The 72089-nt window shown below is 42.3% G+C and overlaps 1 protein-coding gene and 1 pseudogene across 1 annotated transcript; one reads left to right on the top strand and one right to left on the bottom strand.

Moving 5' to 3' along the window:
* Positions 1-19974: 19974 nt before the first annotated feature.
* On the bottom strand, positions 19975-54470 carry LOC139412303 (DNA repair protein XRCC4-like; annotated as a pseudogene).
* Positions 54471-62046: 7576 nt separating this feature from the next.
* LOC139410655 (protein kish-A) lies at positions 62047-71856 on the top strand. The gene is made up of 4 exons (XM_071156017.1): positions 62047-62116; positions 65135-65244; positions 70010-70044; positions 70174-71856. Exons 1-4 carry the CDS (start codon positions 62114-62116, stop codon positions 70242-70244), a joined length of 219 nt encoding a protein of 72 aa, XP_071012118.1. The 5' UTR covers positions 62047-62113; the 3' UTR covers positions 70245-71856.
* The last annotated feature ends 233 nt before the right edge of the window (positions 71857-72089 follow it).

Here is a 72089-nt window from a genome sequence, read left to right as displayed (position 1 = left end):
CTGCTAAACATAGAATGAATATGTTTATCTGTCTCTGTGTGTCACGTCCTGACCTTAGTTCCTTTTTTATGTCTCTATTTTGGTTTGGTCAGGGCGTGAGTTGGGGTGGGCATTCTATGTTTTTCATTCTAGGTTTTCTGTTTTGTGTATTGCACCTTGCAGAACTGTTCGTTTGTTGATTTTTGTTCAAGTGTTGGTATTTATTAAACGCATTATGAAAACTTACCACGCTGTACCTTGGTCCTCTTCTCCTTCTCCCGACGACAATCGTTACACTGTGGTCGCTGATAACTTCAGAAGTAGTTGACTAAAAATACAAAAGTTGCCAATGTTTTTGCAATTATTACAAACAAGCAAAATATAAAAATATTATTCAAATTAAAACTGAGATGAGTGCATTAAAAGATCAATACAGTACAAGGCAACATGTAAAGTGTTGGTCCCATGTTTCATGAGCTGAAATAAAAGATCCCAGAAATGTTTCATACGCACAGATAGCTTATTTCTCTCCAATTTATGCACACATTTGTTTACTTCCCTGTTAGTGACCAAAAAGCCAGCAGCATACCACCCTGCATCCTTCTAAAGCTAAGCAGGGTTGGTCCTGGTCAGTCCCTGGATGGGAGACCAGATGCTGCTGGAAGTGGTGTAGGAGGGTGAGTAGGAGGCACCCTTTCCACTGGTCTAAAAAAAAAATCCCAATGCTGCAGAGCAGTGATTGGGGACATTGCCCTGTGTAGGGTGCTGTCTTTTGGATGGGATGTTAAACGGGTGTCCTGACTCTCTGTGGTTACTAAAGATCCCATGGCACTTATTGTAAGAGTAGGGTTGTTAACTGCGGTGTCCTGCCTAAATTCCCAATCTGGCCTTCATGGCCACCTAATCATCTCTGGTTTACATTTGGTTAATTCATTCCTGTAACTATTCCCCAGGTCATTGCTGTAAATTAAAACGTGTTTTCATTGAACTTACTGGGTTGCCAAGATAATCCATCCATCTGACTGGTGTGGCATATCAAGAAGCTGATTAAACAGCATGATCAGTGTACAGTATTGGGGACAATAAAAGGCTACACTAAAATATGCAGTTTAGCCACAGATGTCTCAAGTTTTGAGGCAGAGTGCAACTAGCATGCTGACTGCGGGGATGTCAACCAGAGCTGTTGCCATAGAATTTCATGTTCATTTATCTACCATAAACTGCCTCCAACATCTTTTTAGAGGATTTGGCAGTACGTCCAACTGGCCTCACAACCGCAGACCACGTGTAACCAGCCCAGGACCTCCACATCCTGCTTCTTCACCTGCGGGATCGTCTGCTGATGAAACTGAAGAGTATTTCTGTCTGTAATAAAGCCCTTTTGTGATAATATTTGATAAAGCCCTTTTGTGATAATAATATAAAGCACTTAATTATAATATTAATGTAAGATTTGAATGGAGAAAGTGGATCCAAGAGCAGAGCTGCCTTTCTTTCCATCCTATCAGTATTGACACATGCTCCAACTAAGCACTTAGTGGAAGTTCTTCCTACGTTCTGTTTTGGGAAACACATGTGAGTTGTTTAGCCATTATAGGAACAATACACTGTTAAAACACAAATTCCTGTTAAAACACAAATTCCATCGCTATTGGGAAACCAGGCCCAGAACAGTAATCCCAATGGGATGACTAACCAAACACCAAATCTGCATACCTGCACACAGTCCTACACCATTTGCAAATACACTTCTGTCAGAAAAGAGGTCACATTTTTTTCTTCCAATGAATCCGAGTAATTCCCAGCATAATGAAATGAGATTGAGTGAATCGATAATTTCATCCACCTACAATCTACCCAACTTTTGAAATTTGCTTCTGAGAAAAAGTGAGTTGATAACAAGAAACAGACTGCTTGCGTACTCATAGACTTGAGTCAGTTACAGTAAATAGATTGCAGAAGTGTGGGATCCATTTCATTCCCTAACCCCTTGCTGTAAATAAGTTAATCAGTACATACGGCTTCATAGGGGATTCAGAATCACATATTTGTGGGGAAAATCTCCAGATTCTGCAACCGAACACGGTATGAGAAATGTCACGTGGGCTAGATTTCAGCCGACTGTGCGTTAATTCATTGGTTTAAAATTGCAACTCACAATGAAAACATTGATTCTTGCTGTAGCTCAGCCACAGTTAAATGAAAAGAGCTAAGTGAGTGAGACGCTTTACAGTCAGCAGTCTAGCCAGGTTGCAATTACATGGGAGAAGGCATGATGGGTGGGAAGCTTGTCGATTGCCTAGTCTGACCAAGAGGCATGATAACAACATAATATCACAGATTGCTGATGAGAATAATCTAATTCATGCAATTAAGGAAAATGACTTTGAATAAAATCCATATAGGATTTTCAAAGCATTATTTTTGTATTTGAACAAAGCCCAATAATAACAGTTTTGGACCACCCATTGTAACAGCCTGAGGTTGGAATTTATGATAGGGACAATAAAGATCTTGCCATGTTTTCGTCGGTCTCATTGAAAATGTTCAGTCAGTTGGTGTGTGAGAATCACAGAGCACATATAGAATCATGCTCAAGACCACTCTAAAGTGAGGTTTTCATTAGCAAAATGATGGTCCTATTCAATCCATAGCGTTTGCCCAGTAAATTCACATAAGAATATTTCACATGAGACACCGTACCGTCAGATAAACTTCTGAATCATATAACACTAAACAAGATAGTGTTTACTGTGTCCATGTTAAATCACTTCAAGGGAAAGATAGAGGTCAATAATGTGGTTATGAGCCAAGACTCAACCATAGCTTTGTTAATCCAAAGGATGAGCTTGAGTGCAGGTATACGTTTAAAATTGGGTGACCAGCGGACATATACACTGTTCCCACGTCACCCTTGGCCCTGCAATTTAAAAAAACAACAACATTTAAGTAATTTGGCAGACACTCTTATCCAGAGAGACGTACAGAAGCAATTAGGGTTAAGTGCCTTGCTCAAGGGCACATTTACAGAATTTTCACCTAGTTGCCTCGGGGATTCAAATCAGTTACCTTTCGGTTACTGGCCCAATGCTGTTAACTGCTACGCTACCTGCCACCATCTGCTAGCAGTTTGGGGAAGATTGTAATGATACTAAAGTAGGCCAAGTGAACATGGAATACTGATAATACAGGAGAAGAAGCTAACCGTCTTAGAACACACACATACACACACACCAATTAGACTCGGAAACACTGGGCTCATCTGGTTGTAGTGTACATGCACACTCAGTCTCAATCCACTCAGTCACTACAAAGATACTCAGTTGCCGAAGAGGATGAAAACCACTCAGGGATTTCACCTTGAGGCCAATGGTGGCTTTAAAACAGTTAAAGTTGGAAGGCTGTGATACGAGAAAACAGAGGATGAATCAACAACATTGTAGTTTCTCCATAATTGTAACCTAATTGACAGAGTGAAAAGAAGGAAGCCTGTAAATAATACAAAATATTCCAAAACATGCATCATTTTTGCAACAAGGCAATAAAGTAATACAGGAAAAAACGTGGCAAAGCAATTCACTTTTTGTCCTGAGTGTTATGTTTGGGGCAAATCAAATACAACAAATTACAGAGTACCACTTGCCATATTTTCAATGATAATGGTGGCTTCATCATGTTATGGGTATGCTTTGAATTCTTAAGGACTGGGGAGTTTTTCAGGATAAAAATAAATAAATAAACAGAATGGAGCTAAGCACACGCAAAATCCTAGAGGAAAACCTAGTTCAGTCTGCACTGAGAGATGAATACACCTTTCAGCGGGACAATAACATAAAACACAAGGCCAAATCTAGACCAGAATTTTTACCAAGATGACAGTGAATGTTCCTGAGTGGCCGAGATACAGTTTTGAATTAAATCTGTATAAGAACAGCCCTTAGCCATGGTATATTGGCCATATACCACACACCTCAGGCCTTATTGCTTAATTATACCATGGCGTTTTTGAATACTCGTTTTTGATTGGCTTGAAGGTCATTCTAGAGTGTGCATTAAATCCCTATAATGCATGGTATATCAGCACGGTATAATTCAATGGCTAGTTCATTCTTACATGTTCTATGTTTGATCTGCTTTTGAAAGCAAAAGTTGAATTGAAAACATTAACATTATTGCATTGTTGATTTGGATTTAGCAAGATAGGACTGATGATTTGGTTAACTAAACTAGCAAGTCTATTTGGCTACCAAGGTAACTACTGCTGCTATCTAGTAAACTTGCTAGCTGCTTCAGTGGATGTTGAACACAATTCCACCGGCAAACAAACACATTTCTAGTGGCAAATGTGTTCAATTATAGTGATGGTATAAAAAGGATAATCAACTCAGGGCTCTATGCGTTCTCTGGAAAATAACGCAACTCAGTGGAAGGTTAGTTCCACTCCGCTAGTGCATCGTGGAACACACCTTCCACGTCATTCACTATTTTCCATAGAACGCATAGCCCCTCACTGATTATCCCGTACAGATGTATAGAATAATTTCTCTAAAACTGTCAAATTTGTTATTTTACACAATATATTCCCACAGCACTGGCAATCCATGATTGACCAACTCCCTGACCAACATGGCTGACCTTAGGACCATCGTAAGAAGGTTAATATCCGCTCTAGTCTCCTAATTCCTAATTCTATGGTTCCACGCTTGCATGCAGCATCAAATAGGGACAGGCTATAAAAAAACAGCTTCATAGAATAGAATCTCAATCAAGCCCAAAACATGAGTTTACAGGTCCTTATCGTGACACAATATTCCTTGTCAACATTGTGTGAATTGTAAAGAACAGGAGTCATATGCAATATACACATACCCACACTGAGAGGCTACAGTAGCCACTTTCTGATCATTCGTGAAATGGCAGATCATGTTCCCTTTTTGGTGCTAAACAGACTTACAGGCCTGAGCCCCAGGGCAAAATATGGTCCCCTCTCTCTCTCACACACACAAGATGGCACAGTCAGTTCAAAGAGAGGCAGAAGGAAGGCCTACTGCTGTGTTTGTAATGCCCTGAAATGTATTCATCCAGTTTCCAACAGCCTGCCTGCTGCCTGACCTACATACCTGTACCACCCCCAGCGTGAAGAGCCGCACTGCCCACTGCGAACACCAAGCTTGATGGGTAATGTGGTCTGACATTGCTGGGCCAACAAAACCAAATAAACTCATGAAAGGAAAGTTACCATAACTAAGAGGAGCACTGAACTGTTCCTTTCTAGACAAAAAAGTCAGTACTATTTTTTTGATTTTCAAGTCCCATTGATTCAAATCAGATTCAGAGCCAAACATAACCCATGATGCTATGTTTTTTGGGCGAAAACTGAACCTTTGTATCTGCCAAGCCTTAAGAAAACGCTTCCCAACAAGCAAGATCATTCCAATAGTTATCTAAAAATACTGGATGACCTACAACAGACTGCCTGGGTAAAATGAACCAGTTAAATCACTACAATTGTTACAGTAACAGAATACTGCAAAACCCTCAAATTAAAAGACACAGAAGTTGCACGTGGAAGTTGTACAGGGAACACAACATTCTCTAAATATTGCTTGTTGACTGCAGGAGCTGTGTCAGACATTACAGTACCAGCACAGTGGGTAGTCTGAACACTACATACCTATTCCCCAGACAAGGAGCCCTATGTCTCTCCTCCAACATGGCAGGACAAGCAGCAGAGCAGGAAGAGTCCTGTCATCACCAGGACTGAGAGAAGGGTGCAGGTGCAGACTTAAGTGAATTAAGATGATAAGCAAGTCATTGGACGCTTAATTTGAGGCTGGCATAGCAATCAACGCTTTCTCACTACCAGTGTTAACCTTTTCAGCTGCCAGGGATACTCTGGCTTTGACACATATAAACCATAATATGGTATTACATGGAAGTCTAGAGTCTCTAGAGATTGAGAAAATAATTTCAAATTCTCTATTTCAAACTCTTCCTCATATACAGTACCAGTCAAAAGTTTGGATACACCTACTCATTCAAGGGTTTTTCTTTATTTTTAAAATTTTCTACATTGTAGAATAGTAGTGAAGACATGAAAACTATAAAATAACATGTATGGAACCATGTAGTAACGAAAAAAAGTGTTAAACAAATCAAAATATATTTTAGATTCTTCAAAGTAGCCACCCTTTGCCTTGATGTGTTTTGAATTCTAAATAAATCACTGACAGTATCACCAGCAAAGCACCCCCACACCATCACAACTCCTCTTCCATGCTTCACGGTGGGAACCACACATGCGGAGACCTGTCATTAACCTACTCTACGTCTCACAAAGACACAGCGGTTGGAACTAAGAATCTCAAATTTGGTCCAAAGGACAGATTTCCACTGTTCTAATATCCATTGCTTGTGTTTCTTGGCCTAAGCAAGTCTCTTCTTCTTAATGGTGTCCTTTAGTAGTGGTTTCTTTACAGCAATTCAACCATGAAGGCCTTATTCATGCAGTGTCCTCTGAACAGTTGATGCTGAGATGTGTCTGTTACTTGAACTCCGTGAAGCTTTTATTTGGGCTGCAATCTGAGGTGCAGTTAACTCTAATGAACTTATCCTCTGCAGCAGAGTTAACTCTTTGTTTTCCTTTCCTGTGTCGGTCCTCATGAGAGCCAGTTTCAACACAGAGCTTGATGGTTTTTGCGACTGCACTTGAAGAATTGACTTACCTTCATGTCTTCAAGTAATGATGGACTGTCGTTTCTCTTTGATTATTTAAGCTGTTCTTTCCATAATATGGACTTGGTCTTTTACCAAATAGGGCTATCTTCTGTATACCTCCCCTACCTTGTCACAACACAACTGATTGACTCAAACACATTAAGGCACGACATTTAAAAAATAAACTTTTAACAAGGCACACCTAATAATTGAAATGCATTCCAGGTGATTACCTCATGAAGCTGGTTGAGAGAATGCCAAGAGTCTGTAATGCTGTCTTAAAGGCAAAGGGTGGCTATTTGAAGAATCTCAAATATAAAATATATTTTATTCTTTAATAGTTTTTTGTTTACTACATGAATCCATATGTGTTATATCAACGTTTTGACGTCTTCAATATTATTCTACAATGTAGAAAACTTTACTAAACTTTTGACTGGTACTGAACATAATGTACAGTACTAGCTACTCTGAGGGAGGCTGAGTGGGACATTTCGTTGTGGATTAGGGTTTGCGGAGGGATTAGCAGCAGCATGGCCTCCTGCTGTCATTAATAGTATCATCAGGTCATAACACACAGTGGTCAGAGGTCAGACTGGCTTCTCAGACACAGCATCCAAGTCCAAGTTTCCCTAAGGCACAGGTCTGGGACCAGTCTACCCTCCCCAAATCCATTATGATAGACATTATGTGAGGGTTGGATGCTAAATTTTCCACCATAGTCCCATAATCCCTGTGCCCAAGAAAGTGGAGGTAACCTGCCTAAATGACTACCGTCCCGTAACACTCACATCGGTACAGTGCCTTGCAAAAGTATTCATCCCCCTCCTATTTAGTTGCATAACAACCTGCAATGTAAGAGGGGTTTTTTTTAGGGGGGGGGGGGGGGGGGGGGGTTTCATGTAATGGACATACACAAAATAGTCCAAATTGGTGAAGTGAAATTTTAAAAATAACTTGTTTAAAAAAAAAAACGCAATTTTGGGGGGGAAAGTGGTGTGTGCATATGTATTCACCCTCTTTGCTATGAAGCCTCTAAATAAGGTGCAACCGATCTGGTGCAACCAATTACCGTCAGAAGTCACATAATTAGTTAAATAAAGTCCACCTGTGTGCAATCTAATTGTCATGTAGTTATGTCCTTGAGCTGTTCTTGTCTAATGATGTTCTGTATTATGTCATTTTGTATTATGTTTCATGTTTTGTATGGACCCCAGGAAGAGTAGCTGCTGCTTTTGCAACAGCTGATGGGGATCCTAATAAAATACCAAATACGAAATACATGATCTGTCACATGATCTCAGTATTTATATACACCTGTTCTGATAGGCCCCAGATTCTGCAACACCACCAAGGAGCACCACCAAGAAGCGGCATCATGAAGAACAAGGAGCTATCCAAACAGGTCAGGGACAAAATTGTGGAGAAGTACATATCAGGGTTGGGTTATAAATAAATAACCAAAACTTTTGAACATCCCACGGTGCGCCATTAAATCCATTATTAAAAAACTGAGAGAATATGGCATCACAACAAACCTGCCAAGAGAGGGCCGCCCACCAAAACTCACAGACCAGGCAAGGCGGGCATTAATCAGAAAGGCAACAAAAACACCAAAGATAACCCTGAAGGAGCTGCAAAGCTCCACAGCGGAGATTGGAGAATCTGTCCATAGGACCACTTCAAGCCGTACACTCCACAGAGCTGGGCTTTACGGAAGAGTGGCCAGAAAAAAAGCCATTGCTTAAAGAAAAAAATAAGCAAACACGTTTGGTGTTCGCCAAAAGGCATGCGGGAAACTCCCCAAACATATGGAAGAAGGTACTCCGGTCAGATGAGACTAAAATTTCTGCCGCAAATCCAACACCTCTCATCACCCGAGAACACCATGCCCACAGTGAAGTATGGTGGCGGCAGCATCATGCTGTGGGGATGTTTTCCATCGGCAGGGACTGGGAAACTGGTCCAAATTTAAAGAATGATGGATGGCGCTAAATACAGGTAAATTCTTGAGGGAAACCTGTTTCAGTCTTCCAGAGATTTGAGACTGGGACAGAGGTTCACCTTCCAAGCAGGACCATGACCCTAAGCATACTGCTAAAGCAACACTTGAATGGTTTAATGGGAAACATTTAAATGTCTTGGAATGGCCTAGTCAAAGCTCAGACCTCAATCCAATTGAGAATCTGTGGTATGACTTAAAGATTGCTGTACACCAGCGGAACCCATCCAACTTGAAGGAGCTGGAGAGGATTTTCCTTGAATAATGGGCAGAAATCCCAGTGGCTAGATGTGCCAAGCTCATAGAGACATACCCCAAGAGACTTGCAGCTGTAATTGCTGCAAAAGGTGGTTCTACAAAGTATTGACTTTGGGGGGGGGAATAGTTACGCACGCTCAAGTTTTCATTTTTTGGGTCTAATTTTGTCACGCCCTGACCTTAGTTATCTTTGTTTACTTTATTATTTTGGTTAGGTCAGGGTGTGATGACGGTGGTATATGTGTTTTCCCCTGTCTCGGGGTTTTGTATGTTTATGGGGTTTCCTAGTGTAGGTGTTTTTATGTCTATGGTTGCCTAGATTGGTTCTCAATCAGAGGCAGCTGTTTATCGTTGTCTCTGATTGGGGACCATATTTAGGTAGCCATATGCCTTGGATAGTATGTGGGTTATTGTCTATGTGTAGTTGCCTGTCAGTACTCGTGTCTCATAGTTTCACGTTCGTTTTGTTGTTTTGTATAGTTGGTTCAGTGTTTATTTTTCATTAAAAAAAGAGTATCGCCTTTCTGAGGAGGAAAGAGAGGCAGCGAAAGCGGAACGGCGATACTACGAGGAGAAATACCGGAGAATAGTGGAACGGCGACGATATGAAGGTACACAGCTAGCACGGAAGTCCGAGAGGCAGCCCCAAGAATATTTTTTTGGGGGGGCACACGAGGAGATTGCATGAGTCAGGTAGGAGACCTGAGCCAACTCCTCGTGCTAACCGTGGGGAGCGTGTAACTGGTCAGGCACTGTGTTATGCAGAGATGCGCGGTGTCTCCAGTGCGCTATTCTAGCCCGGTGCGCTCTATTCCAGCTCCTCGCATTTGCCGGGCTAGAATGGGCATCCAGCCAGGACGTATTGAGCCAGCTCTATGTTCTGGATCTCCAATGCGTCTCCAAGGTCCAGTGTATCCTGTGCCTCCTCCTCGCACTCACCCTTTGGTGCGTGTCCCCAGCCCGGTACCACCAGTGCCGGCACCAGGCCTATAGTGCGCCTCGGCAGTCCAGTACACCCTGTTCCTCCTCCCTGCACTCGCCCTGAGGTGCGTGTCCTCAGCCCGGTACCACCAGTGCCGGCACCACGCACCAGGCATACAGTGCGCCTCGACAGTCCAGTACGTCCTGTTCCTCCTCCCCGCACTCACCCTGAGGTGCGTGTCCCCAGCCCGGTACCACCAGTGCCGGCACCACGCACCAGGCCTACAGTGCGCCTCGACAGTCCAGTACGTCCTGTTCCTCCTCCCCGCACTCGCCCTGAGGTGCGTGTCACCAGCCCAGTACCACCAGTGCCGGCACCACGCACAAGGCCTACAGTGCGCCTTGGCAGTCCAGAGCGTCCGGCGACAGTACCCAGTCCAGAGCGTCCGGCGACAGTGCCCGGTCCAGAGCGTCCGGCGACAATACCCAGTCCAGAGCGTCCGGCGACAGTGCCCGATCCAGAGCGTCCGGCGACAGTGCCCAGTCCAGAGCGTCCGTCGACAGTGCCCAGTCCAGAGCGTCCGTCGACAGTACGCAGTCCAGAGCGTCCGGCGACAGTACCCAGTCCAGAGCGTCCGGCGACAGTACCCAGTCCAGAGCGTCCGGCGAAAAATAATGTATTCTTATCACGCTTATCATGCTGCGCCTTGGTCTCATCATTACGAAGAACGTGACAAATCTCTTGTTTGATACACAATAAAAAATATTTTGCATCTTCAAAGTGGTAGGCATGTTGTGTAAATAAAATGATACAACCCCCCCAAAAAATCTATTTCAATTCCAGGTTGCAAGGCAACAAAATAGGAAAAACGCCAAGGGGGTGAATACTTTTGCAAGCCACTGTAGGCATGAAGTGCTTTGAAAGGCTAGTCATGGCTCACATCAACACCATCATCCAGGAACCCTAGACCCACTCCAATTCGCATTTCACCCGGAAGGATCCTCAGATGACACAATCTCAACAGCACTCCACACTGTCCTTTCCCACCTGGACAAAAGGAACACCTATGTAAGAATGCTGTTCATTGACTACAGCTCAGCGTTCAACACCATAGTGCCTAGAAAGCTCATCACTAAGCTAAGGACCCTGGGACTAAACACCTCCCTCTGCAACTGGATACTGGACTTCCTGAAGGGGTAAGGGTAGGCAACAACACATCTGCCACGCTGATGCTCAACACGGGAGCCCCTCAGGAGTGCGTGCTTAGTCCCCTCGTTTACTCCCTGTTCACCCATGACTGAAGGCCAAGCATGACTCCAACACCATCATTAAGTTTACGGACGACACAATGGCGGTAGGCCTGATCACCGACAACAATGAGACAGTCCATATGGAGGAGGTCAGAGAGCTGGCAGTGGGGTGCCAGGACTACAACCTCTCCCTCAACATGAGCAAGAGAAAGGAGCTGATTGTGGACTACAGGAAAAGGAAGGCCGAACACAACCCCATTCACATCGACAGGCCTGTAGTGGAGCGGGTCAAGAGATTCAAGTTCCCTGGTGTCCACATCACCAACAAACTATTATGGTCCAAACACTCCAAGACAGTTGTGAAGAGGGCACGCCAATGCCTTTTCCACCTCAGGAGACTGGAAAGATTTGGGTCCACAGATCATCAAAAGTTCTACAGCTGCACCATCGAGAGCATCCTGACCGGTTGTATGGCAACTGCTTGGTCTCCGACCGCAAGCCGCTACAGAGGATAGTGTGTAAGACAAGATAAATAAAAAATATATCTTTCAGTAGGACAGGTCACTAAAAGACAAACCACAATGTTAATGCACATGCTGCCTGTACAATATCACTAGTTTGTTTGGGATGTATCAATATTTCCAAATAAAAACTGTGCACATCCCTCCACACCCTCAGCCATTAAAATTAGCAAAAATATTGTCTATGGAAATAACCACAATCTGTGCCACATTTGTCAGAACATTCTGCTGTTCCATTTTAACGGCCAAGTCTCAGGGCTCTGAGTAAACATGTCTAGTTTATGAGGAAATGTTCTATGTGTCAGTATGTGCCTCTGTGCGTGTGTACAGTGTAAGTGTCAATGGTTCTAGTTTTGTAAACAAAAGACAGTGAACGCAACATGTTTGTGAAGACCCTTTATTGCACTGTATATTCATGGTTTCTCTTTGTGTCTCATGTGTGTCAGGTTTACTGTGGATCCTTTATGGGTCATTCTTTAAAAGAGTGCGAGATTAGCAAGTTCTCTTAAAAGGTGCAATGCAGAGGTTTTTATCTCAATATCTAATCATTTCTCAGTAACAATTAAGTACCGTAATGGGGTTGGTTTCAATTAAAATGGTCAAAAAGAAACCAAAATAGCTTGTTAGCAAAGAGCAATTTCTCAAGCAATAATTTTTGTAGGACTGTCTGGGAGTGGTCTGACTGGGGAGGGGAACACTGAAAACTAGCTGATATTGGCAGAGAGGTTCGGAGCTATCTTTCTTATTGGTCTAACTAATTTACCACCTGGTGATGTCACCAGGCTGGCCAAAACCCCATCCCACCCAAACAGGCTGAAATTTCAGGTGGTCTTTTCAAACAGCTTTAACGCTAAAAGGGCTTTATCATAATTTTCACAATTTCACAGTATTATTCCAACCTCATTGTGTGGACATATATATAAAACAGAGGAAAATCATGTTTTTGAGTGCACTGGACTTTTAACAACAGTTCAGGTATGGGTGCTCATAATACCTTTACAAGACTAGCAATTCTGTTAAAACAGACCATGAGACAATAGATTACGACAGCAGCCGAAGTCAAGTAATAGTAAAACCGAACCTTTACGCTACCGTTCAATGCTAAATATTTGCAAGTTGAGGTGATCAAGACATAATGGCACCATATCAATTTGCAATCCGTATTCTAACCATTAATCAAAGGTAATTATTGCTGTAAGGTTTAAGAAACCACACAAACAACAAATTCAGACCCTTCCCCGGGTCTGACTGATCAGCCTTACCACTGGGAACACACAAACGTAGTTTGCTCCAGAGGCGCCTCCTACTATGGCTGACCCTGTAATACAACACATTTCACTGCACATATCTGGTATATGTGACAATGAAACACTTGTATTTTTTAGAACTGTGGTGGCAGGTCTGAATGTTATCAGACTAGACAAGACACCATGTGAAGGGAGTAGTCTCCACAGTCTCTGACATTTCCCCATGGTGTGCCGCTGCATGGTCTGACTCAGAACTTAGGCCTGGAAGTTGGCAGCTCCAGCTCTGGGGCGAAGTCAAGCTCTTGAGAAATTGCTTCCATATCTTTGGCCTCGAATTGCGACCGCGTCTTCCAAGTGATTAACTCCCAACGCCATTCCCAGGATGCACTGGAGAAGGATAAGTAACTGTCGTCACAAAACCACAAACATGTCTGTAGTGTGTTTTTGACCCAGCACTGCGTGGAGAAAACCGCCAGAGGCATTTACAGTATGTAAGAAAGATGGGATGGTGTCAAATCATAGCCTGACGACTCACACTAAATTATTCCGCTGCTCTGTCGTTTGCTACATACTTTGGTCAGAGACTGCCATCATTGAAGTAGTTTTTACTTACAAAACAAAGTCACCAGCGATTGGATCGTCTCTAACCAATCAGATTATCAAAGCCAATGACACATTTTCAAACAGACTAATTGCGGTTAAGAAACGTTTGGCCGAAGCAAGGAGTCAAGTCAACCTTGTGACCTTGTTGATTGGATCAAGATGTACAAATTACAGAAGGACAAGACGCAACTTGTCAAGAGACCCGTGCCAGATACAATTCTACTGAAAATGTTGTGTAACATTTCTACAAGCAACAAAGATCTAATGGTAATAAATGTGACCTGATGATATGTCACTGAATATGAATGAAAAATGAAAAGATCTTCAGAAGACAGCTGCATAGTTGTTGTTATTGTGGGTTTTGGTGTGAGGATTCACTGGTCAACAGTGACATGTCTCCTGGCTGGAGAGGTTTCATGGTTTACAGGGAGTCATCCACAGCACTAAGGAAGATTCTAATCAGGCTGGTTGGGAGCTCTGGCTGAAGTCCAGCCATACAGAGGGGGATGGGGCGATAGAGAAAGGGACAGTGTTTGAAAGAAAGAGGGAGCAAGGGATGGAGAGGAAGAAAGACAAATCCAGGAGCAGTGCTCACTGTCGTAGATCGGTTTTCTTTTCCATTGCAGTGCATGGGCTAGGGCTAAATTGCCCTGAGACCGTGATATTTGTTTAAGAAAAAGAGGGTAACAACAAATTAACTCATGCCGTTTGAACTGGCCAGAGTGCAAATGAGAGAACTGCATGTTTTTACTGGAGCTAATGAGCTGCAGCTGTTAACGCCTTGTTGTACATGCTGCGTCGTGGTGTTCAGCTGCAGTCTTTTGGGTGGCTGTTTATTTGCAGACACCTTGAGGAAGAAGTGATGGGTTCTCAAAAACAAGGCGAGAAGAAGTGATGCGACGCAAATTCATTTGAAAATTGGAGGCAGCAAGCTTAGAAGAAAAACACATTTTAAAAAATACTCTAAAAGCTTCAGAGTTGAGCAATTATCATCTACAGTGGAAGAACCAATACTAATGTGTAAATTAAAACTCACAAAGGCTAAAATGTACAAAACGCAAACACCAAATCATAACATCAAATTTACATTCAGAAAGTGTGATGGGTCTATGTTCAAGCCCATTACAGCAGTGCACTTTGACAGAGAGCAATGATTTACAAGTATCCACCCACCAAACAACAGACCACACATTTTCTTTGCATGAAACTGTCCACTCAGAAAACCAAAAATGATTTAATTTCCAGATCGTTTTAACCCCAAATTGGGTCAAATACAGCATTCTTGAGTCAGAATATACTTTTTGGGGGCATTTGGATTTTGTTTGATTTGAATTAATGAATTACTGTTGATATTATGTGCTATTAGTTCTACTTGTCACGAACCGGCTCGAAGTTTGTAACAAAAAGGAGACCATGTGGAGATAAAGAATAACAAAATATATTAATTAACTGAAGTAAACTAAATACAATTAACAATGGTGTGTGTAATCAGTAGTGTAAGTGAGTGTTTGTGTGCATAAATGTGATAATGAGGGGTGTTGAAAGGTGCCAAAGGTGCCAAATCAAACATACAAAACAGCCACAAAAATGCCACAACAAACATCTATCAGTGTCTGCATGGAGTGAGTCTCCTTAATAAATGGGGAAGAGGTGTATTTATCCCGAAACACACCCGAACCCAGGTGTGTCCCATTTTGCTGACGACCCTCCCGGCTCCACCCACCGACATCCTATTAAGGAAAACAAGAGCAAATATAAATAATTTGGCAGACAGAGTGGGAGAGTCGTCACATACTGGTGAAATTGTTCTCCCAATGCCTCTTTGTGTATGTGGAGGAATGGCCAATTTTAAAGGATGTGGAAAGATTAACGAGATCAAGCATAATTCTGTCGAAATGTTTACCATTTGAAAGATGCATAGATCAGCTTCAGGCACATATGGACCGGGCTACACAAACAACCAGGAAACCTTTAGGGTTAGGCCAACACTTTCTGTTTCTGCAAAGAAATACCAGCAGACCCACATCTAGTTTTTGTATGTATTTTTTATATCAACCTTGAAAGACCCTTTGGTGATAATTATTATTATTAGTATTTATTACATGATTAGCAATATCAAGTTCTTGCCAAAATAACTTTTAAGCCTGAATGATGCACAAAAAGGTACTCTTTGTTTGATATAGGCATCGAATCGGGATGCCAGTGGCTGACTGGTTAACCACCCTTTACAAATTAGCCCGTTAAGCTTATCAGTTTAATGGTTCATTTGCACTATTTATGGATGTTTGCATAAGGTACATTGTATTAGTGAACATTGCAGGACACTGTGAAAGCTGAAAATAGTTTTGAACACCACAAGGGGTCACAAAGGTGCAATAAGTAAGATACGGGGCAAGAGAACAGGTGAAGGGGTCTGAAGAAAGTTTAAAGTTACACTACAGCTGTTTTTATCTGAATATCAAAACATTTCAGGGAAACAATTAAGTACCTTACTGTGATTGTTGTCAAAAATAAACAAAAATAGCATCTTAGCAAAAAGAGCAATTTCTCAAGCAAGAATATTGCTAGGACTGTCTGGAAGTGGTCTGAGTGGGGAGGGGGAAACTGAAAACTAGCTGTTATTGGCAGAGAGGTTTGGAACTCTTTCTTATTGGTTAATTAACTAATTTACTGCCTGGTGATGTCACCAGGCAGACCAAAACTCCATCCCACCACAACAGGCTGAAATTTCAAAACAGCCCTTGTACTAAAAAGGGCATTATCATAATTTTCACAATTTCACAGTATTATTCCAACCTCATAGTGTGGAAATAAAAAACACAAGAAAATCATGTTTTCTACTGCAATGGGCCTTTAAGGTTCTGTAAAATTATTGAAGTGGCCAAGCTGCTAGTTTTGACTATGATTAAATCCCTCGAATAGATATTCATTCAGGCTATATATGCATGATATTAGTATGAGTATTCAGGGATGATTGTGTAGACATGAACTTTTTGGCATGGATACTGGTTTTCAACTGTTAAAAAAAACTGGGCACTCACTTACAGTTGAAGTTGGAAGTTTACATACACCTTAGCCAAGTACATTTAAACTCAGTTTTTCGCAATTTCTGACATTTAATCCTAGTTAGGATCACCACTTTATTTTAAGAATGTAAAATAGCAGAATAATAGTAGAGAGAATTATTTATTTCAGCTTTTATTTCTTTCATCACATTCCTAGTGGGTCAGAAGTTTACATACACTCATTTAGTATTTGGTAGCATTGCCTTTCTATTGTTTAACTTGGGTCAAACGTTTCGGGTATTCTTTTGGCCCATTCCTCCTAACAGAGCTGGTGTAACTGAGTCAGGTTTGTAGGCCTCCATGCTTGCACATGCTTTTTCAGTTCTGCCCAAAAATCTTCTATATGTTTGAGGTCAGGGTTTTGTGATGGCCACTCCAATACCATGACTTTGTTGTCCTTAAGCCATTTTGCCACAACTTTGGAAGTATGCTTAGGGTCAATGTCCATTTGGAAGACCCATTTGTGACCAAGCTTTAACTTCCTGACTGATGTCTTGAGATGTTGCTTCAATACATCCACATAATTTCCCTCATCATGATGCCATCTATTTTGTGAAGTGCACCAGTCCATCCTGCAGCAAAGCACCCCCACAACATGATGCTGCCACCCCGTGCTTCACGGTTGGGATGGTGTTCTTCGGCTTGCAAGCCCTCCCCCTTTTTCCTCCAAACATAACAATGGTCATTATGGCCAAACATTTCTATTTTTGTTTCATCAGACCAGAGGACATTTCTCCAAAAAGTAAGATCTTTGTCCCCATGTGCAGTTTCAAACCATAGTCTGGCTTTTTTTATGGCAGTTTTGGAGCAGTGGCTTCTTCCTTGCTGAGCGGCCTTTCAGGTTATGTCGATATAGGACTCGTTTTACTGTGGATATAGATACTTTTGTACCTGTTTCCTCCAGCATCTTCACAAGATCCTTTGCTGTTGTTCTGGGATTGTTTGCACTTTTCCCACCAAAGTATGTTAATCTCTAGGAGACAGAACACGTCTCCTTCCTGAGCGGTATGACGGCTGCGTGGTCCCATGGTGTTTATACTTGCATACTATTGTTTGTACAGATGAACGTGGTACCTTCAGGCATTTGTAAATTGCTCCCAAGGATGAACCAGACTTGTTGAGGTCTACAAAAAAAATTCTGAGGTCTTGGCTGATTTCTTTTGATTTTCCCATGATGTCAAGCAAAGAGGCACTGAGTTTGAAGGTAGGCCTTGAAATACATCCACAGGTACACCTCCAATTGACTCAAATGATGTCAATTAGCCTATCAGAAGCTTCTAAAGCCATCACCAAATTTTCTGGAATTTTACAAGCTGTTTAAAGGCACAGTCACGAGCAGTGTTGGTGCAATGATTGAATAACATCTATGTGCAACTTCTGACCCACTGGAATTGTGATACAGTGAATTAATTATAAGTGAAATATTCTGTCTGTAAACAATTGTTGGAAAAATGACTTTTGTCATGTCATGCACAAAGTAGATGTATTAACTGATTTGCCAAAACTCTGGTTTGTTAACAATAAATTTGTGGAGTGGTTGAAAAACAAGTTTTAATGACTCCAACCTTAGTGTATGTAAACTTACAACTTCAACTGTACCTAAGTATCATACATATATGATGTCAATGATGCCAAAATCATAATAATATTCATTCAATACAATGTTGACATACAGTGCCTTGCGAAAGTATTCGTCCCCCTTGAACTTTGCGACCTTTTGCCAAAATTTCAGGCTTCAAACATAAAGATATAAAACTGTATTTTTTTGTGAAGAATCAACAACAAGTGGGACACAATCATGAAGTGGAACAACATTTATTGGATATTTCAAACTTTTTTAACAAATCAAAAACTGAAAAATTGGGCGTGCAAAATTATTCAGCCCCCTTAAGTTAATACTTTGTAGCGCCACCTTTTGCTGCGATTACAGCTGTAAGTCGCTTGGGGTATGTCTCTATCAGTTTTGCACATCGAGAGACTGAATTTTTTTCCCATTCCTCCTTGCAAAACAGCTCGAGCTCAGTGAGGTTGGATGGAGAGCATTTGTGAACAGCAGTTTTCAGTTCTTTCCACAGATTCTCGATTGGATTCAGGTCTGGACTTTGACTTGGCCATTCTAACACCTGGATATGTTTATTTTTGAACCATTCCATTGTAGATTTTGCTTTATATTTTGGATCATTGTCTTGTTGGAAGACAAATCTCCGTCCCAGTCTCAGGTCTTTTGCAGACTCCATCAGGTTTTCTTCCAGAATGGTCCTGTATTTGGCTCCATCCATCTTCCCATCAATTTTAACCATCTTCCCTGTCCCTGCTGAAGAAAAGCAGGCCCAAACCATGATGCTGCCACCACCATGTTTGACAGTGGGGATGGTGTGTTCAGGGTGTTGCTTTTACGCCAAACATAACGTTTTGCATTGTTGCCAAAAAGTTCAATTTTGGTTTCATCTGACCAGAGCACCTTCTTCCACATGTTTGGTGTGTCTCCCAGGTGGCTTGTGGCAAACTTTAAACGACACTTTTTATGGATATCTTTAAGAAATGGCTTTCTTCTTGCCACTCTTCCATAAAGGCCAGATTTGTGCAATATACGACTGATTGTTGTCCTATGGACAGAGTCTCCCACCTCAGCTGTAGATCTCTGCAGTTCATCCAGAGTGATCATGGGCCTCCTGGCTGCATCTCTGATCAGTCTTCTCCTTGTATGAGCTGAAAGTTCAGAGGGACGGCCAGGTCTTGGTAGATTTGCAGTGGTCTGATACTCCTTCCATTTCAATATTATCGCTTGCACAGTGCTCCTTGGGATGTTTAAAGCTTGGGAAATATTTTTGTATCCAAATCCGGCTTTAAACTTCTTCACAACAGTATCTCGGACCTGCCTGGTGTGTTCCTTGTTCTTCATGATGCTCTCTGCGCTTTTAACGGACCTCTGAGACTATCACAGTGCAGGTGCATTTATACAGAGACTTGATTACACACAGGTGGATTGTATTTATCATCATTAGTCATTTAGGTCAACATTGGATCATTCAGAGATCCTCACTGAACTTCTGGAGAGAGTTTGCTGCACTGAAAGTAAAGGGGCTGAATAATTTTGCACGCCCAATTTTTCAGTTTTTGATTTGTTAAAAAAGTTTAAAATATCCAATAAATGTCGTTCCACTTCATAATTGTGTCCCACTTGTTGTTGATTCTTCACAAAAAAATACAGTTTTATATCTTTATGTTTGAAGCCTGAAATGTGGCAAAAGGTCGCAAAGTTCAAGGGGGCCGAATACTTTCGCAAGGCACTGTATGACATTTTGATAATAATAATGGTGGTAGGGAGGTCAAAGGTAATGAATAGGATCATTCTGATGTTGACAACTACCATATTAGGGCTTCATTGGCTGTTGCACTAACCTGTGAGTTTACTTCTGGTCTGGAGAGGGCTTCTTGACCTTTAACTCTGGGCTCTGATGGTAACAGAGTACATGCTTGCTGCTGGGCAACACATCTTTAATGTTTTGCACAATGTCCTCCATAGAGCTCGTCTGGCTTGACATGTCTGGGTGACAAACACATACACACACAAATTACATAAAAGACACCCTCTCAAAGCTGTTGGTGGTGTCAGTAGTCAGAGGGGATGTATTTACTTTAAGTCAGTTTGGCTGTAAAGTGATTAAGGGGGGCCATTCAGGGCCACATTCTTTGATGAGCTCATTCATTCACAATGCCAGAAAACACACCAAGGTTATGAAAAGATCTATGAAATGTCTATAAAAAAGGTGATTGTACGGAACCAGTTTACACCTACGTATGCAACTGCCCCTTGAGGTTTAATTCACATGTATCAAATGACTGTGTCTAAGGTCCTATTATCCTAAACCTAACATGCTGACCAAACTGGACGCGCGCCTCCGTCCTCGTGCGCACTTCGATTTTGTTCACCCACACCAGAAGCGATCAGGACACACAGGATGAAATATCAAAACAAACTCTGAACCAATTATATTAATTTTGGGACAGGTCAAAAAGCATTGAACATTTATGGCAATTTAGCTAGCTAGCTTGCTGTTGCTAGCTAACTTGTCCTGGTATATAAACATTGGGTTGTTATTTAACCTGAAATGTACAAGGTCCACTTCTACGACAATTAATCCACAGATAAAACGGTAAACCTAATTTGTTTCTCATCATCTCTCCTCCTTCCTTAAGGCTTCTTTTTCTTCTTTGGAGTTGGCAATCAACTTTACAGCATTACTACAACCTACCGGAGTGTGGACCTGAGTTCATCTTTCAGTCACTCACGTGGGTATATGCTCCTAAAAACCTATGAGGAGATGGCACATGGGTGTATGCTCCTAAAAACCAATGAGGAGCATGTTGAGCGTCACAAATAGAACCAATTTCTATTTTAGCACCTGGCCACGCAGACGCTTGCTGACGCCCATGAGCAGTGTTGGTGTAATGATTGAATAACATCTATGTGCAAATGTATTTTGCAACGCTTGCGCACGTGATACGAGCGGTGTGGTCAGCATGTAATTCCTTACTCCAACCCGGGTCCTAACCCTAATTCTTTACTCCAACCCGGGTCCTAACCCTAATTCTTTACTCCAACCCGGGTCCTAACCCTAATTCCTTACTCCAACCCGGGTCCTAACCCTAATTCCTTACTCCAACCCGGGTCCTAACCCTAATTCTTTACTCCAACCCGGGTCCTAACCCTAATTCTTTACTCCAACCCGGGTCCTAACCCTAATTCTTTACTCCAACCCGGGTCCTAACCCTAATTCTTTACTCCAACCCGGGTCCTAACCCTAATTCTTTACTCCAACCCGGGTCCTAACCCTAATTCTTTACTCCAACCCGGGTCCTAACCCTAATTCTTTACTCCAACCCGGATCCTAACCCTAATTCCTTACTCCAACCTGGGTCCTAACCCTAATTCTTTACACCAACCCGGGTCCTAACCCTAATTCTTTACTCCAACCCGGGTCCTAACCCTAATTCTTTACTCCAACCCGGGTCCTAACCCTAATTCTTTACTCCACCCCGGGTCCTAACCCTAATTCTTTACTCCAACCCGGGTCCTAACCCTAATTCTTTACTCCACCCCGGGTCCTAACCCTAATTCTTTACTCCAACCCGGGTCCTAACCCTAATTCTTTACTCCAACCCGGGTCCTAACCCTAATTCTTTACTCCAACCCGGGTCCTAACCTATTCATTTGCCTGTACTACTGTCTCCTTTGTAGAGTAATTGGCAGGGAACTGTCAGTTTTGTGATGAGTGATGGTCAGAAATGATTTAGGTCAACTGATCTCAAGGAGAGTGACTGGCCATGGTTGATGAACTGAGATGCTGAAAACCTCCCCAGGTTGTAATCACTCTGTTTCCACCTTTAAACCTTTTCCCCCCTCATTCATAGGAGAGCAGGGGTGATAATGTAGTGCCTCATTTAATGTGGCCTACATACATTATAGAATATACAAGGGGGTCACCTGGGGATGCCGTAGATTTAGAGGTCTGTCATAGTCTAAAGGACACCTCATCATCCCCACTTCCCTCTCTGCTCCCTCACACTCCTACTCTCCTTCCCTCCCTACCCTTCCCTCTCTCAGCCCTGACACTCTCTCCTTTGTTTCCACTCCATAGGTCTTTGGGTCCTAAATGTACTTCCTGTAAGAGTGTGTCATAGAGTCACATGTAGACATTTACAGAGCACAGAAAAAATGACGGGAAAATTGTAGGCTAGATTTCCTTTTTCCCTCACACTTATCTGTCTGTCATCCTACTCTCTCTTATCAGGCCATAATCAAGAGGAAAAGTTAAACCATGACACTCACAGACGGACATGGGTTAACTAGGGTCAAAACAGCCACATGGGCTTACTCTGGTCTGGTCATGTTCACAGACAAACACAAAAACACAAAGAAGCACATATGGCGACAGATTTTCATTTGAATATTCTAAAATCAGCAAAAATAAAATAGGCACAGTTTCCCTTCAGTGGTGCTTCCACAAAATGGACTTGTTGCTGAGAAAAAGTCAGTGTGTGATTACATAGTACACACAAAATTAAAATGTTTATGTGCTGAATAAAAATCTAAAGTTGAATGTGTTTCCATCGCATTTTCAACGTAATAATTTTTGTCGATGTTTTGTCCCAAAAACTGTTGCATTAAATAGCAGTTGTGCCTACTCTGGTTTTGGCACATGCACTCTGGACAACAGCTCACAGATACAGTGCAGGTAGGCTAGTCTGCATGATGTGATTAATATGGATAAGAGCTAGAATATTCAAATTTATAAAACGGCAGTCAAGCATTGATCATCATGTCACCAAAATTAGACCCTCAATATTTATTGGAAAGGAACACCAAGCTCATCATCGGGCACTCTCACCACACTGAAGTTCATTGTAACTTATTTCATCTGTAGCCTAATAAACTGCATGGTTTCCCAAGTTGTAGTGGGAGGACCACACACCATTTCATCGCGTTGACTCCAAGTTTGCTACGATAAGATGAATATTATAATCTGTATTTGCACATAAAGGCATTTCCACCACCATTTCTCGCAAAATGAACTTTACCGACACAAAACGATCCCACCATGTCGAATGAACAAATTACCTGTAAGACTTTACTCGCATGAAAACTGTGGATGGAAATGTGGTTATAAACAGAATATATAGTCAGTTTGAGAATATTGAACAGTGCTAACACACACACACACACACAGAATAGACCGACCCATTGGACAGAGCTACCACAACTAATCCTGATGCTACAGTACAGATGAGAGAACCATGACTGTGTTGCATTTCAAAACCGCCTGCTCCATCCCTCTGCTGGGTTTGGACCAGACACAAGGAGGCCCCAGTTCCCCCCGTACAGTAGAGACAGGGGGGTGGCTCTCTCTGACGCAGACAAGGGACCACCTCGCAGGCGGACGTGCTGAACCCCTTGGAAGCAGAGAGGACTACACACAGTGGGTTTATGACTCACTGGTGAGAGCTTTCCAGGCATCCAATACCCCAGGCGGTGGCGTTTCGATCTAAACCACTGTTCTAACATCAGTTCTGTTGCCATGTGGAGTTTATGGAGCAGTAAAAATTAACATGGATAAACTTGGGAGCTCGCAGACATGGACTGGGAGAGCCTGACCTATATGTCGTCATGGTAATTCATATCATGACCTATGGCATCATGAGCAGTAAAGGGAATGGGTGAAAAATTCAACCCAGTTGAACACCCCACCCAAACTGTTGCTTGTGCTCGTGGTGCTGGAGTGGACCAATAAGAGTGTTGGTCACACTACTGTAACTTAATAGAGCACACATCAATCAGATTTTACCACAGGTAGAAGCTGCTATGTCAGTGTTCCTGAACTGCACAGTGGTTAAGAAGGTGAACCCTGTGGTTAAGAATGCTTCTTGGCACCTCTCTGTGGGTGTCGGCCAAGGCAAAATGACACTTCCACAGACCAATGGGGTGCTTGATTGATTGACACACAATGTCCTTTTATAGTCATACTCCAAATTCCCAATGGACTCCTAGACCCAATCCCCTATACCCTTGTGGAGATCTGAAATGATAAGATAGGTACATTCAGATTTTTTCTTAAACCTATTCAACCCTTTCAACTAAAAAAAAAAGTGCATTTATTTGTGAATTGGCATGCGCCATGCTTCCATCTTGGTGGAACAATTGGAAGTGAGAACCAATGGAAGATCACCTATGGAAAAAAAGCTAACGTAATGACAGAGTACCACAGAATCAACATCAACAGTGTGTTTTAGGGAAATTCATTAGTCAAGCCTTGTCATGGTGTCTAAATTACAATGAGTTTCAGTATTTGGCTGCTGTATTCATGGTGGGAAAAAATTGGAATATCAGAATAGAAACACACACACAAACCTCTGAGCACGGTGGGTGCCTGAGATGGGTGGAAGCTCTGAGGCAGGTCCTCCTCCTCCTTAATGCTGTCTCCAGCCTTGGATTTGACAGTTACCCCAGTTACCCTACGGAGAGACAGGAGTGAGGGAGAAGAGACAAGGAGAGAGAGGGATCACTCACTGAGGCATCACACTTTATTTGGGGACATCATTGACATCTCTCTCAATAATTAGATATTTTTTTGACATCTGTTTACCTTTTTCTGACATTAGCAATCGATTAAAATGTAATTAAAATTCTCAACAGATTTTCCTGGTTACACAAGCAACTAAATTAAATAAAATTAAATCCAAGACCTTGAGGGACAGCAAGAGAGCCAAGCACAAGCAACTAAATTATGTGTAAAATCTACTATTCCGATAGTATCCCATGTAGAGCTTTCAATATAGTATGGACAGGACTGTCTGCTCAGTGGCTGGCTGGCAGGCAGGCAGGCAGGCAGGCAGGCAGGCAGGCAGGCAGGCAGGCAGGCAGGCAGGCAGGCAGGCAGGCAGGCAGGCAGGCAGGCTCAATAAATGAGCCACTTGGGCCTCTAACTAACTTCAACAGTAGGGTGGCTGTCTTTCCACTTTGGGTTGACTATGGCTACAGCTCACTCAGAAGCATGATGAAATCATATATAACGTCCATCATTGTAGGTTTTTGTCCATCAAAAGTACAACTCAAGTCAACTACTTTCAGACAAGTTAGTCCCTCAAAAGACACCGATTGTACGTTTTCTTATTTATAGGACAATCATCATGCGGCGGCCTATGTCAGAAACTGACAAGTTGGTAAAGAGACAGGGGTGCCGGGGACATGAAGACAGACAAAACAAAGAACCCGACGGTGTGTTGGAATATGCAGTTGTTGTCCAACCGGTGGTTCTCCTGCTCTTCCACCCGCTGTTGGACGTGTCTGATGGTGTCCTGCAGGGCCCTGATCTTGACCTTCTTCTCATTAAGCAGCATGATGAAACGAGAAAACAGGTCTCCCTCCATTGTCTCCATGTCCTGGACATGCTTCTCCAGACTGGGGATCACAGGTGGTATCATCACATTAGTGGTGTGTGTGATGCATGCACACTATTAATGCCACAGAGAGAGAGAGAGAGAGAGAGGGTGAGACAGAGAGAGAGAGTGTGAGAGAGAGAGAGTGTGAGTGAGTGAGTGAGTGAGTGAGTGAGTGAGTGAGTGAGTGAGTGAGAGAGAGACTGGAATATACAAGGTTTGAGGTCATCTGCTTTTTGCCTAAAGAGCAGGAGCCAAGACTTCACCAAAGTAATCAGAAATGCAGACATTGTCTTCCTGAAAGAAGAATGGTATAGAGCAGATGGACCCACTGGTTGCCCTCTAGGTTACAGAGAGCTGGTAGTCCCATCCACCAAACAACCAGGTGTGAAACAGGGATGGGACTTAGGGGGTATGCTATTTGGTATAGATCACACTTAACGCACATTAAATTAATCAAAGCAGGAACATTTTACATTTGGCTAGAAATTAAAAAATAAATAATCTCAAAAGAGTAAAATGTACCTATATCCCCCCACTAGAATCCCCATACTTTAATCAAGACAACTTCTCCAACCTAGAGGGGGAGATCAATTATTTCCAGAAACAGGGGTAGGGCTGTGGCGGGCACAACATTTTGTCAGCCGGTGATTGACAAGCAAATAACTGACGGTCTCATGGTAATTGACCGTTAATTAACAAACACATTTAGCATCTCCTGGCTTCCACACATAGCCTACAAGCCACTGATGGAACATTGGAACGCAGACCTTTGGAACATCTGCATTTTAAAAAGTTGAATAAGTCCATGTAATATAGCCTAAACCTTCACAATAAATCCAATACTTATTTTAGACAGGTCTAAAGAAGCATGATATGAAGAAAATATAGTCTATTTCAGAAGAACAGAATAGCATACTCTTTGGCTATGCCAAATGGTTACGGGATACACTAGTTCACTTGCTTAGAATTCCGTGACATTATTTTATTTGATAGTATGAAGAATACAATTGAACAAAGCTGAATAAAATATAAAAGGATATTTTCTCCAAGCGATTTGAGGGAGTGTGCACATGCGGCTATTATGTGTTTTATTTTATATAACCTTTATTTTAGAGGTTAACAAAGATTTAGAGTTATTAATGTAACTTCAGTTATTCTACAAACATTGGGCTATATGTGTTGATTTTTTTTTACATTGTACATTCGACACTAATCATGATTTTAAAAAAGTAGCTTGAAAGGCAATAGCTCTGCTTTGTTTTTTTTGTGCAGGCTGTACACACTTGCACAGGCGGTCTCTCATTCACAATTTGACAAGCACTTGATAATGCCTCGAATTTCACGGTGGCATCCACTTTCCACTTTTACATTATGGCTGAACTCGAATGTGCTGGTTGATAAAATACCTGTATTTATGGCAAAGATGTTTGAAAATTGTATTTTGTTCTTAAATGATATTGTAAATTGGAATGGTGGAGTTATCAGAATTGTACGGGAAGGTCTTCTCAATCCAAGAGTACAACCAATTGATTACAGCATTACCCCAAAAATGGAAGAGGCAGGTGGTAGTGGTAAGAGGTATGGAACTGGTCTGTCTGCCCAATATAAAGGATCAAAACTGGCAGAGGAATAAAAAATAGTATAAATAGGAAAGTATACCAGTTTCATTTGAGGACCAGGATGTTGACAACATTGCCATATAGATTGCAAAATAGTCAGGAAGAGATTTTTGATACACCGATTCCAGAGTACAGGGTTTACGAGCTCATATATAAAACAACGCAAGATTCAAGACTTTGTGCTTTTCAGCTAAAAGTGTAATATAGAATTATTGCCACCAACAAAATGTTGAATATTTGTGGCATAAAATCATTGAAGTTCTGCAGATTTTGTTGTCAGGATACAGAATCAATGGAGCATTTATTTTGGTATTGCCCTCAGGTAGCCTGTTTCTGGTCTCAGGTTCAGGAATGGCTGAAAATACATAGCATTGATCTAGCAGGTGTTAAATGCGAGTGTAGCAAAATGCTTGTGCTTCTAGTTCCGACTATGCAGTAAAATCTAACAACTAATCTAACAAATTAACCGTAGAGCCGGCTTCATGGCACTTGGCTCGATGCCCACTCCAGCCCGGCCGATACGCAGAGCTGGAATGTACCGCACCGGGCTATGCACCCGCACTGGGGACACCGTGCGCTTCACAGCATAACACGGTGCCTGCCCGGTCTCTCCAGCCCCCCGGTAAGCACAGGAAGTTGGCGCAGGTCTCCTACCTGGCTTCGCCACACTTCCTGTGTGCCCCCCCCCCCCCAAGACATTTTTGGGGCTGACTCTTGGGCTTCCATCCACGCCGATGTGCTGCCTCCTCATACCAGCGCCTCTCCGCCTTCGCCGCCTCCAGCTCTTCTTTGGGGCGGCGATATTCTCCAGGCTGTGCCCAGGGTCCTTTACCATCCAACTCATCCTCCCATGTCCAGTACTCCTCGCGCTGCTCCTGCTGCCTTTCACCACGCCGCTTGGTCCTGTTGTGGTGGGTGATTCTGTAAGGGTTTTCTTTAGGTGAAGGAGAGGCGGACCAAAATGCGGCGTGGTGGTTATTCATGTTTTTAATAAAGACGACTATACATGAACAGACTAAACAAGAAAAGTGAAAACCTAAACAGTCCTATCTGGTGCAAACACAGAGACAGGAACAATCACCCACAAACACACAGTGAAACCCAGGCTACCTAAGTATGATTCTCAATCAGAGACAACTACTGACACCTGCCTCTGATTGAGAACCATACTAGGCCGAAACATAGAAATACCCAAAACCTAGAAAAACAAACATAGACTGCCCACCCAACTCACGCCCTGACCATACTAAATAAATACAAAACAAAGGAAATAAAGGTCAGAACGTGACAACAACGAAATGTTTCAGTTCTGAGCACCAACATTGCAGGTCAAAAATAGAAGTGAATGAAACAACAATAACCAGGGTAGAATATCCTCGAGGGAATGTCTATAGGGGGAGCAGCAGAGGGGGAAGTGAGAAGTAAATTAAATAATAAAAAGAATAATAAATACATATTTACAACTGTAACAATGATAAATGTCCATTTGGGGGTGGGGGCAGGGTAAATTACATCTCAAGGATGATCAATGGAAATTGGATGCACCTGAGCTCAATTTGGAGTGACATAGCAAAGGGGTGTGAATACTTATGTAAAATAGTTATTTCTGTATTCAATACCTTCGTAAAAATATCAAAAAACATGCTGTTGTCTCATTCTCATTAGGGCTATTGTGTGTAATCCACTCAGTAACATAACAAAATGTGGAATAAGTCAAGGGATATGAATACTTTCTGAAGGCACTGTTTGTGGTCTGTCGTACGATATTTACTGTAGGTATTCGTACTACAACTATGTGCACAATGTTAAAAACAGTGTACAAAGCTGATAATAATACATTTGAAATATATTTATGTCTTTGAAACCTTTATGAGTGCAATGTTAACTGTATATTTTTTTATGTTTTTTATGTGCTTTTTTGTTTATTCTCACTTTTGTTAATGGTTTATTTCACTTGCTTTAAAGCCACTTTGAATTGAGAGAGAGAACTTTGGGTGGGTGTTATTGGGATGATGATGTGCCCCACCCTGGCCAGACATGAGCCACTCTACTGTCTGGCTTTTTCAGCTACTCAAGGGATCAGGGAGGAAATAAAAAAGGAAAAAAAGAAGAAATTAATTAATTAATTGAAGTCAATTCCCAGAAATCCCCAATAGTCTTTGTGGCCTGGACGTGGGTAACTCTCTCCTCTCACTTGGGCGGCTAGTGTTGATGTTATTGAGTGATGATGTCATTGTTGAGTCTCTGGGGAAAGAGGGCTAGGGAGTAGACCTAAGACGAAGAGCACGGGCACAACAACCCACAGATAAGTGGACTGCATCGTAAAAGTGGAAAGTTACTTCCTTTTTTCGTGCCCTCAATCTAAACATACACGTGCACGCGTGTACACATACACAGTCCATACTCTGCAAGGAGGTGCTGCCGCTCCTGCCGGAGTGTCTGATTCTTCTCCTGCAGCCACTGCACTCCTGCAGCCACTGTGCAGTTCCACTGCACCCATGTTAACCTACACATAGAGAGATGGTTGAGAAAGTAGAGGGAGAGAGAGAAACAGACAGAAACAGACAGAGAGGTGGTTGGGAAAGTAGAGGGAGAGAGAGAAACAGACAGAAATAAAGAGGGGAACAAGATTAAGTGAAGTTCTCTTCTTGAGTGTGTGCCTGTGTGTTTATGCAAAGTGTTAGTAGGTGTGTGGTGTGTGTGAGGAAACAATATCAGTGTGGGATTCACTACTATCGCTTTAGAACCCACTACAGAATAAGCACCCAGCTCTCTACCCACCCAAACGGGCATTCAGCAGCAAGGAAGCAGCCTCTCAGCACAAGAGGAACTCAAAGTTGTTTATCAGAATGGAGTGCTTTAGAGGAGATACTAGACTTTCAGGATCTAGGCCTCGGTGGCTTGAAGACAAGACTTAAAGTTCCAACGCTCCCTCTCTCTCACTTCATCTCACTTACTCCTTGGTGAGAGGGAGTGATGTAGGGAAAGAGAGGAGAAAGGCAAGAAGGAGGTGAGACTGAATAGGGAAAATAAATTCTCAACTTTTTCTCATCTCCTCTCTTGTCCCCCTCACCATCCCCACTCCTTCTAAACAAGGTATAACAGTCAACTTAATTCATCGGTCCAGACACATCTAGCTACAGTACTGTACCTCCTAGGGGCTCTTGACTGACGTGTCATTATGGGGCGTCCCACAATCGTCATTCTCTGTTTTTATACACTAATAACACAGGAATGCCTGTACATGCACACAGTGAACATCCATTGATCTGAGCACATAGACAGAGAGCTGTCAAGTATAGGGGGCCTTTCAAAAAGGATAAGAAAATAAGTCATCAAATGGTGCCAAGGTGAGGTCATCAAACAGAGACAGGGTGGGAGTTGGTTTACTGCATTTCCCTCTCTTTCTGTAACATGTTGAACATGTTGAACACACTTCTAAGCTTCACTCTCTCAGGTAATGAGGTAGCCAGCTGTGTGCCTGCTGTTGTTTCCTGAAGGAGACAGACTGGTGGTACAGTGAGTGTTCCTTATAAACCTGTCAGCTTGGGGGGGGCTGTCTCTGCTTCTGGCTAGCAGTCTCCCATCTTTCACCCTCCTACAAATGGGCACTTGTCTGGGCATATCTACTAGCCTATTAGCATCCAAAAAAGCACCTTTAAAATCTGTATGGCAAAGTGACCTGTGACGGTCCTTACTAGTGCATGTAGCTATAACAAACTGGAAATGTAGCTACAGTAGTAACTCAATCACATCAATTGAGTTATGCTAGCTAATATGTTGTCAAAGATTGTGATGTTGTTGAGGTCAAGGTGGCTGGAGTAGCTAACTGAATGACATAACGCACAGCTCCACCCTCTCTCTCAGTCACTCTTTCCTTCTCTATGAAGTGGTCTAAATACCGGATGGCGCTAGCTGGATGAATTAGCTAGCTAGCTATGTTAGCTAGTTAGGCCATGGCCAGTAGTACCTTTTATTGGTTCCTCGCAGTCATAGACTGAATTGTACATATACTTACAATTATAAAATCAATCATAAATAATGAACAAATGGTAAAATCCTAAACTAGCAAAACACCTGAGTAGTCAGGGTTTGAGTGAGGCCAGGGTGCCAGGGACAGCATATTCCAGAACTGGTTATACGAAGCAGATGTAGATGGACGGTAGGTCTGCTGTGGTTACAGAGAAGTGCTTAATGCGCTTGAGGAGGAACTGCTTCCTGCTGGTGCTTGTGGTCATGGTGTCAACCTGGCTGCTCCAGCGCAGGTCCTGCTGGACAGAGACCCAGCACCCTGAACTTTAATGTCTATGACAGGGGGACACCATTGATGAAGAGGGGGTGGTGCAGGCTGGGTTTTCAGAGAAGATGACATGCATCACTACACATTTATTCTCATTGAGAAGCATGTCATTGGTAGCGGTCCAGGTGCTGAGATCATCCAGTTCCCTCTGCATTGATGATGGTTGCTGCAGTTTCGTGGTTTCAAGCAGATTCATGTCATATTTCGACACGGTTGGCAGCTTCATGTGAAGCATCATTGATGAGGACAAGGAAAATGACAGGGTCAAGGAAGGTCAGATATTAGAAGGTCAGATATTAGAAGGTCAGAGATTAGAAGGTCAGAAGCTAGCTAGCTAGCTAGCTAGCTAGCTAGCTAGATAGATAGATAGATAGATAGATAGATAGATAGATAGATAGATAGATAGATTCCCAATATTTCACCATTAAACGTAGCTAGGTTTATGTAATGTTCCCTCGAGCTATCAAGCATTGTTTCATGATAACATTTGGTTGGTAGAAAACCAGAGAAGGCTGGTGGGAGGAGCTACAGTATAGGAGAATGGGCTCATTCTAATGTATGGAATGGAATAAATGGAATGGTATCAAACGCATCAAATTAATTGAGGCTGTTCTCAACCGTACCTAACGGCAAAAAAAGAGCTTCTGGATATCAGGACAGCGATCACTCACCTCAGATTAAACAAAGATTTTTTAATTCAACAAGCAGGACGCACAGGACATTCTCCGATGCCTCGTGAGGATCTTCAGAAAGCGAGTGGGAAAGCTGCCTTTACTGTCAATATTACTCGCCACTGTGCAATCATTGGACAAAAAAATTAGACGAGGTACAATCACGAATGTCCTACCAATGGGACATCAAAAACTGTAATATCCTATGTTTCACAGAATCGTGCCTGAATGATGACATGGATATTCAGCTAGCGGGATATGCGCTGCACCTGCAAGATAGAACAGAACACTCCAGGAAGATATGGGGGGGAGGTCTGTGCATATTTGTAAACAACAATACACGAAATGTAAGGAAGTCTCTAGATTTTGCTCACCTGAAGTAGAGTATATTGTGATAAATTGCAGGCCACACTACTTGCCTAGAGAGTTTTCGGCTATACTTTTCATGGCAGTTTATTTACCACCACAGACAGATGGAAATAAGCAAACAGGAAACCACTCACACAAAGGCGGCGCTCCTAATGGCCGGAGACTTTAATGCGGGGAAACTTAAATCAGTTCTACCCAATTTCTATTAAAATGTTAAATGTGCAACCACAGGGAAAAAAATTCTAGATCACCTGTACATCACACACAGAGACGCGTACAAAGCTCTCCTTCGCCCTCTAATTGGTAAATCCAACTACAACTCTATCCTCCTGATTCCTGCTTACAAGCAGCAATTAAAGCAGGAATCACCAGTAACTCGGTCTATAAAAAAGTGGTCGGATGAAGCAGATGCTAAACTACAGGACTGTTTTGCTATCACAGACTGGAACATGTTCCGGGATTCTTCCGATGGCATTGAGGAGTACACCACATCAGTCACTGGCTTTATCAATAAGTGCATCAAGGACGTCGTCCCCATAGTGACTGTACGTACACACCCCAACCAGAAACCATGGATTACAGGCAACATTCGCACAGAGTTAAAGGGTAGAGCTGCCGCTTTCAAGGTGCGGGACTCTTATAAGACAAGGTGACGGAAGCTTATAAGAAATACTGCTAAGCCCTGCGACGAACCATCAAACAAGCAAAGCGTCAACACAGGGCTAAGATTGAATCATACTACACCGGCTCCGATGCTCATCTTATATGGCAGGGCTTGCAAACTATTACAGACTACAAAGGGAAGCCCAGCCGCGAGCTGCCCAGTGACAAGAGCCTACCAGACGAGCTAAATCACTTCTATACTCGCTTCGAGGCAAGCAACACTCAGGCATGTATGAGAGCATCAGCTGTTCCAGACGACTGTGTGATCACGCTCTCCATAGCCAACGTGAGTAAGACCTTTAAACAGGTCAACATTCACAAGGCTGCGGGGCCAGGTGGATTACCAGGACGTGTGCTCCGGGCATGTGCTGGCCAACTGGCAGGTGTCTACACTGACATTTTCAACATGTCCCTGATTGAGTCTGTAACACCAACATGTTTCAAGCAGACCACCATAGTCCCTGTGCCCAAGAACACAAAGGCAACCTGCCTAAATGACTACAAACCTGTAGCACTCACATCCGTAGCCATGAAGTGCTTTGAAAGGCTGGTAAGGGCTCACATTAACACCATTATCCCAGAAACCCTAGACCCATTCCAAATTGCATACCACCCAAAAAGATTCACAGATGATGCAATCTCTATTGCACTCCACAGTGTCCTTTCACACCTGGACTAAAGGAACACCTATGTGAGAATGCTATTCTTTGACTACAACTCAGCGTTCAACACCATAGCACCCACAATGCTCATCACTAAGCTAAGGATCCTGGGACTAAATACCTCCCTCTGCAACTGGATCCTGGACTTCCTGACGGGCCGCCCCCAGGTGGTGAGGGTAGGTAGCAACACATCCTCAACACTGGAGCCCCCCAGGGGTGCGTATTCAGTCCCCTCCTGTACTCTCTGTTCACCCACAACTGCATGGCCAGGAACGACTTCAACACCATCATTAAGTTTGCAGACGAAGCAACAGTGTCTCTGTTTATCATATATGCATAGTCACTTTAACTATACATTCATGTACATACATGCGGGAGCACCAACCACTGCTCCCGCACATTGGTTAATCGAGCTATCTGCATTGTGTTCCGCCACCCACCACCCGCCAACCCCTCTTTTACGCTACTGCTACTCTCTGTTCATCATATATGCATAGTCACTTTAACCATATCTACATGTACAGTGGGGCAAAAAAGTATTTAGTCAGCCACAAATTGTGCAAGTTCTCCCACCTAAAAAGATGAGAGGCCTGTAATTTTCATCATAGGTACACTTCAACTAGGACAGACAAAATGAGAAAAAAAATCCAGAGAATCACATTGTAGGATTTTTTATGAATTTATTTGCAAATTATGGTGGAAAATAAGTATTTGGTCAATAACAAAAGTTTATCTCAATACTTTGTTATATACCCTTTGTTGGCAATGACAGAGGTCAAACGTTTTCTGTAAGTCTTCACAAGGTTTTCACACACTGTTGCTGGTATTTTGGCCCATTCCTCCATGCAGATCTCCTCTAGAGCAGTGATGTTTTGGGGCTGTTGCTGTGCAACACGGACTTTCAACTCCCTCCAAAGATTTTCTATAGGCTTGAGATCTGGAGACTGGCTAGGCCACTCCAGGACCTTGAAATGCTTCTTACGAAGCCACTCCTTCGTTGCCCGGGCGGTGTGTTTGGGATCATTGTCATGCGGAAAGACCCAGCCACGTTTCATCTTCAATGCCCTTGCCGATGGAAGGAGGTTTTCACTCAAAATCTCACGATACATGGCCCCATTCATTCTTTCCTTTACACGGATCAGTCGTCCTGGTCCCTTTGCAGAAAAACAGCCCCAAAGCATGATATTTCCTCCCCCATGCTTCACAGTAGGTATGGTGTTCTTTGGATGCAACTCAGCATTCTTTGCCCTCCAAACACGACGAGTTGAGTTTTTACCAAAAAGTTATATTTTGGTTTCATCTGACCATATGACATTCTCCCAATCTTCTTCTGGATCATCCAAATGCTCTCTAGGAAACTTCAGACGGGCCTGGACATGTACTGGCTTAAGCAGGGGGACACGTCTGGCACTGCAGGATTTGAGTCCCTGGCGGCGTAGTGTGTTACTGATGGTAGGCTTTGTTACTTTGGTCCCAGCTCTCTGCAGGTCATTCACTACGTCCCCCCGTGTGGTTCTGGGATTTTTGTGATAATTTTGACCCCACGGGGTGAGATCTTGCGTGGAGCCCCAGATGGAGGGAGATTATCAGTGGTCTTGTATGTCTTCCATTTCCTAATAATTGCTCCCACAGTTGATTTATTCAAACCAAGCTGCTTACCTATTGCAGATTCAGTCTTCCCAGCCTGGTGCAGGTCTACAATTTTGTTTCTGGTGTCCTTTGACAGCTCTTTGGTCTTGGCCATAGTGGAGTTTGGAGTGTGACTGTTTGAGGTTGTGGACAAGTGTCTTTTATACTGATAACAAGTTCAAACAGGTGCCATTAATACAGGTAACGAGTGGAGGACAGAGGAGCCTCTTAAAGAAGAAGTTACAGGTCTGTGAGAGCCAGAAATCTTGCTTGTTTGTAGGTGATTAAATACTTATTTTCCACCATAATTTGCAAATAAATTCATAAAAAATCCTACACTGTGATTTTCTGGATTTTTCCCCCTCATTTTGTCTGTCATAGTTGAAGTGTACCTATGATGAAAATTACAGGCCTCTCTCATCTTTTTAAGTGGGAGAACTTGCACAATTGGTGGCTGACTAAATCATTTTTTGCCCCACTGTACATACTACCTCAATCAGCCCGACTAACCGGTGTCTGCATGTAGCCTCGCTACTATATATAGCCTCGCTGCTGTTATTTTTCACTGTCTTTTTACTGTTGTTATTTATTTCTTTACTTACCTATTGTTCACCTACTACCATTTTTGCACTATTGGTTAGAGCATTTCACTGTTGTAGTCGGCGCACGTGACAAACTTTGATTTAATATGATTTTTAAGACAAAAGAAGAGAGGTCAATCTTGAGGATAGAGCTTGCTCAAAAGGGGTGCTTGCAAGTTCACCGTGCTTACTCAATAACTATTTTGGCTTGCCAGATGGTGTATTCATGACAAGTTGGAAAGTCTGAACCTCTGAGTTAAAATTAAGTTATTTGCGTAGAGCTTCCTATTGGTTGATTTTGATACTTTCCAAGTGGGAAACTCAGGCCTCCCAGCCACAAAGTCATAAACCCCACCTATTTCTACATTTTATCTTCTTAAAATCGGATTTTCTCTAACCCTAACCTTAAATCTAACCCTAAACTTAACCACAATGCTAACCTTATGCACTAACCCTAACCTTAAATTAAGACCAAAAAGCAAATTTTGGTTTTCATGACATTTTTCACGATATAGAGCCCTACTGTGGAGGTGTCATAATTCCCATAAAACCTAGCGGTCAAACAGGGAAAAGTTTCCAATCGTTTTTCTACCATTCATTTTTCCCATAGGGAATTTTAAAAACACTTAAAGGGCTGTGTTTCGTGTATCCTTACCATGGCATGACGTTTTGATAACCATGTAAATCTCTCGCGGACAAGGTGACTTTTAGCAATTTATTCGCCTCTATTTACTCTCAGATTCAGAAATGCTAATTAGCATCAAAGTAGACATCATGCAAAACTACAAATCCCTGCAAGCTCCTGCATGTAATCTTTAGCTGACACCTTTGCTAACAGGTATTGTGTCAATTTGGAAGATACACAAGATAGTTCACAGAATTGTCCATTTAAAGAAATGTAGCCAAATGCTTACTTGCAGGTTCCTTCTCAACAAATGCAACAGCAATTACAAATGATAAAACATAAGAATACAAACATAAAGTAAATGGCTCGGTAGAATAGAATAAACCTTTTATCATAAGTATAATACAGGAAGGCACAATATTTATATGTTTCAGGGAAGAGGGGATTGAGGGGCAAGTGTTTAAATGTGTTTAAATTGTGCAGTATTAACAATAGTAAATAAGAGTCTGGTAGCAGCAGTTGTGATGTGTGTGTAGCATGAATGTATGTGTGTGTGTGCGTGTGCGTGTGCGCGTGCGTGTGTGTGTGTGTGTGTGTGTGTGTGTGTGTGTGTGTGTGTGTGTGTGTGATATGACTGGCTTCACATTTGTTTCCACCACATAAGTTAAAATAGATCTAAAACAAGTGTAATTTTATATTTACAATCCCCTTATCCAAACAGATTACTCATTTACCTAGGTCTTATTAATAGCTCTTATCAAGTTGTAAATTACAGTGCATGGAGAATGGTGTTATTTCTATCAGAAAAAAGAAAGTTGATGTTTTTCCACTTGGAACCGATAGGTTGCTGGACCTTATTCATAGTTTCCTCACGTGTAAAGGTGGTGGAATTATGAGAGAATTAATACATGCATTTCCCCGTACTTAAATTCAAGAGGGACGTGTGTAAAAAAGGAATTAAGTTAAATTTACGTATGCATACCTCAGGTCTAAATTCCCCCATAGAGAAAGAGGATGCAATGCCTCATGATGAGTTGGGAAACCAGAAGGTGCTAAATCTTTTCTGGGCTGTGTTGGGGTCGTTGACCCACTGTAATAAAGGCTGGCGTCTTCAAAAGCTCTCATTAAATGCTTGTAATTTTTGTCTAGGCCAGAGTTGTCCTGGCAGGCCACACAGCTGTTTTCTCCTGGCACGGTGAACCTGATCGTGTCAAAGTAGACACTCCTCATCATCACTGTTCTCTCTATGTTTCCCTTCCTGCTCTCTGTTGGTCTCTTTCTCCCCGTGTATTCTCTCTCACAAAGAAGAAGAAAACACAAGGAGAAATCAGACCTGTGAGGAAACCTGCACACCACACTTTTCAGAAAATACGAAACCTTAAGGAAACCTGAACACAAGTTTGGGAGAAGTTATATGTGCACAGTGTTCCTCATTCTTACTGTGACTAGACCATGCTAGTTCACTCTTATACAGTATTTAACTAACTTGCACAATGCTAGTTTATTCTGACTTCTGCAAGTAATTTCAATTTTGGACAAACTTTTGTCCAATATTTGACATTTCTTTCCACCAGTGTTTGTATTTCATGGTACTAAAATCAATGTTTAATTCCTGTAAGGATTTCATTGTGTTTGGAGATCACTGATTTAGTTTATATGTTATTCAATACTTTGGCTTGCCGAATAGGGCCCTTTATACAGCTCTGCCTCATTCATTTCTCAATAAACAAAGTTATGCTCTTCTGTTTTCAATATACAGCATAATATGTTATTGTTCACTAACTATATAGCTTTCAACACTCAAAAACATGACAATACAAAGCTAAAACACCACAATGCACATTAACCCCCCTCAGACTCCCTGTCCTTGTTTTGTGTGATTGCTAACCTAAGCGCTGCCATCGGTCTTGGTGTTGCCAAACAGCCGATGTAACGGCTGTGAAAGAGCCCCAACAACGAGGGCTGATTACGACATGGCCATGTAAATCAGCACTTTAACAATGCTCTAATGGCTTCAGGATTCGGAGGAGACCACCCAGGTTATATTGAAAGACAGCTTCCCAACCTCGTAAAAATAAGACCAAAATGAAGATGTTACTGACTGATCCTATGCAGGCTGAGCCCCACAGCCTGAGAGTCTATGAAACTGTAAGCGTTCTTAATAAGAGATGATAAAAGTAATGTGCAGAGTTTCAAATGAGAGAGCTGTTTAACTAGAGGGTGTTTGTACACAGGTCTGTGTGAGTGACCGTTACATGTCTGAACGCGCAAAGGTGAATCTGAGCAAAGGTTTAGAAAGTGTACGTGTGTTCAGGGAATGATGTGTCACACTGAGTCACACTTAAGGCTTTGTTCTTACTTTAGCTCCAACCAACCTTCACTTCTTCCGTCAGATCTCCCCCTTCACCCCCGTGCCAGGGCAGCGTGTCAGTCAGCTCAGTGTAGCTAATCACAGGTCAGTCTATCTATACTGTAAAGTACAGTACATCTCTGTGACCCCGTGGTTCAACCCTGGTTCACATTACTCTGCCTGTAAGATGTTCTGTTTCATTTATCACTATAATGATAGGTTAGGGGAGTAGAAGAGGTCATAATAGCATGGGGTAAACTATAACCCTTGTGTACACTAACACGCTTAGCATTGCTGACAAGTCAGAGTGAGCCCTGAAGTCGACTGCAGCTTGGCTACTCCTGTTCTGGGCCTCTTGTATTCAGTTGGTTTTGCAGCTCATTATATTTTGAAGATCATTATGTGCACATTGTTTCTCTGCTCCCTCTCATTCTGACGACAAACTGTTTCCTTGACACAAGTCCTTCTTGCCAGTGACCAATGTAATGTGTTTAGGCTATGTTGGGTCCATAATGTCCTGTGAGTGGGTGTTTAAAGCCCTGGGGGCCAGGTCACTGGGTGTCCTGGGACCCCAGTCCTGGTAGAGAGAGGGAGGGCTGGAGGATAAGAAGCTCTGTTAGCAGGGGCCATAAATAACCTGTTTATGAACTAGGGCCGGCTCCATCTAAGACATTTTGAGACAAAAGATCACAGGACTAATGCAAACAATGAGTATGGTTACATAATGTGATTACTGTGAAAAGTCAGATGAATATAATAGTTCAAATTAAAACGTTTACATGCTTTGGAACAAGAACGATTTCCTTAATAATCCTGTTTACATGGACACATCTGAAATCAGGCTACCTGATGGCACTCGGATCAATGCCGAAAATCACCAAACAAACTAAACATTCTACCACAGCAACCATGTTATTTTTGGGACATATAAAGCTTGTATGTGAAAACTACTTCTAAGATGCATACATTCAGTTGTTCTGAACTCACTTCACTCACGCTAGAGGGAGGCTCGCCCGGCTGGCGCCAACACATGAGCAGATCAAATACACTGCTGGAACACCGATTAAGGTGTTTATATGTCCTAATAATTATAAAGACTGCCCTGAAAACCAGGTGTTTTAATCGGCGTAAGTTTACTTTGATTTTGAACGTATGCCGATTAAGATAAGCAGAGTAAGGTGTTTACATGACTATTGCATAATCTGCCTACTGGCATAATCAGTTTAATATCAAATTATTACTGTGCATGTAAACGTACTCAGTGTGTGTGTGTGTGTGTGTGTGTGTGTGTGTGTGTGTGTGTGTGTGTGTGTGTGTGTGTGTGTGTGATGCACACCGTGAAAAACAAAACATATTGCAGACTTGTTGAGCAGAACAGCCATTCTTTCAGGAACTGTTGATTTCTCCATCTAAGAAAATCCCCAAAGGATCACCACATCGTATTATACTAGAAGAGGTGCAGAAAGACGGACAGGATGAAGTCTCCGTGGAAAGACGCACAGGATGAAGTCTCCGTGGAAAGACGGACAGGGTGAAGTCTCAGTGGAAAGACCGACAGGATGAAGTCTCCTGGGAAAGACGCACAGAATGAAGTCTCCGTGGAAAGACACACAGAATGAAGTCTCCGTGGAAAGACGCACAGGATGAAGTCTCCTGGGAAAGACGGACAGGATGAAGTCTCCATGGAAAGACGGACAGGATGAAGTCTCCGTGGAAAGACGGACAGGATGAAGTCTCCATGGAAAGACGGGCAGGATGAAGTCTCCATGGAAAGACGGACAGGATGAAGTCTCCGTGGAAAGACACACAGAATGAAGTCTCCATGGAAAGACGGACAGGATGAAGTCTCCATGGAAAGACGGACAGGATGAAGTCTCCTGGGAAAGACGGACAGGATGAAGTCTCCATGGAAAGACGGACAGGATGAAGTCTCCGTGGAAAGACGGACAGGATGAAGTCTCCATGGAAAGACGGACAGGATGAAGTCTCCATGGAAAGACGGACAGGATGAAGTCTCCATGGAAAGACGGACAGGATGAAGTCTCCATGGAAAGACGGACAGGATGAAGTCTTGCTTCTCTCATTCCTTTACTTTTCTTTTCCTTCTGAGACGCAGTGATAAAGCTAAAGGTCAAAGTCTATGCCGTGTGCCAGGCCTTGCCAGGGTGTGGGCAGATAACTGGGCAGGACCAGAACTGCCATCCTGTGTGACCGATATAGGCTACCCTTTCACAGAGAGCTGTGGTATTGAAAAAAAGGCCTCCTTTCAGACAGAGCAAACACATCTTTCTGTTTTCATGTGGAATTTGTTAACTTGTGAATTGTGCATTTGCATATTGCTAGTGCTGTGAACACACTTCATAGCACATATATACTTGCTATTCAATAGGGAGATTTGCATTCACCTGTCTGGTTATTTCTGTAAGTGAATATAACGAAAAGGAAGCAAGGATACAAGGGAAGGTAGGTCAAGGGAAGGAAGGTCAAGGGGAGGAAGGTCCTTTAGACAATTGAGATGCATCTCTGTGAGGAATTGTTGCAAGGAAACACTATAGACCAGGTATATTTTCTACGAATATTGAACAGTCCAAGTACATGACATCCTTGAGAAATGTATGAGATTCATGTTGAAAGTTACACTTACACCGTGTAAGCAATAGGGAAAGGAGAACAGAAGCCATGGATTTGACGGAAGGCAACCTAGTGGTTAGAGCGTTGGGCCAGTAACCGAAAGGTTGCTGGATCGAATCCCCGAGCTGACAAGGTAAAAGTCTGTTGTTCTGCCCCTGAACAAGGCAGTTAACCCACTGTTCCCTGGTAGGCCGTCATTGTATAAAAGAATTTGTTCTTAACTGACTGGCCTAGTTAAATAAAGGTTACATTTCAGAATACAAAAGACAAAAAAGAACTAAGCTAATGGATACCACATACATTTGTAAATGTTTGTAAAAATATCCTATTAGATACATGGCCTTGATATGCATAATCCATTCACATACAAAATTACTTATACATACCATACATTCCCCAATTTGTAGACACACACAGTTATGACCCCAGCCTTATTACCCCAACCCGCTATGTCCAAATTTACAAACACATCTTCGACACTCAGAATATACCTCCCCACTTTGTAGTTTAACACACAACTGCCATACACACACATCCTTAAGAAATATATCCTTAAAGAAAACATGTTCCATGTGCTCTCTCAATACAGGCATAACAGCCAACATACTGTATATGTACACCCATCCGCCATACAGTGCCCATATGCCCATCACACAGACACACTTCCATTATTCCCCTGTCTTATACATCCGACACAGATAAATCCCAGCGGTAGCGTGCGGAGCACAGCTTAGGACAATACGCCAGGGCTCAGTTTTATTGGAGAGAATGAAATGCATAGAAATAGAATGAATAGAACAGGAGTCCCAAACAAGTGAAAACATTTTTGCCTGTTCTATTCGTTGTATTTATATGCAACCTATCCGATAGGCGAAATACAGGTAGATAACTTTTGAAAAACTGGGCCCAGGCTTTTCTTTACCAGCTTCTCCTGTCAGCCCCCCTCACGTCAATAACAGAGTAAGGAATGAGAGGTATGAGGTATGAGAGGAACTGATGGGGGGGTGAGGGGAGGGTAATAGCCTAAGGAAAAGAGTAGAGGGGGGGAAGACTGGAGTTGGGATACCTACTTTTTCTATATGGTATCTAGATGGTATCTAGATCTTTGGGTATGGCTGCCCACAGTACACACCCACACCACTCTGCTTCAATCAGAGGCATAAACTAGTGCTAATCAGTGTAAGTGTCTGAGGGGATTCCCTTGTGTGTGTGTGTGTGTGTGTGTGTGTGTGTGTGTGTGTGTGTGTGTGTATGTATGTATGTATATATTAATATATATATATATATATATATATATATATATATATATATATATATATATATATATATATATATATATAGACCTAGTCCAGACAGTCAGTGCCCAGAACAGAAGGTCAGCAGCAGGGAGGGGAGGTGGAATGTAGGACTGGATAACAAAGGGATAATGAGTGAAAATGGAAACACATAGTGGGCATAGAGGGGAACAAGGCATTCCTTATGGGAGCATCCAACTCCCAAGTGAATGTCCTGAAGTCACCCTGGTTACACTGGGAGCATCCAACTCCCAAGTGAATGTCCTGAAGTCACCCTGGTTACACTGGGAGCATCCAACTCCCAAGTGAATGTCCTGAAGTCACCCTGGTTACACTGGGAGCATCCAACTCCCAAGTGAATGTCCTGAAGTCACCCTGGTTACACTGGGAGCATTAAACTCCCAAGTGAATGTCCTGAAGTCACCCTGGTTACACTGGGAGCATCCAACTCCCAAGTGAATGTCCTGAAGTCACCCTGGTTACACTGGGAGCAGGGACACAATGAACTCATTCATAAAGGCAAAGTCTACTTGATAATCTAGACATCCTTTGGTTTTCCAAAAAGTTAAGCAATTTCATCCATACTGTGATATAAGAAACTTTAAGGAAAATGACCCTGTTGCAGAGTCCGCAAGGTGAAACCCCATTAATTGCTTAATATACAGTACACATTACAACAGACAGGATTTAGTAGAGAGTATATATTACTACAACAGACATGATTTAGTAGAGAGTACACATTATTACAACAGACAGGACTGAATAGACAGTATATATTATTACAACAGACAGGACTGAATAGACAGTATTATTATTACAACAGACAGGACTGAATAGACAGTATATATTATTACAACAGACAGGACTTAATAGACAGTATTTTTATTACAACAGACAGGACTTAATAGACAGTATATATTATTACAACAGACAGGACTTAGTAGACAGTACACATTATTACAACAGACGGGACTTAGTAGACAGTACACGGGACTTAGTAGACAGTACACATTACAACAGACAGGATTTAGTAGAGAGTATATATTACTACAACAGACATGATTTAGTAGAGAGTACACATTATTACAACACACAGGACTGAATAGACAGTATATATTATTACAACAGACAGGACTTAATAGACAGTATATATTATTACAACAGACAGGACTTAATAGACAGTATATATTATTACAACAGACAGGACTTAGTAGACAGTACACATTATTACAACAGACAGGACTACTATTGGAGCCCACGCAACCATTAATCATAGCCATATACCCCTTTCCTAGCTCAATGTGTGTGTGTGTGTGTGTGTGTGTGTGTGTGTGTGTGTGTGTGTGCATACGTGTGTGTGTGTGATCGTATAGCACCGTGTGTGTGTTTTGGGGTGGGAGGGGGTCTTTATTATGGGAAGCTTGGGCAACTAGCGGAAAGCTTGCCCTGTCAGCAGCAGATCCACCTTGCAGAGGCTGTGGGGAAGATAATGAGACGGAAGTGAGAGGCGGCAATGCCCTGATAAAGACTGATATTTTGAGGCTTTCTAAACAGTTTAGTGTGTGCCATGGAACACGATGACACTATTGGGTCACATTTCTGATTGTACCAGAAAGACTCCAGGAAGATTGTGGGAGAAATCTGCATGTCAAAATGACTGCAGTTCTTTAACAAATATCTGTAAGTGCAACTTGTGCAAACAGACAAAAAGATGAATGATGGACACCCAGACAGACCACATGGATTAGTCCTAAATTGTGTCCTCCATTGTGGTCTGGAGAATCTTCATTTTCAGCTTTCTTCCAATTGTCATACAGAACTGTCCGTCTCAATTTCTTTGTAATTTGCAACCAAATACACAATTTGAGTTGTATTAATTGTCCTACTTTTCAGTCACTCTTGTCCCGGTCTGCTTTTGTTGGTTTAGCGATTTATCCAAACACAAATTAGCGTCATTGCACCACTACACAAAACTGTGAAAATGAAAGCACAAAACGGGACAACATTATTTCTTGGAGAGGATACTATTGTATCCGAGAGGGGTCTGGATTAGGACTGAAATGATTCTGGATTTCACCACTACTTGTTCTGCCCATCACTGAACATGTTCTTAGTAAGACATTATCTGCAGTTCTTTAAGTAAAACAGACATCTAGACATTTTCCTTGCAGTGTTACCTGAATCAGAGCTTGTCTGTTTCGGTTGGCAAGCTCAACAGTCAAGTCGCCCTGCGTATCTATCAATGCATCCTGCCTAACAAAAGCCACAGCACCCTAGACAAGGGCACCACTATATGACTGTTTGCCAACAATGACGTATCTGTGGTATTCACAGACGTGTTTGGTTTTGGGCTGGGTGGGGACAATTCATTTTGATTTCAATCACACTGTTTTCTTTAGTTTCCTTCGCTGTTCTTCCTCTTTTCTGCCACAGAAGCAGGCGTTGGAGCAGCTCCACGCCCAGTAGAGACAGCTAGATGAGACAGTGGTATCATTGGTATAGAATGGGTTGGACATGATATGGACCTTTAGACACCCTACAGTAGTACAATAGCATGGATACTGGCAACACAGTGAGAAAGGCCATGTATATTCTAGTCATAATATGGATAAGTACAATATTTAATGTGAGTTAATGTAGCGCAAAGAAAAGGACAGGGAACTTTCCTAGTCCATATAAATCCAATAGGAAGCATCATAATCCGCAAAAACATTATGTTTGTCCTCTCTCTCAGACCAAAGGTTGAGCGTGCAAAGCTGTCATCAAGGCAAAGGGTGGCTACTTTGAAGAATCTCAAATATAAAATATATTTTTGATTTGTTTAACACTTTCTTGATTACTACATGATTCCACATGTGTTATTTCATAGTTTTGATGTCTTCACTATTATTCTACAGTGTAGAAAATGGTCAAAATAAAGAAAAACCCTTGAATGAGTAGGTGTGTCCAAACTGTTGACTGGTACTGTATATACGTATATAAAAAAAGGATTTGTCTGACACGGTAAAGCAGTTATCCCCCAGCCTGTTAGTTCTCTAGAACCCCTGACAGATGATGTTGCTGACAATATCCTGATAGTATCCAACTTCACCTCAACACCGAACTAGCACATCTCAATTCGTTCAAGTAATACTTTCACAGAGGAGCATCAATGAATCAACTGAAGATCCAAACAAGAGAACCTGAACATGTGTCAAGTGCAGTGTACTGTAGGTATTCTTCTAAATATATGGCTCTGGGCAATGCATGCAAGTGAGCGGCTGCAAGAATGCCCTTGCCACAAGTCATGGGTCAAATCAAAATGTATTTGTCACGTGCGCCGAATACAACAGGTGTAGACCTTACAGTGAAATGCTTACTTACAGGCTCTAACCAATAGTGCAACAAAGGTATTAGGTGAACAATAGGTAAGTAAAGACATAAAAGAAACAGTCTAAAGACAAACAAATAACAGCGGCGAGGCTGTATACAGTAGCGAGGCTATATACAGTAGCGAGGCTATATACAGTAGCGAGGCTATATACAGTAGCGAGGCTATATACAGTAGCGAGGCTATATACAGTAGCGAGGCTTATGTACAGTAGCGAGGCTATATACAGTAGCGAGGCTATATACTGTAGCGAGGCTATATACAGTAGCGAGGCTGTATACAGTAGCAAGGCTATATACAGTAGCGAGGCTATATACAGTAGCGAGGCTATATACAGTAGCGAGGCTATATACAGTAGCGAGGCTATAAGAGTAGCGAGGCTACATACAGACACCGGTTAGTCGGGCTGATTGAGGTAGTATGTACATGTAGATATGGTTAAAGTGACTATACATATATGATGAACAGAGAGTAGCAGTAGCGTAAAAGAAGGGTTGGTGGGTGGCGGGACACAATGCAGATAGCTTGGTTAGCCAATGTGCGGAAGCACTGGTTGGTCGGGCCAATTGAGGTAGTATGTACATGCATGATTGTATAGTTAAAGTGACTATGCATATATGATAAACAGAGAGTATCAGCAGCAAAAAATAGAGTTTGGGCACACAATGCAGATAGTCAGGGTAGCCATTTGATTACCTGTTCAGGGGTCTTATGGCTTGGGGGTAAAAACTGTTGAAAAGCCTTTTTGTCCTAGACTTGGCATTCCGGTACCGCTTGCCATGCGGTAGTAGAGAGAACAGTCTATGACTGGGTTGGCTGGGGTCTTTGACAATTTTCAGGGCCTTCCTCTGACACCGCCTGGTGTAGAGGTCCTGGATGGCAGGCAGCTTAGCCCCAGTGATGAACTGGGCCGTACGCACAACCCTCTTAAGTGCCTTGCGGTCGGAGGCCAAGCAATTGCCGTACCAGGCAGTGATGCAACCAATCAGGATGCTCTCGATATTGCAGCTGTAGAACCTTTTGAGGATCTAAGGACCCATGCCAAATAATTTTAGTTTCCTGAGGGGAATAGGCTTTGTCATGCCTTCTTTACGACTGTCTTGGTGTGTTTGGACCATTCTAGTTTGTTGGTGATGTGGACACCAAGGAACTTGAAGCTTTCAATCCGCTCCACTACAGCACCGTCGGAGAGAATGGGGGCGTGTTCGGTCCTCCTTTTCCTGTTGTCCACAATCATCTCTGTAGTCTTGGTTACGTTGAGGGATAGGTTGTTATTCTGGCACCACCCGGCCATGTCTCTGACCTCCTCCCTATAGGCTGTCTCATCATTGTCGGTGATCAGGCCTACCACTGTTGTGTCGTCTGCATATTTAATGATGGTGTTGGAGTCGTTCCTGGCCATGCAGTCGTGGGTGAACAGGAAGTACAGGAGGGGACTGAGCACACACCTCTGGGGGGCTCCAGTGTTGAGGATCAGCGTGTTCCTACCTACCCTCGCCAGCTGGGGGCGGCCCATCAGGAAGTCCAGGATCCAGTTGCAGAGGGAGATGTTTAGTTCCAAGATCCTTAGCTTAGTGATGAGCTTTGAGGGTACTATGGTGTTGAACGCTGAGCTGTAATCAATGAATAGCATTCTCACATAGGTGTTCCTTTAGTCCAGGTGTGAAAGGGCAGTGTGGAGTGCAATAGAGATTGCATCATCTGTGAATCTGTTTGGGCGGTATGCAAATTGGAATGGGTCTAGGGTTCTGGGATAATGGTGTTAATGTGAGCCATTACCAGCATTTCAAAGCACTTCATGGCTACGGATGTGAGTGCTACGGGTCTGTAGACATTTAGGCAGGTTGCCTTTGTGTTCTTCGGCACAGGGACTATGGTGATATGCTTGAAACATGTTGGTATTACAGACTCCATCAGGGACATGTTGAAAATGTCAGTAAAGACACCTGCCAGTTGGTCAGCACAAGCCCGGAGCACACATCCTGGTAATCCGCCGTGTCACTGGGAAGCTCGCGGCTGTGCTTCCCTTTGTAGTCTGTAATAGTTTGCAAGCCCTTCCACATAAGACGAGCACCGGAGCCGGTGTAGTATAGTTCAATCTTAGCCCTTTATTCACACTTTGCCTGTTTGATGGTTCGTCGCAGGTCATAGCAGGATTTCATATAAGCTTCGGGGTTAGAATCGTGCACCTTGAAAGCTGCAGCTCTACCCTTTAGCTCAGTGCGAATGTTGCCTGTAATCCATGGTTTCTGGTTGGGGTGTGTACGTACAGTCACTATGGGGATGACGTCCTCGATGCACTTATTGATAAAGCCAGTGACTGATGTGGTGAACTCCTCAATGCCATCGGAAGAATCCCGGAACATGTTCCAGTCTGTGATAGCAAAACAGTCCTGTAGTTTAGCATCTGCTTCATCTGACCACTTTTTTATAGACCGAGTCACTGGTGATTCCTGCATTAATTGTTGCTTGTCAGCAGGAATCAGGAGGATAGAGTTGTGGTCGGATTTACCAAATATAGGGCGAAGGAGAGATTTGTTCGCGTCTCTGTGTGGAGTACATGTGATCTAGAATTTTTTCCACTCTTCTTGCACATTTAACATTTGGGAGAACTGATTTAAGGTTCCCTGCATAAAAGTCTCTGGCCACTAGGAGCACCACCTCTGGGTGAATGGTTTCCTGTTTGCTTATTTCCTTATACAGCTGACTGAGTGCAGTCTTAGTGCCAGCATCTGTCTGTGGTGGTAAATACATAGCCACGAAAAGTATAACTGAAAACTCACTAGGCAAGTAGTGTGGCCTGCAATTTATCACAATATACTCTACTTCAGGAGAGAAAAATCTAGAGACTTCCTTGGATTTCGTGTAGCAGCTGTTGTTTACAAATATGCACAGACTGCCCTCCCTCGTCTTGCCGGTGCTGCGTATATCCCGCAAGCTGAATATCCATGTCATCATTCAGCCACGATTCCGTGAAACATAGGATATTACAGTTTTTGATGACCCGTTGGTTGGATATTCGTGATTGTACCTTGTCTAATTTATTGTCCAATGATTGCACGTTGGCGAGTAATATTGACGGTAACGGCAGCTTTCCCACTCGCTTTCTGCGGATCCTCACGAGGCATCCCACTCTGTGTCCTCTGTACCTGCATCTCTTCCTCTTGCAGATAACTGGGATGTTGGCCTTGTCGGGTGTTAGGAGATTGTCTTGTGCGTCCTGCTTGTTGAATAAAAATGTTTCTTCTTATCCGAGGTGAGTGATCGCTGTCCTGATATCCATAAGCTCTTTTTTTGCTGTAAGATAGTGGCAGAAATAATATGTATAAAATAAGTAACAAATAACGCAAAAAAAACCCCACATAATAGCACAATTGGTTGGGTGCCCGTACAACTGCTGCCATTTCTTCCGGTGCCATCTTTCAATGGGTATGAGAGGGTATGAGAGAAGTGACTCAACACGCAAAACCTCAAAATATTGGAGAGCTTCCATAGGAAGCCTCTGGGAATTCCCTGGGACTGGATGCTCCTGGACCTGCCCTGTCCTCTGGGAATAAGAGGAGCAGTGACAGTCAGGGTGTTCCCCCCTCAGCTAGGCTAGCCAACAACATCAGCCACACATCAGCCTGTGGTCTGTGTGGAATGGTGACAACTCAGGCAGGCCTGTCATGAGGGAACGTAGTGTGGAGTGTGTGCCATATACTGAACATGGGGGTGCTATTTTCCCCCAGGCATGGCAGTTTGTGCGAATGGGGAAAAAGCATACAGTGGCTAGTGCATTGTGTAGAAGGGTAAAGAGTGATTCATAACGTAGGGAGGCTCTACAAGAGTATAGTCCAACATACCATAGTACACAGGACTTCTTTACTGAAGCCCAACAAATCAATATGCATATGAACGCATTCACAGTATGTGTAACTATGCTTGAAATCAATGCAAGCAACGGGTGACAATGCTTAAGAAGGAGAGTATATAACATCTTCTGGGAAGGCTTTCCACTAGATGTTGGAACATTGTTGCGGGGACTTACTTCCATTCAGCCACAAGAGCATTAGTGAGGTTGGGTGATTAGGCCTGGCTCGCAATCGGCGTTCCAATTCATCCCAAAGGTGTAGCATTAAGATTTCCCTTCCCTGGAACTAAAGGGCCTAGCCTGAACCATGAAAAACAGCCCCAGGCCATTACTCATCCTCCGCCAAACCTTACAGTTGGCACTATGCATTCGGGCAGCTAGTGTTCTCTTGGCATACGCCAACCTCAGATTCGTCCGTCAGACTGCCAGATGGTGAAGCGTGATTCATCACTCCACACACCACTCTTTACAGCTATCTGTCACTGTTCTCATTGTCAACTAGACCACACTACTGAGTACTGTTGTTAACTTAACATTTACAGGCAATATAAAAAGTTACACATTTTACAGAGATAGTCCCCTATTCAGCAGAGACTGGGTGTGTGCGCCTATAGATTAATAGATTGTGTGATCAGGGTTCCTGATCCGAGATCAGAGTTACGAGCATAGTGAATGTGATAGCAATAGCACCCAGGTCGTTTCTTTTGCAAACACTCCGGACTTTACATAGCTATATCATACAATCACTAGTGTGAAGGGACGCTGTGTTGACATAATGATTGGGCAAGCTGCTGTGGACATTCAAGCCAAAATGAGGAATATCACCTGGTGCCACAATGCTACCTCAGACTCTGAAGCAACAGGTGTAGACTGTTAACCACCTGGCAAGAGACACTCTCTCCCTCTCCCTCTCCCTCTCCCTCTCTCTCTCTGAAAAAATTTTAGTTAATATTTCCAACAGTGACTTAACACCAGCAATATCAATATCAAGAGCATACTGTGTCATGAACTACCATAATAACAGTATTAAAAACATTGCTAATGCTAATACATTAGCAATGTTTGCTAATACACAATCTTCAAGTCGATTTAAAAGCTTGATCTTTTCCACCAGCAATGGTGAGGCTATAAAATGCACCGTTAGGAGTTTGATGTCAGAGTAACTCATCTAAAACACCTGCTTAAGAGCAGTTTAACAGCAAAACCTTATATTATATATAGTGTATCATTACAACTTCTAGGGGTCATGTGCATCAGATATTAATGTCAGGTTAAGTTTAACATCTGTTTTGTACTCTTTCTTCTCCTTTCTTGTGCTCCCGAAGGAAACTTGCCTCATCTTAGTCACTTTTGTACCCTACAATTATCTTGCTAAGAAGACATGTTATACTTTCAACTTCTGTGTGTGTTGAAAAAGAAAGAGAGAGAGAAAAAAGAGCTAAGAAAAGAAGCAGGTGATAACCCAGCTAAGTTGTTAAAGTTTAATGCAAACAGACCCCAGGAATCCTCAACAAAGGCCTACCACACACACACACACACACACACAGTTTGTATTAGTCCTCTGTAACTGACCTTTTGTCTCACATCGTCTTAGATGGAGCCGGCCCTAGTTCATAAACAGGTTATTTATGGCCCCTGCTAACAGAGCTTCTTACCCTCCAGCCCTCCCTCTCTCTACCAGGACAGGGGTCCCAGGACACCCAGTGACCTGGCCCCCAGGGCTTTAAACACCCACTCACAGGACAATATGGACCAAATCCTACCTTGAGATCTGTGCAAAGACTAAGAATGTTCTCACAAATCCCCCATTGATTTCTATGCATGATTTACACACAGGGACTAAACCATTCTGTTCTGATAAGATGGGTAATAAATTGCCAGATTGTTATCTTGATTTCTCCTCAAGTGGCCCTCAAGGGAACACAACCTTCTTTATCCTGGATTGTGGAGAAACAATACATCTTATCTTTAAACAGCCCCTTGTAAACCCTCTTAGTGACTTCCTGTGTATGTTTTGTGTGTGGCTAGTGACCTACGTCCTTGGGGCATCATGGGAAATGAAGTGTGTGGTCAAACAAATTGAGCCGCACATAAGAAAACCCTATGGGAAACCAGAAGACTAGAGGATCTTGCAATGAGAGCCATTAGGCCTAGTAACCGTTTACATTTGGGGACATGTTCACAGGCCCAGATTAAGCCGGCTTTCAAATCCTTGACTAAAAAGAATGTTCAATGGAAACTCTCCATTGGTCCAGGAGTAGTACAGATGTAGGATCTTCATTTGGACCAGTTTGCTACAGCAGGAAAATAAATCTGCAGCAACAAGAAATGTGAATTATAAAAAAATTGACATTTTTGTAGGGGTGGATACATTTTTCGTAAGGTATAATCAAGTCTGAAATTTCAAAGTGGAATTTACAAACTACAGAATACTTTTTAAACTTGAAATGAACTATATGTTTTAAATGTCCTGTATTGCAGGAAAGTTCTCCTGCAACAGTGTGATCAAATTCATATCCTACATCTGTATGAGTAAAAACAAGCAGTGGATTGGGCTACTATTCTACCTGGTATGTTAGCATAAACATTGGGATGTAGCCTGTATCTCCATCTGAAAGGGAAGGAGTCGTGTGGGGTGTCATGCTATAGTAGCCATGGCTGACACTTACCAAAACGCCTCTCTGGGTCTTCTTGTCATACGACAGACAACCGTGGTCAGAGGAGAGGTGGAACAGGTACTCCTCCTTTTCTGCCACTCTTCCTCTTCCTCTTTTGCTTTCTCCTCCTCCGGTCAGTGCCTGATGAAGATCTTCCACATATTTCTCCCTTTTCACTCCCAACTCTGTGGCTTTCCCAGTCATCTCCTCCTCTGGTACTGTAAGAGTACAAAGCAGGGGTTAAAACAAGAAGACACAACTTTAGTCCCCAAGGTTTCTTCTGGCATTGATCCTCACTTTTCAATCAGAGATTCTACTTAGCTACCTACATGTAGGTGTGTGGACTGGCCAGTCAATGATATTGATGCCAGTAAATAGGACTGGAGTTGTATAAAATTGCTGACGTGACTATACCGAAGTCTCACTGGAAGGACAATGCATACTTTAAATGCATGTATAAAGGAGGCTTAAAGATTAGGGGAAAATGTGCATTATGGTAAACAGCACCACTGTTTGCCCCAGCGCCTTTGCTATTGTTTTTGTTTTGTTGATAAAAACAATGTAGAGGGGCATTTGGCAGTGTGAAAAAAATCTAAAAATCAGTACACTGCTGTCCTATCGCACGTGCTACGATATTTTCAGTATGTTCTTTGTTGTTGTAACATCCCAAACAGACGTGGCAGTCTCACCAATTAAGAATTCCAGCTTTAAGGAAAGCATGCAAGGAACCCAAGGAGAAGATCATTAACTGCTCTCCAAGGGGCCAGGGTGCCAATTAACACAGGTTCAAACACACACACACTCACACATGCACGTGCATATCTGTCACAATGCCGTTACTGCCTGTCATCTCCCAGATGGACAGCCAGAGAAGAGAGTAGCTATGTTCCATGTGTACATGAAAGCAAACATAGCAGTGCTTTGTTGCCATTCCTAAATGACACAAAACAAATGGTGCACTAAGTAACTTCTTAGTTGAAAGACACAGTGTGGCATTCACTCGGACACCCCTCAACACACACACACACACTCTCGTGTACGCACGCACGCACGCACACACACACACACACACACACACACACACACACACACACACACACACACACACACACACACACACACACACACACACACACACACACACACACACACACACACACACACACACACACACACACACAAAGACAGGCCTTGTAAGGCTTCATCAATGTAATACACCTGTAAGCTGCACCATATGAGTGAATATGGATGATGAAACAAGCCCGCTGCTGTCCCTCTGGCTAACAGACCTGCAGTCACAGTGCTATGAGTCGAGGTACATAGTTGGGCCAGGTGCCTACTTAAGAAGCCTTATGAAGAGAACCCCAAACACACCTGGTGACAACACAGTCTGGAGGATGGTGAAGGAGTCGGGCCTCTACCATGTGTGTGTGTGTCTGTGTGTGTGTGTATGTGTGTGTGTGTGTGTGTGTGTGTGTGTGTGTGTGTGTGTGTGTGTGTGTGTGTGTGCGCATCTACATACATGCTTGTGTAAGCCGCATCTAGCCCTTACCTTCTCCGATCCAGGACGAGCTGCCGTCACTGAGGGCGAGAGTGAAACCAGCACCCAGGTCTTAGGCCCAGTCCACCCGCAGGAAATAGGGGATGCTTGGGTCCAACACCACACTGATCTGACGGACCGTACCACTCATGCCTCCCAAATACCGTCCCACTTCTAGCTCCAGACCTGCAGCGATAGAGACCCAAGGGACAGACTTTAGACAAGGACAATCTTCATCATGTACATAAAACACTCTTGATGTGACAACTTTTTAAAAATTTAAAAAACGTTTTCTGTTACGTATTTGGAGTATTAACAGTGGTTGCATCAATGCCGGGCATTGTTTCATTGCTCATGGTTTACTGTGAATACGAGCCTCCATGTAAATTCACTCAGGGATTGGGCAGTGTCATACAGTGTGTTGCAACAAAGGGCCTTTTAGGAGGTTGTATATGTGTGTGTGTGTGTGACGTTAAAACCACAGGGGATATCCATGGGGTCTGGCATTGGGGTGTTGGCTCTCTAACCACCAACAAAGTGCAGAATAAAAGAAAAGAGCACAACATCCTGGTTGTTTAACAGCTAACTCAATTAGAATGTTGTGTATCAAAACATATAGGTTAGGCCTAGACTGAATCACTTCAATCCCTGCAGGTTTTGCCAGACAAAGATTTTATCCTCAATCACAAAAATGATAATCTGAGGATTACAAACCAATCTCAGATTCCCCTACCTGCAATATTTCTTCAAATCTCCCAATACAGAAACCATTGATGAATTAGAAATGCATTGGAAAATGTGTCTTCCTCGACAAAGCCAGCGAAACTTTTACTTGATTACGAATGTCCATGCCAAAAAGCATGATTACAGCTTCCAGGTGAAGTGAGAGGTGAGTTGGACTATTGCCTGCCAAAGTATAGGGCTGAGTGAAAAGAACAGCTTCATTGGCAGTTGGCCATTTGGACACGTTTGAAGAAATGAAAAGGAGCCCATTCGGAGAGGGAGCCAAAAGTTATGTGTACACACATTTTTTTCTCCCTAAAGAAGTCCAAGGAGCAGGTCAAGGTGATTCAAAATCAGTGGTACAGCTGAGACCTGTCCTCTCTCACACACACACAGACACACACACAGCAGATTAAAGTTGACCCTTTGTGCTCTGAGGAGGGTTTGGTTAGGCAGGATGGAGGGGGTAAAGGATAAGGAGAGAAGGGGGGTAGGGTCAACTTTAACCTCATAAAGAGAGCCCAGCTTCTCATTAGTTACTGTAACATCTGTCTGAAGGGACGATGACCCTGCAGTAATGACAGAAGGACACTCCAATTAAATAAACACTGTGCTGACTCTCAGGAATGGAGCATTGCCCATAGAGCTTCAAAGCCAATGCTGGAATTCTGGCCATGTCATCCTCATATCCCTTACACACAATCATCCCTGTATCCCTAAATCATGACACAAACTCCCTCCCTTTCACCTCCAGCCCCTCACTCCTCTATTCTCCTCTCACTAACTCTGTAATTCTTTGTTCACTCCTCCCCTCTTTCCCAATGTTATGTTCTGTCCTTTCTGTTCTGAAGCACGTTTGACAGGGCCTCAAATCTCAATGGTGCAGTACCCTACTGTAGGGGTCATCAAAAGTTACCGCAGCCACAAAGTAAACCCTGCCTATATCTTCAATTTCTCATCTTAAAATTGTATTTTAAACCTAACACTAACCTTAACCCCACTCCTAACCGTATGCCTAACACAAACCTTAAATTAAGACCAAAAAGCTAATTGTTTAAAAACTATTCTAATAAATGCAACAGTCTGAAAATCGACAAAGATACTCCAAACTTTTGAATCCGTGTAAAAAATGTATTGTCAAATTTCACATTTTATTCTTAGAATGAAATCATATATACATTTTCTTATTGTATCAGGTATATTTTTGAAATATATTTAGTGTAAAAAAAAAAGATTATATGTTCCTCATTTCCATAAATACACAGGGTACTGTGGACTCCAGGACCTTGAAATGCTTCTTACGAAGCCACTCCTTCATTGCCCGGGCGGTTTGGGATCATTGTCATGCTGAAAGACCCAGCCACGTTTCATCTTCAATGCCCTTGCTGATGGAGGGAGGTTTTCACTCAAAATCTCACGATACATGTCCCCATTTTTTCTTTCCTTTACACGGATCAGTCGTCCTGGTCCCTTTGCAGAAAAACAGCCCCAATGCATGATGTTTCCACGCCCATGCTTCACAGTAGGTATGGTGTTCTTTGGATGCAACTCAGCATTCTTTGTCCTCCACACACGACGAGTTGAGTTTTTACCAAAAAGTTATATTTTGGTTTCATCTGACCATATGACATTCTCCCAATCTTCTTCTGGTTCATCCAAATGCTCTCTAGCAAACTTCAGACGGCCCTGGACATGTACTGGCATGTTTGGCACTGCAGGATTTGAGTCCTTGGCGGCGTAGTGTGTTACTGATGGAAGGCTTTGTTACTTTGGTCATAGCTCTCTGCAGGTCATTCACTAGGTCCCCCCGTGTGGTTCTGGGATTTTTGCTCACCGTTCTTGTGATGATTTTGACCCCACAGGGTGAGATCTTGCGTGGAGCCCCAGATCGAGGGAGATTATCAGTGGTCTTGTATGTCTTCCATTTCCTAATAATTGCTCCCACAGTTGATTTCTTCAAACCAAGCTGCTTACCTATTGCAGATTCAGTCTTCCCAGCCTGGTGCAGGTCTAAAATGTTGTTTCTGGTGTCCTTTGACAGCTCTTTGGTCTTAGCCATAGTGGAGTTTGGAGTGTGACTGTTTGAGGTTGTGGACAGGTGTCTTTTACACTGATAACAAGTTCAAACAGGTGCCATTAATACAGGTAACGAGTGGAGGACAGAGGAGCCTCTTAAAGAAGAAGTTACAGGTCTGTGAGAGCCAGAAATCTTTCTTGTTTTTAGGTGACCAAATACTTATTTTCCACCATAATTGGCAAATAAATTCATAAAAAAATCCTGCAATGTGATTTCCTGGATTTTTTTTCTCATTTTGTATGTCATAGTTGAAGTGTACCTATGATGAAAATTACAGGCCTCTCTCATCTTTTTAAGTGGGAGAACTTTCACAATTGGTGGCTGACTGAATACTTTTTTGCCCCACTGTATATCTTCGTTCTGCCGCTGAACAGGCAGTTAACCCACTGTTCCTAGGCCGTCATTGAAAATAAGAATTCGTTCTTAACTGACTTGCCTAGTTAAATAAAGGTTAAAAAAATATATATCTACACAAAAGTTTGGACACACCTGCTCATTCAAGGGTTTTTCTTTATTCTTAATATTTTCTACATTGTAGAATAATAGTGAAGACATCAACACTATGAAATAACACATTTGGAATCATGTAGTAATCAAAAAAGTGTTAAACATGTCAAAATATATTTTATATTTGAGATTCTTCAAGTAGCCATCCTTTGCATTGATGAGATCTTTGTCCACTCTTGGCGTTCTCTCAACCAGCTTCACCTGGAATGCTTTTCCAACAGTCTTGAAGGAGTTCCCACATATGCTGAGCACTTGTTGGCTGCCTTTTTCCTTCACTCTGCGGTCCGACTCATCAAAAAAACATCTCAATTTGGTTGAGGTCGGGGGATTGTGGAGGCCAGGTCATCTGATGCAGCACTCCACCACTCTCCTTTGTGGTGAAAAAATAGCCCTTGCACAGCCTGGAGGTGTGTTGGGTCATTGTCCTGTTGAAAAACAAATTATAGTCCCACTAAGCCCAAACAAGATGGGATGGCGTATCGCTACAGAATGCTGAGGTAGCCATGCTGGTTAAGTTTGCCTTGAATTCAAAATAAATCGCAGACAGTGTCACCAGCAAAGCACACCCACACCATAACACCTCCGCATTCATGCTTTAAGGTGGAAAATACACATGCAGAGATCATCCGTTCACCCACACCTCGTCTCACAAAGACATGACAGTTGGAACCAAAAATCTCCAATTTGGACTCCAGACCAAAGGACAAATTTCCACCGGTCTAATGTCCATTGCTCGTGTTTCTTGGCCCAAGCAAGTATCTTCTTCTTATTGGTGTCCTTTAGTAGTGGTTTATTTTTGGCAATTTGACCATGAAGGCCTGATTCACGCAGTCTCCTCTGAACAGTTGATGTTGACATGTGTCTGTTACTTGAACTCTGTGAAGCATTTATTTGGGCTGCAATTTCTGAGGCAGGTAACTGTAACGAACTTTGGGTCTTCCTTTCCTGTGGCGGTCCTCATGGGAGAGTTTCAGCATAGCACTTGATTGTTTTTGCGACTACACTTGAAGACACTTTCAAAGTTGTTGAAATGTTCCATATTGACTGACCTTCATGTCTTAAAGTAATGATGGACTGTCGTTTCTTTTTGCTTATTTGAGCTGTTCTTGCCATAATATGGACTTGGTCTTTTACCAAATAGAGCTATCTTCCGTATACCCCTTTACCTTGTCACAACACAACTGATTGGCTCAAACGCGGGAAGAAATTCCAGAAATTAACTTTGAACAAGGCACACCTTTTAATTGAAATGCATTCCAGGTGACTACCTCATGAAGCTGGTTGAGAGAATACCAAGAATGTGCCAAGCTGTCATCAAGGCAAAGGGTGGCTACTTTGAAGAATCTCAAATATAAAATATATTTGTATTTGTTTAACAATTTTTTTGGTTACTACATGATTCCATATGTGTTATTTTATCGTTTTGATGTCTTCACCATTATTCTACAATGTAAAATAGTACAAAAAAAGAAAAACCCTTGAATGAGTAGGTGTTCTAAAACTTTTGACCGGTATTGCAGGCTATCACAGTGCCATCCGTTTTGTCACTAAAGCCCCATACACTACCCACCACTGCGACCTGTATGCTCTCGTTGGCTGGCCCTCGCTACATATTCGTTGCCAACCCCACTGGCTCCAGGTCATCTATAAGTCTTTGCTAGGTAAAGCCCTGCCTTATCTCAGCTCACTGGTCACCATAGCAACACCCACCCGTAGCACACGCTCCAGCAGGTATATCTCATTGGTCATCCCCAAAGCCAACACCTGCTTTGGCCGCCTTTCCTTCCAGTTATCTGCTGCCAATGACTGGAACGAATTGCAAAAATCACTGAAGCTGGAGATTTACATCTCCCTCACTAATTTTAAGCATCAGCTGTCAGAGCATCTTTCATTGTACCTGTACACAGCCCATCTGTAAATAGCACACCCAACTACCTCATCCCCATATTGTTATTTATTTTTTTGCTCTTTTGCACCCCAGTAACTCTACTTGCATATCATCATCTGCACATCTATCACTCCAGTGAAATGCTAAATTGTAATTATTTTGCCACAATGGCCTATTTATTGCCTTACCTCCCTAATCTTACTACATGTGCACACACTGTACATAGATTTTTATTTTGTGTTATTGACTGTAAGTTTGCTTATCCCATGTGTAACCCTGTGTTGTTGTTTTTGTCACACTGCTTTGCTTTATCTTGGCCAGGTTGCAGCTGTAAATGAGAACTTGTTCTCAACTGGCCTACCTGGTTAAATAAAGGTGAAAATAAAAAACATTACAAACTGTTATATGCAAATCTCTTTTGATTACAAGGGAAATGATTTTGTCAAAATCAAAACAAATGTACCAGAAAGAAATAAAGATTACGGCCATGTGACACTATGATCTTGTATAGGGCACATTGAGCTGCCTGAAAAATGTGAACTAGGCCTAGGTGATAAAAGGTAATTCTCTATAGAGGATGAGTTATGGAGGATATGAAGTCAAACAACCCCAGCCACTAATTCAAGGTGCTTCCAAGAGATAAGTGATTCTCTAATTACATATAGCCAAGTCACTGCAGCCAAGGCCTGGACAACCAGCAGTGTAATTAACTGACATTCCCAACATGCTCTGCACTTGCAAAACTGATGATTTGCCTATGGGCAGAAACATCAGAGAATCACTTTGGCAGCATGACAACAGCACTGTGAAATATTGGGACTTTGTTTTGCTACTAGGCCTAGTTCATGAAGTCGCTCGCCCCTCCCCCACCAGTCTTTCATGATGAGCCCATGGGAGTTTGAACAGATTGGGCATGATTGAAAAATATGGTGTCTCAATATTTTTTGTTAAAAGTGATGCTTCAGGGCATATCAAGTGGCACTGAAACCAATGTTAATGGTCATTACATTGGCAGGTGAATTGTCTACATGGTATATAGTCCCACCTGTCCATGGCTTGCACAATGTTGTAGACATGCTCATTAACTACTTTGTAGCTTACTTTTTTGCATATCTAAATAATGGAAAATGAAAATATTTAATTGTGTAGGCCTAAATACATAAACCACGAGGAATCACAGTTGAAACGAGAATTTGTACCAACCCTGCAACACTTTATTTACATGACTAATTGTGTAACATACTAGTCATTGGAACACCACGTGTGTATTCATTAGTCGCACACTATAGCACAACTTTTGGACCATAGCGAAAGGTTTTGCAATGAAAACTCCTATTGGACAAATTCCAGTAAGTCCCTCCCTGTTTGGATCCTAGTGAATACCCCCCTGGGAACTTTGATTATTGTCTTGTCGACTCATGACCAGGACCTTAAATTATTTAATCAAGGACATGTCTTTTTAATATCAATAATAACTAGGTGAAGAAGGCTAGTGTGCAGTGTGTTATTTAAAAGAGATTGAATTACAACAAACATTCCAAATCCGATTCAAATAAACACTTCTGGAGCTAACAAGTTTCAATTCCAAGAAATCATGACCAAATTCCCCTCTGCATTTTACTGTAGAACACATTTGATTTATGTGTGGTTTCGATTCAAAATTCTTGCATTAATGGTACATTAGGAGTGTCTAAGAGGCAGGCGTTGGGGAGATCATAAAACATGGTTTAAATGCAATCATGTCAAGATGTCTTCGAGGTATAGTCGGAGGGAGGGGGCATATTGTGAAAACTTGTGACGTGAGGAAATGACCACAAACATGTCTAACGTCAGAGAAAAAGAGAGCACATCATTGCCAGTAACCTTAAATGTAGAAAGTTTAGTAATGTCCAATTGTTAATCTTCTCCTTCCCTGCCTACATGATTGTAAACTGTCGGAAAACTGTCACTGTTCGCTGAGAACTCTACTATAAATAATATGACTGTGTTGTACCGAACTTTTGATAACTAGCTAGTATCGTTCACTATTTTTCCTCCATTCAAATGTAGCTCATTTGATATTGACCACACCTTCAGGAAGTAATCAAGCAACTTCTCAATCAACTTTGCACGCATTAATTATGAATAAAAAGATTTTTCGATATACATCGCATGTAACCTGCATGACGCAAGAGAAACAAATCTTACATGAAACTTGCCTCTTATGAATGAGTTCATCTCAGAGTAATACCTTGACTTCCGCGTTTCAGAAGTAGGTTAGGTATTGTCACTGTCTCTAGCGTTTAAATTGTACACCACTGAAATAAATGATGCACTGACTGCATGTGTTTTCGACACTAAAGAAAACAACTGAAATAGCTAGCGAATAGTTTGCGCTAGCTAGTGCCCCATACTTTAAATTCTGCACTTCAGAGAATCAACGCATGTTTTGAAAGCAAAGATATTTGAAGTTTGATAACTTAGCCCATAAAAATGTCCAGTAAATTGTAAGCCAATCAGGGAAGGGCTTGTGTGAGTGCGTAATGACGCACTAGTAACTAGGTCATTTCAAAGGACGAAGAGGAAGTGTGATGTGGCTTTGAGAAATTTAGCTACAAAAATGGTAAGAGTGAGAGTTGTTCAACTTTTCAATATCAATTCGTGACAATGGTTGATATAGGTTTTAGTATATAGTATCCAATTACCTCTATATGACATGAGTAGCTGGCAAATGTTTCTGCAGACAGTATGTGTAGCTGGCTTACTTGTTAGCAAACAGTACTGCAACGTTAGCTAGCTTTGCCAACAAGGGCAATAAATCACGACAAAACATCTCGATCTGTGTTGTCTCAGTTTCTCCTATCATACTGACCTAGCCCTTTCATTTGATAGCCGTATTTGTTAATGTCGATTGCATATCCACATGGTAGATGCCAATCAGTTCGCAAACTCGACGAAATTGTGCCACGTATGTCTGGCGCTTTAAAGACAACCGGGTTTGCGAACTCAAAAATAGGTCAAATGATGACGTCAGTGATCTTCGGGTTGGAAAGTGGGGACTCCAGAAAGAGGCCCGAGTTTTCGAAATGTAATTCCGAGTTGGATGACCGTTCAAAACGATTTTTCCCATTCGGAACTCGTTTTTTCCGAGTTCCCAGTTGTTTTCTAACGAGGCATTAGCCTTTCCGTTCCGGGCCACCAATGTGCCTTTGTGTTTTATACCGCATTCACGCGCTAGTCAGAACTTGAACATTTCCGACTTTCTAACTGGTTCTAATACACGAGCAGCGTTCAACGAATCAGCAAGTCGAACACTTCCGTGTTTCCCAGTTCCGACTAGAATGTGAAGGCGGCATTATGCGCCGTTTACATCGTGACCTATTTCATTACGCCTTACATCATCTTCACTGAGTCCTTGCCTGTGTTTTGCGTTACGCCTTACATCATCTTCACTGAGTCTTTGCCTGGTGGCGGAGCCTTTGTAACGCAAAATATGGAGGAGAGCCTGTCTCATCAGCTAGCGAAATATGGGATGGGTATGATTTGTGGCACGTTTCAACAGGCATCTGTGTCAAAAACTTCGTAAAGTACAAGGCTGCCAACAAACAACGCATACAAAGTAACATGATCAATCCACCTAGCGAACTAGCTGCCGAATAGGCATCCATTTATTCTTAGTTTGTCGATAGGCTACCAGAGTGAGCACAGGCATTTTTCGAGAATAAACATTGTTAGTAAAACACGTAATTAAATGGCCCACTCCCTACCCCGGTATCTTATTCTGCCTCTATACAACTTTGTGTGCGTTGTTTGTTGGCAACCTTGTTATTTACAACGTTTTTGGAACGGAATCCTGTTGGAATGTTCCATAAATTATACCCACCGCAAAATATGACTTTTTCGTTCAAGACAGGATACATATTGTTTCGGGTGATAATATAAAATGTTTTGTATAGTTATTTTTTTCTCAACTTGTTTCTTTAACTTAATTTATAAACCGGGTGGTTTGATCCCTGGATGCTGAACATATGACAAAACGATACTGTTTACTGTTCTAATTACAGTTGTAACTAGTTTATAATCACAATAAGGCGCCTCTGGGATTTGTGGTATATGGCCGTATACCACAGCCCTAAGCCGTGGTATATTGGCCACATACCACATCCCCCTGGGCCTTAATGTTTAAATATAGCAAGTCAAGCTAGCTTGTACTGCAGCGCAGCTAGCTGGCTAAAAGGTAGGCTAGATTGAAGATTCCATTGTAGCTAGCAACCCACCCCCCACCTTATAATTATCATCAAAAACGTCATTACCATCGCATTAAACTTAAACGGGAAGCAACAGTCATATAATATAATTGTCTTAATAGCCAATGTGTATTATTTAACATTACTATTAAAATGGTACTTATTTATAGGAAGGGTTAATTGTTTACAAGTTGCTAGCTATCCCATAAAGCCATCACTGAAAACCACATATTTTCATCTTCTGTGGTTTGGTAACTTCCTGTTCTTCAACAGAGTCTGGCTGGACTGAAGATGATACAAAGTTTGGAAAGTTTCAAAGTATGCGGCCTCAGTCTCGCAATGGACCCTTCCATTTTCACTCAGTTGTGGATGTCTCATTGAAATGCATGACATCCGGCGCAACATAACTGAGTGCTTATGGGTAATGGGAACGAGGCTTGACATGCTGAATACACCGGCCATGCGCGCCATCATGCGCAGACACAATCGTGACGTGCAGGTTAAAATACCAAATTCAACTATGAATCAATTATATTAATTTATGGGCAGGTCGAAACACACATTCAACATTAATTGACATTTAGCTAGCTAGCTGTTGCTTGCCTGTTTGTCCAGGGAGATTAACGTTTGGTTATTTTACCTGATATGCATATGGTCCTCCTTTTAGTTGGTTATTTGTAGAATTTTGACCTGGAGTCATACAAATCATGAGTTTCTCTAGTCCAATGCTTAATCCACAAATGTATTATATTATTTTTATTGTTTAATTCACTTCCCTTTGACCTGCACTGTTGACGCTTGCATAAGAATTACATTGTACCCTACAATAACATCTGCAACCCTATGCATGTGACTCATAAATTCTGCAAATCTATAAAAGAAAAGCTTTTTAGTTATCTTTTAATCTCTTCTCATTTGTCTTTCAAGCACCCACGTGGGTTTATCTTCTTGAAATCCAGTAAGGAGGGGACCTGTGGAGTGTCTCAAATAGAACCAAGTTGTATTCTAGCGATGGCTACGCAAAATGCTCATTCACACGCGCGAGCGGTGTGGGGGAAATTATTGAATAATATGTATGTGTTAAAAATACATATGCAGCACACGCCACATGTACGATGAGGTTTGCACGTTATGTTGTCTACAGGAGGATGCCCAACTGCTGAACGTTTTTGAGAAGGTCCTCCGCAAAAGCAGCCACTAGCTAATGTTACAGGCTTGGGCTAGGTTTAGAGCCTTTATACCAGATCAAACTTGATTTCAAATATTGTATGCCCAATTGTTGGGATGCTAAGAATTTGTTTTATATGTTAATTTTATTAATTTAAATACCTATTTTCTTGTTGAAAATTTTAGTCTGATGCATTTCTTTCATTTGTCACTCTCTCCTCTTGCAGTCTGCCATTTTTAACTTCCAGAGTCTTCTGACTGTGATTCTTCTGCTCATCTGTACATGTGCCTACATCAGAGCTTTAGCCCCCAGCCTGCTAGACAAGAACAAGTCAGGGTAGGTACCATTTGAGTTCAGTTTATACAATTATGGGCAACTCGGGGTGTTAGCCCATGTTACAGACCGCAATGAACAAGGTCTATGAGTATATCACAAGCAACCCGTGCAACTTAATTCCCGATCTGTGATTGTACTGTTTGTGCCAAGTTTTCCACGTCAGAAGGTCCTTAATTGGTAGAAAATTCTGATTTTAAAAAGGCATTATTTACAGTGCCCAATAAATAATTAAATCCAATTGTTAGATGGTACCAGAGCCTAAAATGTACTTTTTGGACCACCAGCCACTGTGGCAGGTATATATTTTTTTTGAATCTTAAAGCCACTCAGATTTTTTCCCCAGACAAAATATATTTTTGCCATGCATATATAAAAGAAGAAACTAAAAGCAGATGACCATGCTTTGTAATGTTTCTAAAACAAGACATTTCTTAGTAAAGATACGAGCCTACCAGACGAGCTAAATTACTTCTATGCTCGCTTCGAGGCAAGCAACACTGAAGCATACATGAGAGCATCAGACGTTCCGGATGACTTTGTAATCACTCTCTCCGTAACCGATGTAAGACCTTTAAACAGGCCAACATTCACACGCATTACCAGGACGTGTACTCGGAGCATGCGCTGACTAGGGCGTCTCTTTGCTGTCAGTGGAAGCAGAAGACTCAAACTAGCATTGAAAAACAACCAAGCTGGGCCTCCCGGGTGGCGCAGTGGTTAAGGGCGCTGGTGGCAGCGCCAGCTGTGCCACCAGAGACTCTGGGTTCGCGCCCAGGCTCTGTCGCGACCGGGAGGTCCGTGGGGCCACACGCAATTGGCCCAGCGTCGTCTGGGTTAGGGAGGGCTTGGCCGGTAGGGATATCCTTGACTCATCGCGCACCAGCGACTCCTGTGGCGGGCCGTGCGCATTGCACGCTATCCAAGGTTGCACGGTGTTTCCTCCGACACATTTGTGCGGCTGGCTTGGATGCGCGCTGTGTTAAGAAGCAGTGCGGCTTGGTTGGGTTGTGCATCGGAGGACGCATGACTTTCAACCTTCGTCTCTCCCAAGCCCGTACGGGAGTTGTAGCGATGAGACCAGATAGTAGCTACTAAACAATTGGATACTACGAAATTGGGGAGAAAAAGGGGGACAATTCGGGGGGGAAAAGCAACCAAGCTTGTGAGCAAAACAATGTGAGCAAAGAAACACGAGGACAAAGTCTAATTTCGTAGACTTGCGCATAAATTAGACACATTTTTATGCCCGTGCGCAGCACTTCACTGCATTTTTCTGTTAGCATCTAACAACTGGATTTAATACTTTATTGTGCACTGCTCAGTGATGCCAATTTAACAACAGCCTATACATTCTAATGTGGGACGCTTCTCCAATGTTATGCCCGAAGACGGAATGTTACTGCACTGGGCTACCAGATATAATGCAGTTATAAGGACAAACCATAAAGTTCAACTAGAAGAACAATACTTTTTCTATTTTACTAGATAGCCTTGTTTGTTAGCCTTGTTTGTTAGCTATTGACAGTGACACATTAATACTTGTGTTAAACTATTTTTGCTTTATTTCTCAACAAATAAACAACTTGTCAGAGAATGTTAGACCAGCCTATTCTCCTCTCCATTGGGTCATTATTTTTCTTGGGAGAACACAGTCCATGATTCACTATAATGAGGCTGAGGTAATCTAGTTTCACACAGCTAGAGCTAGGAGGGACGCAGTAAGTATTTTGCGCAAGAATGATTTGTTCTTGAGTGTTTTTGGTTGTGATGTGCCACAGCAAATGTTTCATCATGGGTCCAATGCGTGTTGCGATTGATTGAATCTCTGAGGCTAGCATCACTGCTACATCGACCAATATTCTTATCTCTATGAAAAGGATGTGTTGTTGTTGACAATCTAAAACAACACTTGTTTCCTGTACTACACTCTTTCAGTGGCAAAATAAAACAATCACTGGAAAACATTCTGTTTGCCCCAAAAACATTTACTTCAGATACATGAGCTAATTTATTTCATAGTGCAAGAGTTTAGAATGGAAAGCCTGCTCTGGTCATTGAGGGATTGGGTTGGAGAGGTGAGGTTGGCCAACTAGCACACACACAGGAGCATAATCTGTCTTACCACACACACACCTAAATATTCAATCTGTGGATGAAAATGCAGTCTTAGAAAAGACAGTTACGGAATTCAAATCACATTGTATTAGTCACATGCGCCGAATACAACTGGTGTAGACCTTACAGTGAAATGCTTATTAAAAAATATGGATAAGAATAAGAGAAAAGTAACAAGTAATTAAAGAGGAGCAGTAAAGAATTACAATATATACAGGGGGGTGCCTCCAGTACAGAGTCAATGTGAGAGGGGCACCGGTTAGTTGAGGTAGTATGTACATGTAGGTAGAGTTAATTAAAGTGACTATGCACAGATGACAACCGAGAGTAGCAGTGGTGGTGGGGAGGAGGAGGGGGGGGGTGCAAATGTGAATAGTCTGGGTAGCTATTTGACTAGATGTTCAGCAGTCTTATGACTTGGGGGGGGGGGGGGGGGAGCTGTTTCGAAGCCTCATGGACCTAGACTTGGTGCTCCGGTACAGCTTGCCGTGTGGTAGCAGAGAGAACAGTCTCTTACTAGGGTGGCTGGAGTCTTTGACAATTTTCATGGCCTTCCTCTGACACCGCCTGGTAGAGGTCCTGGATGGTAGGAAGACTAGCCCCAGTGATGTACTGGAACATTCGCACTACCCTCTGTAGTGCCTTGCGGTCGGAGGCCGAGCAGTTGCCATACCAGGCAGTGATGCAACCAGTCAGGATGTTCTCGATGATGCAGCTGTAGAACCTTTTGAGGATCTGAGGACCTATGCCAAATCTTTTCTCCTGAGGGGGAATTGGTTTTACAGGGCCTTCAGAAAGTATTCACACTCCTTGACTTTTTCCACATTTGGTTGTACAGCCTGAATTTAAAATGAATTAAATTGAGATGTTTTGTCACTGGCCTACCTACACACAATACCCCATAATGTCAAAGTGGAATTATGTTTTTTAATCAACGGAAAAGCTGAAATGTCTTTGAGTCATTAAGTATTCAACCCCTTTGTTATGACAAGCCTAAAAGAAGTTAATGAGTGAAAATGTGATTTGCTTAACAAGTCACATAAGTTGCATGGATTCACTCTGTGTGCAATAATAGTGTTTAACATGATTTTTGAATGACTACCTCATCTCTATACCCCACACATACACTTATCTGTAAAGTCCCTCAATCAAGCGGTGAATTTCAAACATAGATTCAACCACAAAGACCAGGGAGCTTTTCCAATGACTCGCAAAGAAGGGCACCTATTGGTAGATGGTAAAAAAAACATTGAATATCCCTTTGAGCATGGTGAAGTTATTAATTACACTTGTTCATGGTGTATCAATACACCCAGTCACGCAAAGATACAGGCGTCCTTCCTAACTCCATTGCCGGATTTCACCATGAGGCCAATATTGACTTTAAAAGTATATTGACTTTAAAAGTTTAATGGCTGTGATAGGTGAAAACTGAGAATAGATCAACTGCATTGTAGTTACTTAAGGATCAACAACATTGTAGTCACAATACTAACCAATTTGATAAAGTGAAAAGAAGGAAACCTGTCCAGAACAAATATTCCAAAACATGCATCCTGTTCGCAACATGGCACTAAAGTAATACTGCAAAAAATGTGGTAAAGCAATTCACTTTTTGTCCTGAAAACAAAGTGTTATGTCTGGGGCAAATCCAATACAACACATTACTGAGTACCACTCTCCATATTTTCAAGCATAGTGGTGGCTTCATCATGTTATGGGTATGCTTGTATTTGTTAGACTGGGGTGTTTTTCAGGAGAAAAAAATGTATTCACCTTTCAGCAGGACAATAACCTAAAACACAAGGCCAAATCTACGCTGGAGTTGCTTACCAAGAAGACAGTGAATGTTCCTTAGTGTTGACTTAAATCTACTTAAATGTCTTTGGCAAGAAAATGGTTGTCTAGCAATGATCAACAACCAATTTGACAGAGCTTGAATAATTTTGAAAAGAATGTGAAATGTTGCACAATCCAGGTGTGGAAAGCTCTTAGAGACTTACCCAAAGAGACTCACAGCTGTACTCAGCTTCTACAAAGTTTTGACTCAGAGGTGTGAATACTTATGTAAATTATATATCTGTATTTCACATTCAATAAATGTGCAAAAACTTCTACAAACATGTTTTCACTTGGTCATTAAAGGGTATTGTGTGTAGATGATTAAAACATATATATTTTGATTTCAGGCTGTAACACAACAAAATGTGGAAAACTTTCTGAAGGCACTGTAGGTGTCTAGTCCTGCTGCGTAGAATTCATATCATGGAGCTTCTTCAGATAGGAGGCGCCATTGCCTCCTCTTCTACCACCACGATAAGAGCCCGTACATGGGCACGGATGTGAACTGGCTGGCCCGTCTGTCTCCTCTGTGCTAATGCTCAATGTCCAGTGTCTCTCCTGTGTTATCACACACAGTGGAGCTGTGAAAGAGGCCTTCCTGGTTGCCACCTCATGGCTCAGTAGCTCATCTTCAACCCCTGGCTATAGGCCCCCTACAGCAGCAGGGATGTGATAGGACTTGGCCACTATCTTCAGACTCAAGTATTTCTGTCTTTCCTTTTGATGTGGCTTAGGGGAAAGGCACGAGGAGGGATTGTGTAGGGTTTTTATTGAGCTGTTAAATTAAATATATGTTGTTCCCTTTCAGAATTTTGGGAATATTCTGGAAGTGTGCCAGAATAGGTAAGCTATGTACAGCCTTTTTTTCTTAATTGTTTAGCTGATTGCTAATATGTCGATTTGTTATATGAGTATTTGTGACCGAACACAGTCTTATAACTCTTTCTTTTTCTCTTGCTCTCTTTTTTTTAGGTGAACGTAAGAGTCCCTGGGTGGCTTTTTGCTGTGTCTTGATGGCTTTCAGTATCCTGTTTGTACAGTAGCACACCAGACGAGGAGGGGAGAAGAGGAACAAGAAAGGAGAAGAAGCATCAAATGGACTGTACGATCCACACAACGCACAGCAGAACCTGGATAGAGAGAAAGGGGAAACCCATCTCCACCATAGTAATGGATAGAGCGAGGGGTCTGTGTATGAGGCTGGGGTTGTCAGTGGTTGTCCCCTCGCCCATAAGGAGTGTGTGAAATTCACCAGGGACTCTTGTCGGTGTGTGTAATGTTTACTCCATTCATGGGGGGGGGGGGGGGGGCAGGCAGGCAATGTCTCCTCCACTATTCAGTCAAATGCTTTAATGACTCAGTTTCACCCTCTCTTTGTTCATGGGATCAAAACATTGTTTCCTCTCTTGTGCTAGAGGTTGGTCATAGAATTTCAAACATATCGTGAAAGACAGTGGTTTGTATTTTGCCTTGATTGGGCACTAAACTAACTTAACTGTGTTTTTGTAATTGAGAAGTGTCATTTTTTGAGGACATGTATGCTTTCTCCATAAAAATGATATTACGATCGGGGAACACCTGTTTCATGGGGAATTTTATATTTGTTAATTGAACTGCAACGTGGAAAGTTTATAATGCATTTACAACACAAGCTCATAGTCTTATCATATCTCCTTTATATTATTGAGAGGTTATTGTTGGAAGTCAATGTGATCAAAATAACAGGACACCCAGCAGTCATAAGGCTGATTGTCTTAACTACATGTCAGTTTCACAGAGCAGTGTATTTTTCGTGATGTAATGGGTCTATTTATTAAATAACCTTTTTCGAAACTGTTTGAGGCGCCCAGTTTGTTACATAGTCAAGTACTTTAAGATCCATGTATCTATGCATATTTCATATTTGGCATCTGTCAATCCTAGTTAACCCTTGGAATGCACTATGGTACAGTTGAAGTCTGACGTTTACATACACCTTAGCAAAATACATTTAAACTAAGTTTTTCACAATTCCTGACATTTAATCCTAGTAAAAATTCCCTGTCTTATGTCAGTTAGGATCACCACTTTATTTTAAGAATGTGAAATGTCAGAATAATAGTAGAGAATTATTTATTTTAGCTTTAATTTCTTTCATCACATTCCCAGTGGGTTAGAAGTTTACATAAATTAATATTTGGTAGCATTGCCTTTAAATTGTTTAACTTGGGTCAAACTTTTTGGGTAGCCTTCCACAAGCGTCCCACAATAAGTTGGGTGAATTTTGGCCCATTTCTCCTGACAGAGCTGGTGTAACGGAGTCAGGTTTGTAGGCCTCCTTGCTCGCACACGCTTTTTCAGTTCTGCCCACAAATTTTCTATAGGATTGAGGTCAGGTCTTTGTGATTTCCACTCCAATACCTTGACTTTGTTGTCCTTAAGCAATTTTGTCACAACTTTGGAAGTATGTTTGGGGTCATTGTCCATTTGGAAGACCCATTTGCGACCAAGCTTTAACTTCCTGACTGATGTCTTGAGATGTTGCTTCAATATACAGTGGTATTGAGTATTGAGTGAGCCACCAATTGTGCAAGTTCTCCCACTTAAGATGAGAGAGGCCTGTAATTTTCATCATAGGTACACTTCAACTATGACAGACAAAATGAGGAAAAAAAATCCAGAAAATCACATTGTAGGATTTTTAATGAATTTATTTGCAAATTATGGTGGAAAATAAGTATTTGGTCACATACAAACAAGCAAGATTTCTGGCTCTCACAGACCTGTAACTTCTTCTTTAAGAGGCTCCTCTGTCCTCCACTCGTTACCTGTATTAATGGCACCTGTTTGAACTTATATAACAAAGTATTGAGATAAACTTTTGTTATTGACCAAATACTTATTTTCCA

Source organism: Oncorhynchus clarkii, chromosome 6 (genome assembly GCF_045791955.1).
Source record: "Oncorhynchus clarkii lewisi isolate Uvic-CL-2024 chromosome 6, UVic_Ocla_1.0, whole genome shotgun sequence".
NCBI classification, from domain to species: domain Eukaryota; kingdom Metazoa; phylum Chordata; class Actinopteri; order Salmoniformes; family Salmonidae; genus Oncorhynchus; species Oncorhynchus clarkii.
Note: the sequence above shows the minus strand (reverse complement) of the source record. Positions and strands in the feature narration are given on the sequence as shown.

Bases quoted from the DNA above. Each gene is read 5' to 3' on its own strand.
- LOC139410655 (XM_071156017.1), top strand. The intron at 65,245-70,009 runs GTAGGTACCATT...GTTCCCTTTCAG, and splicing joins CTAGACAAGAACAAGTCAGG to AATTTTGGGAATATTCTGGA. The intron at 70,045-70,173 runs GTAAGCTATGTA...TCTTTTTTTTAG, and splicing joins CTGGAAGTGTGCCAGAATAG to GTGAACGTAAGAGTCCCTGG.